Source organism: Eurosta solidaginis, chromosome 1, assembly GCF_040869045.1.
Source record: "Eurosta solidaginis isolate ZX-2024a chromosome 1, ASM4086904v1, whole genome shotgun sequence".
Lineage (NCBI taxonomy): Eukaryota > Metazoa > Arthropoda > Insecta > Diptera > Tephritidae > Eurosta > Eurosta solidaginis.
Genome location: NC_090319.1, coordinates 3,095,139 through 3,167,227, shown reverse-complemented (window position 1 = coordinate 3,167,227; position 72,089 = coordinate 3,095,139). Strand labels below are relative to the sequence as shown.

The 72,089-nt window shown below is 35.9% G+C and overlaps 1 protein-coding gene and 1 long non-coding RNA gene across 2 annotated transcripts; one reads left to right on the top strand and one right to left on the bottom strand.

The window, feature by feature from the left end:
- Positions 1–26,900: 26,900 nt before the first annotated feature.
- Positions 26,901–27,892, bottom strand: LOC137238816 (uncharacterized). The gene is made up of 3 exons (XR_010949222.1): positions 27,717–27,892; positions 27,401–27,547; positions 26,901–27,330 (listed from the first exon to the last, which is right to left on the bottom strand). It is a non-coding gene; the product is annotated as an uncharacterized lncRNA (long non-coding RNA).
- Positions 27,893–59,095: 31,203 nt separating this feature from the next.
- LOC137238815 (uncharacterized) lies at positions 59,096–63,099 on the top strand. The gene is made up of 5 exons (XM_067763838.1): positions 59,096–59,154; positions 61,112–61,196; positions 61,255–61,508; positions 61,740–61,893; positions 61,957–63,099. The coding sequence occupies exons 2-5, from the start codon at positions 61,151–61,153 to the stop codon at positions 61,986–61,988; spliced, it is 486 nt and encodes a 161-aa protein (XP_067619939.1). The 5' UTR covers positions 59,096–59,154; positions 61,112–61,150; the 3' UTR covers positions 61,989–63,099.
- Positions 63,100–72,089: the final 8,990 nt, after the last annotated feature.

The following is a 72,089-nucleotide window of genomic DNA, read 5'->3' as shown; positions in this document are numbered from 1 at the left end:
ATGACACAGAACAGAAAGTTAGTAAAATTTTGGACAATGGGCGTGGCACCGCCCACTTTTAAAAGAAGGTAATTTAAAAGTTTTGCAAGCTGTAATTTGGCAGTAGTTGAAGATACCATGATGAAATTTGGCAGGAACGTTACTCCTATTACTGTATGTATGCTTAACAAAAATTAGCAAAATCAGAGAATGACCACGCCCACTTTAAAAAAAATTTTTTTTAATTCAAATTTTAACAAAAAAATTTAATATCTTTACAGTATATAGGTAAATTAAGTCAACATTCAATTCCAGTAATGATATGGTGCAACAAAATACAAATCGGCCGTTAACACGATAACTAAACTCAGTTCACGTACTTACCTGAACTCACTTTGTATTGGTGTAAAAAATGGCCGAAATCCAACTATGACCACGCCCACTTTTTGGATATCGAAAATTACGAAAAATGAAAAAAATGCCATAATTTGTACCAAATATGAAAGAAGAGATGAAACATGGTAATTGGATTGGTTTATTGGTTAATGGGTGTGACACCTACCATATTAAGTAGAAGAAAATGAAAAAGTTCTGCAGGCCGAAATCAAAAGCCCTTGGAATTTTGGCAGGAATACTGTTCGTGGTATTACATATATAAATAAATTAGCGGTACTCGACAGATGATATTCTGGGTCACCCTGGTCCACATTTTGGTCGATATCTCGAAAACACCTTCACGTATACACCTACCACCACTCCATTTTAAAACCCTCATTAATACCTTTAATTTGATACCCATATCGTACAAACACATTATAGGGTCACCCCTGTTCCACCTTTATGGCGATAACTCGAAAAGGCGTCTATCTATAGAACTAAGGCCCACTCCCTTTTAAAATACTCATTAACACCTTTCATTTGATACCCATATCGTACAAACACATTCTAGAGTCACCCCTGGTCCACCTTTATGGCGATATCTCAAAAGGCGTCCACCCATAGAACTAAGGCCCACTCCCTTTTAAAATACTCATTAACACCTTTCGTTTGATACCCATATTGTAAAAACACATTCAAGGGTCACCCCTGGTCCACCTTTATGGCGATATCTCGAAAAGGCGTCCACCTATAGAACTAAGGCCCACTCCCTTTTAAAATACTCATTAACATCTTTCATTTGATACCCATATTGTACAACCGCATTCTAGAGTCAACCCTGATCCACCTTTATAACGATATCTCGAAAAGGCGTCCACCTATAGAACTAAGGCCCACTCCGTTTTAAAATACTCATTAACACCTTTCATTTGATACCCATATCGTACAAACACATTCTAGAGCTGGTCCACCTTTATGGCGATATCTTGAAAAGGCGTCCATCTATAGAACTAAGGCCCACTCCCTTTTAAAATACTCATTAACACCTTTCATTTGATACCCATATCGTAAAAACACATTCTAGAGTCACCCCTTTTCCACCTTTAACTAAGGCCCACTCCGTTTTAAAATACTCATTAACACCTTTCATTTGATACCCATATCGTACAAACACATTCGAGAGTCACCCCTGGTCCACCTTTATGGCGATTACTTGAAAAGGCGTCCATCTATAGAACTAAGGCCCACTCCCTTTTAAAATACTCATTAACACCTTTCATTTGATACCCATATCGTAAAAACACATTCTAGAGTCACCCCTGTTCCACCTTTAACTAAGGCCCACTCCGTTTTAAAATACTCATTAACACCTTTCATTTGATACCCATATCGTAAAAACACATTCTAGAGTCACCCCTGTTCCACCTTTAACTAAGGCCCACTCCGTTTTAAAATACTCATTAACACCTTTCATTTGATACCCATATCGTATAAACATATTCTAAAGTCACCCCTGGTCCACCTTTATGGCGATATCTCGAAAAGGCGTCCACCTATAGAACTAAGGCCCACTCCCTTTTAAAATACTAATTAACACCTTTGATTTGATACCCATATCGTACAAACAAATTCTAGGGTCAGCCCTGGTCTACCTTTATGGCGATATCCCTAACTGGCGTCCACCTATAGAACAGTACCTCTTAAAATACTCTTTAATACCTTCCATTTGATACACATGTCATACAAACACATTCCAGGGTTACCCTAGGTTCATTTTCCTACATGGTGATTTTGCCTTATTTTGTTTCCATAGCGCTCAGCTGAGTATGTAATGTTCGGTTACACCCGAATTTAGCCTTCTTTCCTTGTTTTTTTTATTATTTTCCCCTTTTTCTGTTTACTGCGCCTTACATACTTCCAAAGATCTTGAGATTTGTTTCGAATTAGGTAACAAGTTTGTCAAATTCATCGCAACTTAATTTGATGTTTGTAAAAGAAGGGCAACATCGTAAAATGTCTTTGGAGCTACGATTATGATTTGCAAAATTTTTTAAATTATCTTGTTTATAAGCTTTGAACTGAGCTTGAAACTTCGTCAGAAAATCCATATGCAAAAAAAATGTTAAATAAAAATGAAGTAGCCTTACGTGAGCATAAGTCAACGTTTTTGGATAGTGCAAGATGCAATTTATTTATTAGCTCAAAGGGGTCTCATTTGGTGGAAACTCCCATATGTAGATATGCAGATATGTCTGTATGATGTTGACATGATGCAAATATTAGCTGCATTTAAAGCAATTATGTACATATGTAGATATGAGTGAAATTACAGCGAATTTGTGCACACACATATCTACAAGCAATTGTATATAAATTTATATGACGTACCGAAATTGAACTAAACTGGGCTTAAATCGTATTCACTGCATAGCCGTGAATATATAGATGTACATATGTAGAATGTACATACATATATGTATAGTAATTTAAGAACCGATTAATCTACATGCATAAATGTTAGAATTTAATATTTTTTCTAAAGTATACAACATTAAGCTAAATGCAACCAGTACTTTTGATTCACTTCAAAGGATTAAAAGAACCAAAATGAAAACCCTTCACTAAATCACGAACTTATGTACGAGAAACTCAATAAATGCTGCTGTTGACGTTGTTGCAAAATAAAGGATAACGACCGCAAAAGTGGCCGAAGCTTTTTTTTTACCCGGACACGGTTAAGTACAAAAAAGTGCAACGTTATTGTTTTCTGAAAATAGCGACTTTGTTTACCACAAACAAAAGCATGAAATAGTTACAATAGCAAACGTGAATAAATGGAATGGCAGAGAGAATCAAAATAGGTAATACGACTGGTATTTGCTGCGCTCGCAGTGATGATATTTTCTGCACTAATGCACGAGGTTGTCCAATATGTTGATTGCAGCTTTTGTTCTGCATGGAAATAATAGATTTCACAGGAAATGAGGAGAGTGCCGGAGTAAAACATTTTTATAACTTTTTGATACTGCTGTATCCAAATCCTAGAAAACTGAAAGGGAAACGATTGAACGTTTTTAAGGTTAGGTCCGAACTGGAACAAGCCGAGCCAATTCGGAGAGTAAATTCGTATAAAGCGTATCAAAATGTTCGAGTATATATTAGAAAAAAAAAGAAGTTTAAAAGTCCGCCACTAAATTTGAAGCTTATGTTGCGAGAATCTTGGGATTTTGTATACAACGTTACTCTTATCAGTGTGTGCTATTTTTGATTTAGTTTTGCTAAAAAATGTTTTTTAATGTGTTTATCGGCTTATGGGCTATTTTTACATCTTCTCTATTATAGCAATTCGACTTGGTTAAGCGTTCTGAAAAGTTGGGTACATACACTACTGATTTGAATATTTTTGGTTTAAGGTTTTTATCTTCAGTATTTTGCAATGTGCATTTTCTTAATAGGGTTTTTTATGATTTTATCAGGAAAACTATTATTTTTTAAAATTACTTTTATTTCTTCTTTAATTTCCGCGTGGTAAGTGTCGTCTGATATTTTTAACATTTTTCGTATACAGCCCATTGCTGTATTGATTATCATTGTTTTTGGATGTTTAGAGTAAAAATTAATGATTCGTCCGGAAGATATTTGTTTCTTATACCACTTTAATTTCAATTCATTTCCATGTCGGATGACAATTGAGTCCAGGTAAGGCAATTTTCCGTCGTCCTCGAGTTCCATTGTAAATTGTATGTTTCTATTGAAGGAATTTAGCGCATTGAGAGTTGTTTGTACTTCGTTTTCAGTTATTATCGCAAATAGGTCGTCAACATATTTTGATATTAGCCTCGGTCTTCGTGATAATTTGTTTATTGTGTTGTCTAATAACTTTTCCATTACTATATCAGCAATCACTGGTGAAGTTGATGATCCCATAGGTAACCCTTTAAGCTGTGTGTATACTAAGTTTTGAATTTAAAATATCGGGTTTCTTCTATACAAAATTTTAGTATTTCCATAAATAATTTAACTGGTATATTTGTATGTTTTTCTATAATCTTCCATTTTTCTTTTATAATGTCAAGTGCTAGATGTGTTGGTATGCTGGGAAATAAGGAGACTACGTCAAAGGATATAAGTTTCTCATCGTCATAAATATAGGTGTTATTATTTTTTTCTTTAAATTCCTGTGTATTTTTAATATTGTAGTCCGACTTTGCCGTTACGTTTTTTAAAATATTTGCAACATACTTGCATATATTATGTGCTGGTGATCCGTTGGCCGAGCATATTGGTCTAAGTGGTATTCCTTCCTTATGCAATTTCGGTAGTCCATAAATCCTTGGTGGTAGAGCGGTTGTTGTAATCAGCTCGTTTCTTTCAGTCTTTGAAATAACCTCTAATTTAAATAGTTTTTTCCACTAGGCTATTGTTTTTACTTTGTAGTCTCGATGTGGGATCTTGCCTTTGAATTCTATACATTGTCAAGTCGTTTGTATGCCTTCCATTTTATTATTGTAGTCACATATGTTCATTGCTACTGTTTTGTTGCCCTTGTCAGATGTTAAGATACGAATGTTGTCATTTTTGTTTGGAAATTTCCGTATCTGTTCCATGCAACAACGATCTTAGCAGAAGAAGACAATTACCGAAAGGGAATCACACTTGAAATGCTTCACATTATCAATACACCGCCAAATATACGTATGAATTACAAATCGGACATCGAAAATTGCTCCCACACGTACAGACTTTTAATAACGAACAGATAAGCGTCAAACAGTGAAGACGTGATAACTATGTATGTACCTAATTAATGTTTAAAGTATTATATTTAAAATATCGTTTGTAATGTTGTTTACTTAATGTATATTATATTATATTAATTTTTGTGTTTGTATGTTTGTTATAGTTCCTATGAAGACGATTACCGTGTGTAATCGAAATATTTTGGGAAGAAAATAAGTAAAACTTGGGTTTTAATTTATCATCGCCGGACCTCAAGCGAGCTAAAAAAGATATTTGCAAAGTAAAAGGTCGCCAAATAACCACTTATTTACACCATTATATATAAAATTTCTGAACTTTTGGCAAAGTTTTATTTGGATTCACACTTAAATAACAAGAATGGGCGGGAATGTCTTCGGGCTGTCTTTTCCTCATACCTTGAATGGAGCTGATTATGCGATTCGCAATATCCCAATAATTGCCTGTATTGCCCACTTAGAGTGCAAACCCTCTAACGGACTTAAAAAAAGTTACATGATAGGAAAAAAAACTAACTATTTGAATTTTTCATTGAAAGCATAGGAATTGAACTCGTCATAAAGTTGATTTACTTTGCGTGTGGTCAATATTTGATGTTACTGTTATGCCAAGGTCATTTTTAGAAAAAATGGTACTGAGAAGGTTTGCACTCTAAGCCGACGATATAGAGAACAGATGTAAGCGACATAACTGATTGATAAGCCTTACACGAAGTTTCGCTGTTCTTGATGCCTGCATGAGAGAACTATTGCAAAAAACGTCTTATCAAACAATTAGTTATATGCGATATACACTATATATACAAGCGATTTCTACATTTTTTAGACAACAATATGTGCTATATCTTAAAATGGGGTAGAAATTACACCAACCCTGTTATCAGAACATAAGATTGTTTGAGGGGTATATGCTATAGTGTCGGGCCATATGGTCGGTTCTGACAAATGTTTAATTGGATACCAAAATATATCCTTTGACATTTCATCAAGAGGTTGCGTTCAAACATAAAGACGGTGGTGGCTAAGTTAACTTAGATCGTTATCCTGGTTATTTCGATATATTTATTGGTGGGACTATCTCATCTTCTTTAAGGACTTGCCGTTTTGAAATTCATTTTTATGAAAGGTATAAAAAAAAAATAAAGGACCATTTTTCGGTCCTATGGAAGACTAGCACGTGATTAAAATTTCCACATTTTTTACCTTGCTCCCTTTTCATACCTTTCATCAAAATGAAATGGTATATTAAGTTTATCACGAATCTCAAAATTGTAAGTCAATAAGTATACCGAAATTATCAGGATGACGAGCTGAGTTGATTTAGCCATGACCGTCTCTCTGTCTGTTTGTATGCAACCTAACCCCCCAATTTTTGAGATAAATAAATAAAAAAATAAATGTAAGGCGCGATAACCTCCGATGAGATCTAAGGCCGAGCTTCTCTTCCAATTTGCGTCGTGTTTCGCTTGATTTTCCCTACAAATTGGCCGGATATAGGTCCCATGTTTTATGCCGACTCCGAACGGCATCTGCAAGGCAGACGAGTTTTCACTGAGAGTTTTTCATGGCAGAAATACACCCGGAGCGCTTGTCAAACACTGCCGAGGGGCGACCCCGCTTAGAAGAATTTTCCTCTAATTGAAAACCCTTATTTTTTAAATTTTGATGTTGCTTTGCCCGGGGTGCGAACCCAGGGCATACGGTGGGGTAGGCAGAGCACGCTACCATCACACCACGGTGTTCGCTTAGACATTTGTCGTAACCGGCCGGATCAGATCACTATAGCAACCGATTTTTCAGAAAAGAGGATTTTTGTCATATCCTCCTCATCTTCCTCAAAATATCAGATTGAAACTTTACCATATGCTTTCATATATTACATACATTGTTGTCTGAGAAAATGGATGAGATCGGTCGCATAATAGCATACGTCCCCTACAACAGATTGTTCAGATAAGCAATTTTTCACAATTTCTACACCATTTGAACAGCTAGAAGCTTCAAATTTCACCACATGCGTACGTTTACGTTATATATTGTTGAGATTCATTGTCATAGATATTTCATGTAGACCATAAAACACGTGAAACTTTATATCCATATATAACATATATACAGCCGATTATTAGGATATTATTAATGGGATAATATTATTCGTCAGCTCCATTCAGGTATGAAGTCTTCGGCGCAGCCGAAGACAGTCCCGTGCTTACTTATTTTACAATGAACTCTTAAAAAATTTAACGGTGCAAAAAGAAATATCTTATTCTCAGTCACATTAAATTTGTTCGCAGGACTCTGTACTCCTGGACTTAAGCTTTTTTAACGAACTGTGTTAGTCTTCCACGTGAACAACTGAAACGTTTTAGTCTTCCATGGGATCGACGGTATATAAACTGGAATATATACACATATGTATGTATGTATGTGGGAACACAGAAATACATATGAACTAAACGGGAAAACTATGACATCATTAGTCGTGCATGCAGTACAAAATCGCTTTAAGATAATTTAATCCATGTGAGAGAAACATCTTTTATATGTAGTTTATCTTACCAGGGGACCGACTATCAAGCTACTGGGCAAGTAACATGAAAAATTCGGAGCTGGCCATCGACAATGGTTTGGCAACCCCTTCGTGTACTCCAGTCTTGAAAAGCTTCTCAACGAAAATCCATCTGCTTTTCCAGATGCTTGTCAACGTTTGTTTAAAACATATATGGTTTGTTGGAAAAATTCAACAAAATAAAAAAAAAAAATTTTTTTTTAAGTTAAACGGTTTTATTGAAAATAATACTTACACGAAGTAATAATAATACTAAAAGCTAGCAAAAAATTAGGTAGGTCCTAGGTACTAGTCATCACACTCCTCATCAATCTAGGGCGCTGATCAGACTATTAAATAAAAGCGTTGTGTGCATGAAATTTCTAAAAATGTGAGGCGTAGCGTAATCTGATTAAGGTTCAGTTAAGACCAACTATATGACTATCAATAGAAATTTGACGCATCCAACGCTTTTATTTAATTGTCTGATCAGCACCCTAGATTGATGAGGAGTGTGATGACTAGTACCTAGGACCTACCTAATTATTTTCTAGCTTTTAGTATTATTATTACTTCATGTAAGTATTGTTTTCAATAAAACCGTTTAACTTAAAAATTTTTTTGAAATTATTTTATTTTCAAGTTTTTAGTCTTTATTTAATTGCCTATTATTTCTCATTCTATTTAGTTCATTTAGTGACTCATTATTACAAGGTCTCTTTACTGACAATTTGTTACAACCTAAGTCCTCAATACATAATCCTTCCAAAGACTTTACTCGACCATGCGCCACGTATGCTTGTCCCTCCTCCAACTCCAAAATATTTTGATGTCACTTTTACAGGACTGTATGTAATATTTTTTTCAAATATGAGCCAAATCGGACATCATGGGTCGCTTTCTATTCTTGAATGTATTATGTGTTCCAAATATGAGCCAAATCGGACCACAAATACAATTTTTGCGAATATCTCGATCCTTGCGCCACCTAGCGGCAATTTTTTTTATAGGTCGCTTTCTATTCTTGTATGTATTATGTGTTCCAAATATGAGCCAAATCGGACCACAAATACGATTTTTGTGAATATCTCGATCCTTGCGCCACCTAGTGGCGATTTTTTTCTTATTATTGCATTTTCATCAGGTTCTGAACTATATTCCAAGTTTCAAGCTTGTAGCTTATCGGGAAGTTACTTAAATTTCAATTACAAAATTCGTTCACAACGGCCGTGCATGCGGCCTGCCTGTCAAGTCAAGCTAAATAAAACCATTTAAAAATTAGCATATCGCAAACAAATCTTAATTTCCTCGTGCCAAATGTGCACCCATTTGTGCCTAAAAATATAAAAGACCTGCTTACTGCGCTAAAAAAAAAAAAACAATTTTCGGTTTATTATGTTTATGGAACAACTTAACTGAAAGGATCCTTGAAGTGGATGTCATTTTATTAAGTTATTTTGTAATATTTTGCAAATTTTTTTGTTATCTACAATTTTCTTGTTCACGCAGTTTCCGTTTTGAATTATGTTTTGGTTGTATGTTTTTATGCTTTCTTATTGTGCTTTCTATGATAGACGATTTCTTAAATGTGCTGGAAAAAATGTTCAAATAAGAAAGCCAAAATAAAATATTGTGACGAATATGAGTGACACTAAGTGATACTCACATCCCTAGTCTGATGCTAAGTAAATGAAGTCACAACAACAATAAAGCAGACGGTCACTTGTATCTACATAAACGAATCAATCATTATGTCTACACATATGTAGGTACACGCAGCAGAAAAGCCAGGCACAACCACATGCATTTGAGAGCTGATGTCAACTAGTAGATTCTGGAAATGGAAGCGCCTAGAAGTTGCGAACGTGGAAATTAGAGAGTATAAAAGGCCGCTGGAATTCAGTTTCATTTGAGCTATCAATCAGTTTGGTTATTAAGCAAGATATTCGTTGCAAAATTTGAGTGTTATTGTGAAGTAATTTAATAAAGACCATTTTGCATTATTAAATATTGGAGTTATTTATTCAACAGTTTAGTGATTCGAACTTAGCAGAGGGCTGCAAATAAGAGGATTTGCAAGTAAATTCGTTATAATATTTAAAGCATGGCAGCGGTTTAAGCTCGTTTGTATATTTGAGGGGGCAATGCGTATACGTAACATTACTCGTAGGTGAGGTTGAACTGGCCGGTCCAACTTTGCTACTGACTGCCAGATTATTATGACAATTTAAGAACAAAATCCGCATAGTGTTCGAAAACATTTCATTTTGTTTTTAAATACCATTGGAGCAAATTAAATGCGAATTTCGGTAGAGTTTATTTTTTTTGTCTCAGCTTCGAATACGATTGATTCCTATTTAGGTATTGTATGGAATTGAATAGTGGAAATTAAATATGCTTCTGCAGCGAACACCAGTAAGCAAGTAAGTTCCCTGGATATTCTACTCGACTATAACTTCCGTCGTGGCAGCAAGTTTTATTCGAATTTAAAATTGTCTTCAGCTTGGCTTTAATTTATTTTAGTAGCCACGTGAAAAGCTCTTATAAAAAAAATTAAACAATTTTATGCAAACCAATGAAGCTTTCTATTTACTTACATCATCATTTGTAATTTAAATCTATTTTTCCATGTAATAATATGTTTAACATTTCCATTTAGACTTTTTTTCGCCTCGTATAGTTTTGTTTTTTTAATTTTTTAACACTAAATCCACACCAAAAGTTGTTAAGTGCGCTTCTATGGCTTGTTAGTTTTTTGCTTAATTTATTTATGTATTTTTGCAGATAAATTAATATTTTCGATTAATAGCAAGGTTTTGTTTTAAAAAAAGAATAGTGAAATTCAATAGAATATTTCCTATAGTAGATATTAGACTGGGGTGGTCTCCATATGAAATGAAAATTTCAAACTTATGTTAATAGGGTCTCGTAAAAATTAAAAAAAAACAGTCGACGTTGTTTTTTTGTTGTAGATTGTTTATACATCACGTTTTTAAAATTGATATGTCATTATTTTTGCCTTAAAAAAAGTTATTTTCAAGTACTCGTTTTCTATTAGTTTGGTGAAAATAAAATCATACTTCATGGGGGTACAACTGGTTTAACAGAAAAAACTATAATAAAACGACTTCTGAGCTCAAAAGGATATTGAAAGGAATTGTAAAGATTCTCAAGACAAAAATTACGAGGCATCAAATACAAATTAACGAATTTGCAACAAAAAACATTTTCGACTGAATTTGGAAATTTCAATAAAATATTAGAAAAAAAAAAAATTTCAGTGACCCTCTCAACATATGTTTAAGTCCGGACTCTTGCAACTTTTTTTTCGACCCAGTGTAGTAAATATGCATAAATACTGGTAAATATAAATAAATGTACTAGAAATACAAATAGATAAAGTCAATAATATAGACAAATATATAGACAAATAGTAAATATGGGACAACTACAAACATATTTTCTTTAACCCTTAAGATTTTAATGACATCTAAAATTCGCTTAAATTCTCTTTGTGGTGTACTGAAATATTTAGAAATTCGATGCCCGAGTGCCATTATTGCTGCAAGAAGAGGAAAACATAAAAAACTACCAACTTCCGACCAATGAATTAATGAGCCGAGTTTTAATTTTCTATTTCAGAAAAACTGATACACTCAAAAAAAAAAAAAAAAAAACATGGTTGAACCCAGTCCACCACTCTTATACATATTTATGTCATTTTTTGAATAACAAACGGTTAAAATAAAACACGTAAGTATTTCCTACATAATTTCAAAAAACTAGTGAACTCGACTACATAACAGATACGATTGGATACTCATAGAGCGTGATATTTGTTCGGCGAGATACATTGCGGAACTATACAAGGTGGGAGCAGGGCGACATATATACAAATCATATCAGAAAAGTGCCAATCAGCTGATTTCCAGCCGTCACCTGTTCAAAGTAGCAGGAGTGATTTCTTATACTCAGCGTGCTTTGCACACAGAGTATATTAGCTTTGATTGGATAACGGTTGGTTGTACTGGTATAAAGGAATCGAGATAGATATAGACTTCCATATATCAAAATCATCAGTATCGAAAATAAATTTGATTGAGCCATGTCCGTCCGTCCGCCTGTCCGTTAACAGGATAACTTGAGTAAATATTGAGATATCTTCACCAAATTTGGCACACAAGCTTATCTTGACCCGGAGTAGATTGGTATTAAAAATTAGCGAAATCGGATGATAACCACGCCCCCTTTTTATATATAACATTTTGGAAAACACAAAAAACCTGATTATTTAGTAAATAATACACCTAGAATGCTGAAATTTGACATGTGGACTGATACTGAGACTTGATAAAAATTTGAAAAAAAATTTTTAAATGGGAGTGGCACCGCCCACTTGTGATAAAATCAATTTTACAAATATTCTTAATCATAAATCAAAAACCGTTAAACCTCACGTAACAAAATTCGGCAGAGAGGTTGCCTTTACTCTTAGGAATGCTTTGAAGAAAAATTAACGAAATCGGTTAAGGACCACGCCCACTTTTATATAAAGGATTTTTAAAAGGGTCGTGGACGAATAAAACAAGCTATATCTTTGCAAAAAGGAGCTTTATATCAATGGTATTTCATTTCCCAAGTGGATTTATAAAAATAAATAGGAAAAACTTCAAATTTTTAAAACTGGGCGTGGCACCGCCCTTTTTATGACTAAGCAATTTTTTATGCTTCGGGAGCCATAACTCGAAGAAAAATTAACGGATCTTAATAAAACTGGGTACACAAATTTTCCCTGTAGCAAGAAATATTTCTAGAAAAAATGGGCGAGATCGTTTAAAGACCACGGCAACTTAGATATAAAACAAGTTTAAAAGGTTTAAAAGGGTCGTAGAAGAGAATAATAACCTATAACTTAGCAAAAAATAGTTTTGAATTAATGATATTTCACTTATCAAGTTTTATTGTCAGGGGAAATGGGGAGACATTTTTTTTAAAAGGGCGGTGTCACGTGTTATGTAGAAACTCATGCTGAGTACATAATGTTCGGTTACACCCGAACTTAGATACCTTTACTTGTTATTCTTAGGCTTACATTGCTTTAACTGTTTACGCCGACTTCCAGATAGAGCAAAGTCACATTCGAACTGTGAACAAGTCGTCAAAAGTGATGTAGGTGGGCTTACAACTGTTTTCCGATTTAAAAAAAGTTGATGTGCAATATACATATAACAAAACAAGGTGCATCTTAATGTTCATACATAATATGTATGTTAGAACTTAGAAGGTATGGTGGTATTTATACTAGGTGTTTTGTTTCGAAATTATGAGATTTCAAATTTTGACTTTATTTTTATTTTGTAATATCGAATGAGTCTAATTTCTTAACCGTACGAGATCCACATTATTTTAAGGCGCATCTCTCAACCAGACAGAATGAAAAAAATAAAAGTTTCTTATAAAATCAAGATAAGAGGGTCCATTGATTTAGAATGTTCGAGGTGATCATATCAAACTGTTCCCAAGATAGTCGGGCTAGTTCCTGAAGGTGCAAAGGTTTTTCTCCCTCAAAGTGAGGCTTTTCATAGCCTGTAAATATCCGGAAAATGTATTTTTTTATACATGAGCGACGATAATGAAAATTATTGCCTTTCCTAATGTGTAGAAGTTGCACGAGCCTTCACGGTTCTTTTATTATCAAATAATAATCTTATGTTGGTAACAAAACACCCTGCTCCTACAGAAATGCATTGATATTCTCGTGCCCTCACCGATGCTGACGTTGATGCAGTTGATGGAATGTTGGACAATTTGTGGAACAACTTCATAGAAATGCAATAAAATATAAATTTGATGCACATTCGCAAATGCATGAAGCACGAATGTACCATACCCAAGAAGAATTTATATATCTTCAATAACAATTTGCGAAGTATTTGAAAGCTAACATTAGTTCGGAAATGCGTATCATATATGTAGCTGTTGATGATATTCTTAAACCAAAAGGCATTTTTAATAGGGAGAAATTGTTTGTTCTCAATTCGAAAAATATAATATTCATAAGCTCTTCTGAAACACAACGTGGGTGAATTAGAACCAATAGACCCTTCTCAAAATTTTCTCAATTGCAACTCAAGATGAAAAGCTATATGTAAACGCTTGAGAAGAGTTAGAAAATATGTACTATGTGAAAATTATTTGAAATCCTAAACATACTGAAAATTCCAAATTCAGATAAAGTAGCCACCGGGCAAGACATAGGCCATACACAATTTTGGGAAAGTGGTTTCCAAGAAAACGAAAAATTTGATTTGCCATAAACTCGAGTCCAATAGGATCTTATTAATGTTATCTGGGTATATGCGTTCTATAATTAAAATTTCATAAAGTGTTGAAGAAATGGTCTGCGTCACACAGCTTACTAAAACCAAATTAACTACGCTATATTTATTTCGTCAAAACATTTCATGCAGATACCAAATATTTAGTCCGAAGAAATGGTAACGGGGAGAGGATGGGTGGTGGGAAGACAGGTAAAGAAATAGTAAAACTAATTCGATCTCCCTTAAATTTAATTTTTTACTGTCACTAGCACTGCGTTTTAGCAACGGTTTCACAATTTGCATGCAAATAGAACTTAAATAGTTAGCAGTGAGTAAGTACGGAAAACCTCAACCGCAACCACAATGATCAGCATTAAGTGTAAATAAGAATTTTAATTGCTAGCATTTATAACATTTACTTGGATTCATATGAGGAACATATGGCTTAAACCTTTCTCAAGTTTATAAACACACATTCACATATACACAGACAATAATAATATCTCACAAACACTGAACACTTAACTCTTTTGCTTAAGCTGCAGTTACCCACGAACGTACGTATAAAAAACGTGTCAGTTAACACGACCTATCTTAAGAATGTGCAATGTAAACGAAAACACACCGACGTTCAACGCACGTACGTACGTAGCCCGGAACGCAGAAATCAAAACAATTTTAATTTTTTCCGTAAGAACGTGCCAGCTGATCGCCCTCTCACTAGACAGAGTTGCCTAGTACACTTTTGCGGCCTAATTTTTGACCGCTTGCAAATACGCCTAATTAAAGTTTAAAAAATTGTGGAAATAAATCGAAATAATTATGTAAAAGTTCAGATTATAAATATGTAATCTATTTATACTTATTTAATATTAACTCCAGCCTTTTAAAATATCAAAAATTAAAATAGAAATAGTTGATATTTCCATAAGCATGAATTCAAACAGGTCAATGGCATCAATTTTTTCTTTGCCACTACGAGCATAAATTTCGCTCAAATGTGTGTACGTACGGCATACGTATACGTACGTTACATACGTCGGTGGGTAACTGCGGCTTTATGCATGTATTATGCCATTGGTTGGTAAATAAACACCGGCCAACCAACTAAAAATTGCAAGAACAATTTAGTTGTTGTTACAAGTAACAGTAATGGTTAGTGGTTGCATTACAATTAGAATTTTCACTCCAACAACTGTTGAACTATTGTTCCCACCGCTTTAGTCGAAAATAAAAAATGTATAATAATAACAATAATAACTTCGGGCAATATTCCTCCGATGAGATTTAGGTAGAGTTTCTATTCCAATTTGCGTTGTTCTACTTCATAAGTTTTCATTCTAATTGGCAGGTTGTATGCAGACTCCAAATGGCATTAACAAAAGAGATACATTTTCGCTGAGAAAGTCTAGATATAAGTTTTTTGTATGTACTGAATCGGTACCCGGCCGAATATATTTATTTATTTATTTTTTTTTTATTTATTTAATTATTTAAAGTCAACTAACAAGAGTGGTCGACTAACAAAATACAAAGGAAAGTAACATAAAAAAAAAGATAGCGTAAAAATATATACAAGTATAGAATTAAAAATGGAATAAATTAAAAATTTACAATTTATTTTAACATTGAACAAGAACTTAAATTAAACTATCATTACAAATTAAACAAATAAACTTTAAGATATCAGTTGAGACTGAAAAGTAAACCATTGCGTAAGGCAACAAACGAACATTCGATACTAATGCAATTATACAAGTCGTTATAGTACGAGCACCAAACACGTATAGGATCATTTTTGTCAAAATTTCTACGACACAGGGGTAAATGGAAGGGCACGTAGTGTCTGGACGTCCTAGCAGGAACTGCAAAGCTCAATCGACTTAGCAGCTCAGAGGAGTCAACCTCACCTAGAATTAGCTTATGCAGGAACATTACCCCGAGTAATATTCTACGATTTTCCAGAGTTGGCAAATTAATGAGAAGAAGTCTACTTCTATAAGACGGAAGATGAAGATTTGAGTCCCAGTTAAAGGCCCGTAGAGCAAAAATTAAAAATTGTTTCTGCACAGACTCAATACGCTTTATATGAGTAGTATATAATGGACACCAAACACACGAGCAATACTCAAGTATTGGGCGGACCAGCGAAGTGTAGAGGACTTTGGTCAGATACGGATCCTTGAACTCCTTAGCCCAGCGTTTCACAAAACCAAGGGTACCCATTGCTTTATTAGTAATAGCAGAAATATGTGAGTTGAAGCTCAGTTTCGAGTCAAACAGAACCCCTAAATCGTTAATCGAAGATATACGCTCCATAAGAGTGCCATAAAGTGCATAAGACGACAGGACAGGCTTCACGCGATGAAATGTCATGAACTTACATTTAGAACAGTTTAGAACTAATGCATTAATTGTACACCAGCGTTGAAATGAGTCCAAATCAACCTGAAGTAGATTTGAGCGAGTTAACTCCGAAGGCAAGCATGTATAGCAAATTTTTACATCATCGGCATACATTAGAGCTCGTGAATGATTCAAAATCTGTGGCAGATCATTTATAAAAAGAGTAAAAAGCAATGGGCCTAAATGACTGCCCTGAGGTACACCAGAGGTAACATGAATTGATTTTGAAATAATATTTTTATAAAGCACCTTTTGGGTTCTATTAGAAAGATAGCTTGAGAGCCATGAAGTCAGACTCTTCGGAAAGCCCAGTAAATCAAGCTTCAGAATCAGAAGTTCGTGATTCACTGAATCAAAAGCTTTACTAAAATCCGTATAAATCACATCAGTTTGCTTGCAAGCCAAAAAACCATCCCGAACTAAAGAGGTAAACTCAAGTAGGTTTGTGGTGGTTGACCTACATCTCACAAACCCATGCTGAAAGGGTGATAATATGGAAATACACGAATGTTGAAGCTGACAGGTAATTATTTGTTCAAAGGTTTTAGGAATAGCTGAAAGCTTAGCAATTCCCCTATAATTCTCAATATTAGATCTACTACCCTTCTTGTGCAGAGGTATGATAAACGACTGTTTCCAAATTGATGGAAATGACGCTGATTGCAAAGATAAATTGAACAATTTTACGATCGGTTCTGTTAAGTTCACAGCACAGAACTTAAGCATACAGCCAGGAATACCATCGGGCCCTGGAGAAAAAATCGGTTTCAGAGCTAAAAAACTCTGAAGTACAGTGGCACTATCAATGACTGGATTGAGAATACAGTTAGAACTAACTATCTCGAACGGATAACTACCGGTTTGGGTACAGGTTGAAGAATAGGTCGATTTGAAAAAGTCTGCGAATAAGTCGGCAATATCATGGTCAAGGCTAGCATTCTCGCCACCCAAAGACAAAGATGATGGAAATCCCGAAGATCTGCGCTTTGAATTAACAAACCCGTAAAATTTTTTAGGATTTTTAAAAAACTCAATTTTGCATCTTGTTAAATACGACTTGTAGCAGTTTTGATTCAGGCGTTGGAAATTGGAACGGGCAACTAAATATTTAGAAAAATCTTCAGAAGAACCAGATCTTTTAAAACGCTTATAGAGCCTCGATTTAATATTGTTCAGGTTAGCAAGTTGCCTCGAGAACCAAGGTGGTTTACTACTCTTAGCCTTAACAAAATGAACCGGAACGCAACGATTAATAAAGTCACTAAGGTAACTATAAAAAATAGACGTGGCAGTCTCAACATCAGTACAAGTATAAAGGTCAGACCAATCGTGGGAAGCTAACAGTTGATTAAGCAAATCAAAGTTAGCCTTTTTAAAACATCTCGAACGAGAACGACATAACACTTCCATGCAATTAATCGTAGGCAGTAGATTGTCCAGTGTAACCTCAAGTGTAGGGTGCAAGGGATCTTCAGGCAGGGATAAGGCAGGGATTCGACTGAGACCAGTACCTATTGAACTATCACCAAAAACTAAATCTAACAACTTATTTTTAGAGTTCACCACGTTATTAATCTGAACTAGCGGCAATTCCATAAGCGAACCAATGAAATCATGCTGAGTAACAGGAGTCAAAAAGTTTGAATCATCGTTGCCAATCCAACTAACGTATGGTAAATTAAAGTCCCCAAGAACCACTAGGCGATCGTTATCACGCAAACGAGAATGAAGGCTGTGGATAACTGCTTTATGGCAATCATAAACGTACATATCTGACCGAGGCGGTATGTAGGAACAAGAAATATATAAGAAAAAATTCGAGAAAAAGAGCTTTCAAGCGCGTCCTCAAAGCTCAACAATTCAGTAGAAATACTGGACAATACAGCTATCAGGACACCGCCTGCTCTCGATTGACGATCACACCGAAAAACAACGTAGTCATTTGAAAATAACTCCGAATTTAAATTATCAGGTTTTAGCCAAGTCTCTGTGAAAGCAATCACTTCCGCAGTAAAAGTAAAACTGTTAAGGTAAAATGCATTTAATTTAGAACGTAAACCACGAACATTCTGATAGTGAATAGTTACTTTTGAATCGTATTTGCAGGGCTGGTAATCAAGTTTTTTGAAACTATACGTGCGCGAGGCTCAACCTTCGACTTTGTGGTGTACAAATGTACCACCGAATGTATAGGCCAAAAAAATTTATCAAGAACCATATCAAAATATACATCTGGAACTGATATTTTAAATGAAGAAAAATCCCTCACATACTTAAAAACAAATTTATGTGCACTAATGTTAATAGAACCTGTACTATTAATCTTAGCTAAGATATAATTAACGACATCAGACTCCGTCAGAGATGGATGCAATCTTGATACGAAAATTGCCCGTCGGGGCGGCACGGCAGTAACCAACCTAGGACCAGCCGGATCTAAATTAGTGTCACCCAAATTTCCAGCAACATCAACAATGTTATCGTCATTCGATACAGCGTCATTACCATTTAAAGTACGCGCAGTGTTGCTATCATCTACAATATTTTGATTATTAACAGCATGAGAAGAGGCAGTGTTCATAGAAATGTTAGCGCCGGCATTAGCAGTGTTAGTAGCGCAAGGCACTTCGGCAGAGCTAACAGCAACATTGAAACTGCTTTGGACATTAGCAGCAAAAACGGGGCCAGAACTCTTTTCAATGTTAGCGTCGGCAGAATTGTTACCCATGATTGTGCCTTTGTCTTTGTTTCGTTTCTTTTTTTTGCCAGCACTACCCCGCAGTACGCCACCCACCGCTTCATCATAGAGCTTATGTAAATTACTGAGCTCAGAACGTAAAATTTCCAATTCGCCTAATAACCGGTTTTTGTCCGCATGCAGAGAGTGTATACCGGCAACCGCGCTTGCTTGCTGTGCTCGCAAACTTTTCACTTCGGCAAGAATAGACGATAACATAAAATTTAGATAATTATCATTTACATGTTGTTGCTGTTGTTTTTGTACAGCAATAGCATTGTCATCAACAGCACAATCGCCACAAATATACATCTCATCCGAATTTTTAAAATGATCCAAATCGGCAGCTAAGGTGCCAACAACACATTGCAGGTGATAAACTTTTTATGTAAAGTTAAAGGAAAGGACTATAAAGAAAGAAAATGAGGGGGGAGAAAGGAAAAATTAAAAGTCAAAACCGGGCGGTATGCAGTCAACTTGTTACAATGTGTTAGTGTTTTTTTTTTTTATCGACGAGATGCCGTTTTGTTTTCATTAAATTGTCGATTGGAAGAAGCTACAGTGGACGAACAACTATGTAAAACATACGTCTTACATCAGCTCACTGTCTTCAACAAGTTTCCTTCCCCACTCCTCTCTCGGTGACAATGTTACGCTGTAACTAAATAAGTGGTCGAGGCTCACTTAAACTATACGAAGTTGCAGTGGAATAGCAAATAATATAAAGGGCAGAATTACTTGTAGTTTCGATGCATAGAACCGATGTAGTCTTCAATATGCGTGATTTCCTGGATAAATGCTCCGGAAATTCAAATATATCGAAGCCGAAATACTTTCTCATTGCTCTAGAAAAGCTGGTCGGTCAAAAAGAAGTACTTCTATGACTCCACAATCTCATCCTTCATCAAAATGAAGCAGGGACGATTAATTTTGAGAAGTACAGCATATACCCGTCGGGCTCTATTCAGCAAAAATAAATAAGCCTAAGTAATCCCAACTCTGAATTTACTACAGATCGCCAGGCATATTTGGCCCTTTCCCGTTTGATATCGATATGATGTCAAAACGTTATCGATTTGTTAACGAAAAGTTATCAGAGTGTTACCATTTTTGGTAATTCTATACGACAGCATGACACTCTTAATACAAGTCAAAAAATATCGAGTGGAGTATCAAAAGATGCGTTTGGATCCAGAGTTACGAAATCGAAAACGGAAGTAAAAACTGTTGCATCTCTCAGAAAATAATATTCCCTTTTTAGTTGCGAATAAGAAGCTTTTCTGTAAACTCGAGCTCAGTTTTGAAACTTTTGATAACATTACGAAATTGCCTGATGATGATTGCGTGGAGTGATCATGGATGTAAGTGGATGTAAGTAAATGTTTCTTTAATTTCAGTTTCTCTTAAACAAAAATAATAACTGAATATTTAATTATTAAAAACCGGTGCATGGTTAATTATATGGTAGGCTCATCTCATCAGCTGCTTTTATTTTTTTCAACTTGAGTGGTATAGGGACTGTCAAAAGTTACAAAATGTAACCAACATATTGAAAAATATTTACTGACATGGTGGTAAATTAAATAATTATCAATTAAATATTTTCACACCACTTAAAGCTATTTTTTTTAGTGAATGCATTTTATTTAGCGCATTATTTTCCCACAACACACAAGAATTTCAAAGTTTTATGTTTTCTCTCCATTCCATCCGCATAACCCCCACGCATATTTTGATAATCTGAACATAGGTATGTTGTTGCTGTAGAGTTGAACTATGAACGGCGTTAAGCTCATAAATTTTAAATATTAAGTAAAAATTTAACACACCACTAAACATACAAATATAAATTTATTATTTTGATTTATTTTTGATTATTATTCGAAGTTTAAAATATTTTTCATTTGTACATTCGAACTGAAAATAAATGAGGAGGGCTAAAAGAAAGTCGGCTGAAATTTACCACTTTCATTTGAATGCGCGTTAAACAACAGCCATTGAATACTCAAAAGTAGTTTAAATGCTTGAGTAAGTACAATAAATAAAACAAGTAAGGAAGGTTAAGTTCGGGTGTAACCGAACATTACATACTCAGTTGAGAGCTATGGTGACAACATAAGGAAAAATAACCATGTAGGAAAATGAACTGAGGGAAACCCTGGAATGTGTTTGTATGACATGTGTATCAAAGGAAAGGCATTAAAGAGTATTTTATGAGGGAGTGCGCCATAGTTCTATAGGTGGACGTTTAGGGATATGGCCATAAAGATGTATCAGGGTTGAATCTAGAATTTGTTTGTACGATATGGGTATCAAATTAAAGGTATTAATGAGGGTTTTAAAAGGGAGTGGTGGTAGTTGTATAGGTGGTCGCCTTTTCGAGATATCGGCATAAAGGTGGACCAGGGGTGACTCTAGACTTTGTTTGTACGATATGGGTATCAAATTAAAGGTATTAATGAGGTTTTTAAAAGGGAGTGGTGGTAGTTGTATATGTGAAGGCGTTTTCCAGATATCGCCCAAAATGTGGACCAGGGTGACCCAGAACATCATCTGTTGGATACCGCTAATTTATTTATATATGTAAAACCTGCCAAGATTTCAAGGGTTTTTTATTTCGCCCTGTAATTTTCGATATCGAAAAAGTGGGCGTGGTCATAGTCGGTTTTTGATACCAAGATAAAGTGAGTTCAGATAACTACGTGAACTAAGTTCAGTAAAGATATGTAAATTTTTGCTCAAGTTATCGTGTTAACGGCCATGCGGAATGACAGACGGACGACTGTGTATAAGAAATGGGCCTGGCTTCAACCGATTTCGCCCATTTTCACAGAAAACAGTTAGCGTCATAAAATCTATGCCTCTACCAAATTTCAAAAGGGTTGGTAAATTTTTGTTCGACTTATGGCTTTAAAAGTATCCTAGACAAATTAAATGAAAAAGGGCGGAGCCACGCCCATTTTGAAATTTCCTTTTATTTTTGTATTTTGCTGCACCATATCATTACTGGAGTTGAATGTTGACTTAATTTACTTATATACTGTAAAGATATTAAATTTTTTGTTAAAATTTTATTTAAAAAAAAAATTTTTTTAAAAGTGGGCGTGGTCCTTCTCCGATTTTGCTAATTTTTATTTAGCGTACATATAGTAATAGGAGTAACGTTCCTGCCAAATTTCATCATTATGTCTTCAACGACTGCCAAATTACAGCTTGCAAAATTTTAAATTACCTTCTTTTAAAAGTGGGGGTGCCACGCCCATTGTCCAAGATTTTACTAATTTTCTATTCTGCGTTATAAGTTCAACTCACCTACCAAGTTTCATCGCTTTATCTGTCTTTGGTAATGAATTATTGCACTTTTTCGTTTTTTCGAAATTTTCGATATCGAAAAAGTGGGCGTGGTTATAGTCCGACATCGTTTATTTTAAATAGCGATCTGGAATTTTTGCTCAGAAATCTACATACCAAATTTCATTAAGATATCTCAAAATTTACTCAAGTTATCGTGTTAACGGACGGACGGACGGACGGACGAACGGACGGACATGGCTCAATCTAATTTTTTTTCGATCCTGATGATTTTGATATATGGAAATCTATATCTATCTCGATTCCTTTATACCTGTACAACCAACCGTTATCCAATCAAACTTAATATACTCTGTGAGCTCTGCTCAACTGAGTATAAAAAGTATCTAAAATAACAATAAATTATTTTGAATACTACTATTGCTGATTTTTTAAATGCAAGTTTTATTGTGGGCATTCAAACCTCAACTATTTCCAATTGAATTCAAGTTTAATTTAATAAAGCACAAATATGAAAACTTACCTATTTCTTCATCTCAAAACAAACAATGCAATCTACTGCCCGCCAAAAAATAGTGTCAGCAGTTATAAAGCAAACGAACACGCTGACAGTGCTACTTTTTTTATTTGAAATTATCGGTCATAAGGTGAATGTAAATCAATCTGTGCCCAATAATAAGATATTCTCGCCCAGAGCACAGTGTGCTGATTTATATTTTTGCATTTTACAGACTTGAATGCATCAAACTTATAAGCGAATGATATATGCCATATGAAGGGCTTAGAACCAAATGGATCTAAGTAACATCGACGTTGAATTGAGATAATTAAGGTTAATGTAAATTACTTGTTGTAAATTCTGGGTAAATGCGTTTGAAATGATTCCTGTCTAAATGAATACAGGTTAGTCAACTAATTCCAAAGGATGTTTTCTGCAGATGGAAAATAACTGTAAATTTCCAAAAAGTATTGAATAATTTCCAAAAATTATTGCAATAACATTTCGAACGTTGATTGCTCGGCCAAAACAACTTGTCGAATTTTTTCGAATTTGCATACATACATTAGGCATATTGACATAATATTAAGTATTTACAGAAAATATACAACGTACAGTTGCATTGCAGTTCAGCAAAAATTTCGCTATTTTTAACCCAGATATGCCTAAAGACTTATTAATTCAAGAAATCTTTAAATGTTTCTTTAATTACGATACTTAAATAGATATTAGAGCAAATCCGGAAAGAAACTTAAAAAAGGATAATTTAAATCGGTTTTATAGGCCGTCCTTTTTTACAGGACACCAAAAATTTTTTGTGGCGATTTTCAGCAACAAAATCGTGTAATTTTGCAAAACTTTAATCACTATCATAATAGTTTGTTTATAAACCATTCTATCTTGTCAAAAGAAGTAGTTCTTGTCGAAATATGCATTTTTCATGGTGGACGATTTGGGCTGTGAACCACCGTGTGTCTAATTATCATAATCAGATAAAAGAATGTCGTGGGCTTCATCAAGTTCTGCATTTTCATCTTCCTTCTTATTTTGACTTTTTTTTGTGAATTTTTGATGTTTGTCTCATGGGGAATATTCATATAAAAATTGTGATTTTTTGTCACTGCTATACGATGATGTATTTTCATGTAAGCCTGCTTTTATATTAGTCAAGTATTGAACCCAAGTCTGGGGCACAGACGAGAGAGGGGAGAGGCTTCTTCGCCTCTTTCAAATCAGCGAAACTTCCTACGAACTTAAGTTTAGCACTTTGTTATACTAAAATTAAACGGGCTACAAAACTTAATACTTGAAAAAATTCTGCATCTTCTTTTGACCGAGCAATTAAATTTTATTGCTTGGAGGAGCACACTTAGATCCTTTTGGCTCCAATCATTAATGCAATAAAATTTAGTACGTTTTTGGCCTAGCAAATATATGGCACTAAAATGCCCAAAATGGCTTGGATGGCATTGTCAACAAATAGACACTATATTAAATATACAAATATGGGTATAACTCAATTTAAAAAAAAAAATGTCACTTAGATCCTTTTGGTTCTGAGCCCTCCATATGTAAGGCACAACCCCTTCTGGAAAGTTCCTACAGCGCAAACATTTTATGCAAATGGTTTCCATGTGCACTAGGATTAATTTTTTGGTCGAACCACAATTTTACAACTCAAATTATTTGGGAAACCGCCCCTTCTGCACTTAATATTTATCGCTCAACTGCGCGACCAGTCATCACTTTAAACTCTGCCCTTCCTTACGAAAAACGCTTACTCCTCATTCGCATTCAGTTAATATTCTCTGACTAAATTCGTCATTTGTTTCGCTCCTTGCTTCACTTTGTTTTTATTGCTTTTGTTTGGTATTCAGTGTATCCGTTCCAACACAATTCACGTAATTGATAAATGATAAAGTCCTGCTTTTGTGAATTTTAGTGAAAACTTTGTTATTCCGCTGCTGAACATCATTCGCTCACTTTTTACTTTGTTTTAAATGGACACTCACACACACACACACACAAACAGACATATTTAACATTTTGCACAATTTGCGGTTTGCTTCATCCGAATACTTTCATTCCCATTTTCTCACTTTCACTTGTTTTAATTTGAATAAATTAAGTAATTTTTCTTTGGTTTGTTGTTTTTTGTGTTGTTGCAAATATGTTTCCAACAATATTTATCCTTTCGAGCTTTGTAAACTTGCGATTGGCCATTGGTGTTGGTTTGTGTCTGGGGCAAATGGGTTGTGGATGCTTCAATTTCTTTTTCGGTTGCTCTGGTTTGATTGAACTCACATACATACATACATATATACATACATATACTACATGTGAATATATGAATATATGTATATCCTGAATTATTTTGCAAATTTATTGAACACGTTTTCCATTTTATTTGTACTTTTGGCTATCTGTTTTTGTGTAAATGGCAGCACTCTTCGTAATTTCCACTAATAGTTTTGGCTAATTTAAGACACAAATCCTATCAACAGATTTTCGAGTGCAATTGGTGAATTGTGGATCAGCTGGGGAATTGTTTAATTTTGTTGTATTAGAGTTCTGAACTTAATTCTTGTTAAACTGATTTGTGAAGAATGAATTGTGTTATTGTAAAAGTATGTTTGTTGAAAATAATGGACTACGGTTATTTTAGAATAAGTGGAAAAAGTTGTCCAAATATTTCGGATCGAAATACGATGTTAGAGCATACATATATAGTAAAATTTATCGCAAGATATTTTTTAGAATATTTGGGCTATTGCTCTATTCACGAAAAGCTGGCTTTGGACCCTTTTTTGGGGAGTCCACAATAAATGACACAAAAACGTTTGCAGCTAATGGGCTAAAGCTTCACTTGGCGTACTCCCGGTTGAAATCATTGTACAAGGAATGTGTATGATCGCCGAGATAAATATGTGAATTTGCAATCTCGATCTATGCAGTAGGTTTTAAGATGTAAATCTAATAGCCCTTTCTGTTTAAAGGGACTGATTCGAGAGCATTCAAAGTGCAATTTCAGCCAAATACTTCTCAATAATAGTTCTTTGAGCCGACCATTCAGTTTAACGCTTTGGTGGAACCCTAAATATCAAATTTTCCATATTGGCATTAAAAAGAACCAAAATGGTGGTAAATGTTCAAAATTTTCCACAATAAATATGTATATATGTACATAAAAAAAAATTGTATACCAGAGCTAGCAAACAAGAGAGGGATAGTCTACGCATTGTTAAACTAAGATTTGAGATACCCCTCGTTTGACGGTATGATACTGACCGCGGTCAAAATAAAATCTGTGTAAATATAACGAAGACTTGCGTACATATTACGAAATTATTCATTGTTTTGAGCCACGAAAGATTTCGTAAACTCTACAAAACCGTTTTCGTACATACTACTACGTGACATTATAAAAATTAGTAGATTTTACGAATATATGTGTACTATTTACTTACGAATTTCGTAAAATCTGCGGTTCTACACTGTGAGAAAAAATAAATGCAGGTTTGATTCAATCGATAATTCAAATGCTAGTTTTATTTACATATGTATTTAATGCTTCAGCTACAGAACTTGAATAGAAATTAACAGTCTCATGGAATTTCAAAAGGCTTTCGTGTCGTATGAATAATAACACATGTTTTATTTAGGTAACTTTGACGTGCTCCCACTTGGCAGATCTTCAGCTTACTTAGTGTTTTTTTCTTCCCCCACTACAAATAAAACACAATTTATTAGAAGCATGGAAGGGAAGCAATAAAGAAGAACATAGCCATCTTCACCACAGCACATGAAAGCTCTTACTCATGTTTTTAGTAAAGGCTTGCTTTACAATCACTAAATATAGTTCTTGTGCAGAAAAAAGAGTTCCAAGGTAGGGCTTTTTATGATAATGGTGAAGATATGCTTATATATCACATACATATGTATATATGTTCATACTTACTTTTTTATTTCTATGAGTAGAGCATCTATTCCTGGTTTGGACTTCTAATTGATAAAATTGACGATTTATGAAATCCCACATTTCAGCACATGGTTCAGGGTAGGCGATATTAAAAACATTATATGTTTTAAAACAAATATCCAAAGCAAAATCCAAAAATTTATATGAAATGTTGTCGAAGTCATCCATAAATCGTTGTGGTTCAGCTAGGGTTCCAGTTAAATATATAAACAGAGCAACAGATGATATTGCCTTAACTTTGCCGTCATACATTTGTTTATATTCGGCTTCAGTTGCGCAAACAGCCATAAAACTTTCTCGTGACTCTTTGAGGGAATACATCCTTTTCTTGTCATTTGTTTTGTTGTTGGAAACTTTTTTGCTGATTCGAGAGCGCGGTTGTAGTGAAGCAGGAGAACGAAAGCACTGACGCAATCTAAACGAAAAAATCATTAAAAAGTTACGTTAATAAATAGGGCTTAAAATTAAAATAAATGTGTGATTACTTCGTGATATGTATTGATACACGCAGAGTCTTTGATATCTTTGATATGATTCGGGATAACTTTAAGTAGTAGTATGTTGCAAAATTTATTGAGGTTGTCAAGGACCTCATATCTGGCGCCATACAGTTATACGAAATCCGATTCAATCTAAAGAATAAATTCATCTTAATTGACAATAAGTAAAAATTAGACAAGGCTGTTAAATAACAAAAAAAAAGTTTCACGCCAATTTGTCTTTCTTTCTTATATAAAAATTGACATGTATTGAAATTTTAGTATAATTTTCTTGTTTTTAAAGAGGCCTACTGTTTCTTACCAAACGAAAACCATCAGGAAGTTTATATTGCGGCCAAGTATCAAAAATACTTTTTGGATCATCCTGGGTGTCTTGTATATTATTCATACGTGTTGCTGCGCAAGCGCGCCAATGTTCGATTTTTGCATTATAAGTCATTGAATAAACGTCATGCTTGAACGCTCTAATATGCTCATCCTCATCATCCGCTCCTGCAAACACTTCCTCGGAAACAACAACTGCGACTAATTCATCTGATTCCATGACTTCAAGTTTTATTGTCTTGCTAAAGCAATTATTTCTTAGAACTAATTAAAACTACTAATTTTGCGATTAATTTTTAGTTTTGAACAAAATTGTGTTGGGCGAACCATTATTTGCCCACGTGTAGTTTTATGTGCATTTATTGGTGGATGGCAAATTCATTAGCTACTTTCTCGGTTAAACATGCTTGTGACTGGGGCATTTCTTCGTCTAAACTCTGTACCATATTGTCAATATCGATTATAGAATCGTTTTCAATTGAAACGTTTGATGTTGGATCAATTAAGGTATTAAATGGCAGAATTTCTGCATCTGAGGTTGCATAATGAAAAAGAGTTTCTTCTGTGTTAATTTCAGACACACTTACTCCCGTCTTCGCACTCTTGTCAAAGTTGTGCTCCTCTTTCATATGACACACAAAGCAATTTAAAAAGCTAAAAAATTTATTGCAATTTCCTCCATAAGTGCACTTATACGAATCTCTTTGACTCATGTTGTGTACAAGTCGAAAATGATTGGACATACTATGGAGTGAGTCCATATTAATACTGCAAATAAAGCAATTCATTCCAAGAATGCACACAAAACTAGCAATTGCAAAATTTTAAACAAGGGCGCAAACGTTTAGCAAAACATACTTATAATTTAAAGCGATCACTAAGGTGTAAAAAAAATATAGATATATGTATAAAGCCGAACAAATATATTAAATTTCCCCACTTTACCTACAAAATTTTGTTTAAAAATCAAATTTGAAGCCATAAAATTTTTTTTTGTTTTGTTGTTGCTTTTGCATAGCATTTCACAATAACACGTGAAGATAAAAATATCGAAATGCGACAATTTAGTATATTTTACGAAAATTTTCGTACATTGTACGGATGGTAAAAAGACTTTGTGAATTAGTACAATGAACGAAAGTATTTTGTACATTATACAAAATGATTCGTACAAAGATTTTTATCATAGTTTACTAAATTGTTTCGTAAGTAGTACGCACGAATTCATATATTATCCTAAAAATATTCCTTACGAAAGTCATTTCCTATTTTCTACAAAAGGTTTTGTAAACTGTAGTATATTTGTCAAAAGTTCATTCGTATTATGAACGAAATTTCGTACATTATACGAAAATTAAGACTACGAAATTTTTTCGTAGCTCTTTTACGAAATTTAATTTTCAGTGCGTTTGAATCAATAATGAGCGGTTTTTTAGTACGAGTTTAAACTCCTGTTGATGTTGACTAGAGTTTAGCCCAGCCACTTCGACCGCTTAAGCTGAGATGAGGAGCAAAATTTTATGTTATCGAACAAAGTGGCAAGGTTTAGCTCTAGCGAACTTTAACTGTTTAACCCTGGAACACACACCCAGAAAATACCACGTAAACACACACCCGGGATACGTTTGTACCCGGAACCTTATTTTGCGGTTTTTTTAATGCTTACTAAACCGATTTCTCTGATTTTTTTTTTGAAATGTATATTTTAATATATAGCAAGTATTTTGTCTTTTATTTCATTCGAATATTCCTACTGGTTCCAGAGATATGGGCAAATAAAGTCAGGACATGCAACAGTGGATTTTTGTTTTTGTTGTTGTCCTGATAAATGCAAAACAAAATAATATAATTTATAATAATATACTTGTAGAGTAACAACGAATACACATTTTGGTTTTTATTTCATTGAAATATTCTACCTGGTTCAAAAGATATGTGCAAAAAGGTCGCGCAAGGTATGGGTACGTAGGTAGCAAATACACTGGTATAACTGGTTTTTGTATTTTATATGCAGCTGCAAGGGTTGTTTTCACACGAGGTGTTGTTATAAATGCTGCCTGTTGATATATTCATTATTGTTTTGGTGCTCAAAAGTGTAAGAAGTGAAAATATAATATAAATAAATATAACTGAAACTATAAATAACTGGATACGAAATGACTTCAAGAAGAAACGAATATTTATAAAAGCAGCATATAGAAGATAAAAAATGTAAAATAAGCAACAATGTAAACATATACTATTTTTTTTTTATTATGAATACTAACTGAGGAACAGCGAGAATCATATATACAATATTTTTGTGTTATGATAGGCTTTTCTTGACCATAATGTTGCTTTTAGTGCAAGTAAAACTCCACTATTACGTCCCAACGTTTCGCTAAGCACCTTAGCTTCCTCAGGGGCGAAACTGCATTTATTTAAATATTTTTTCAATTTACCAACGTAATTTGACATGAAATTATAAAAATAGTTGTTTAAAATTTCAACAATGTCCAAAAATTAAAACCAAACAAAAAACAATAAACGAAAATGGACTTACATACATATACATATATGTTAAATTTTCTATTATAAAAACATATCGCTAATACCATCTGTATGTGGTACAATTGTCAAACTAAATAACAGAATTTGGTTCAAACTTGAATTTGAACTCAAAACTAAACAATCTTCCTAGGTCCGAAGTTACAATACTCTAGGTGTAGCGGTTCAAAAGTTACAACACTTCAAAGTTGATACTGGATACATTTGTACCCGGGTGTGTGTTCTAGGTTTAACCTGGCACTGAAAAACGGGCAAAGGTCGGTGAATTTTTTCTCAATCGAACAAATTGGTTAAATAAATAAATGTAAGTCGCGATAACCTACAAAGAGATTTTAGGCCGAGATTCTCTTCTAATTTGCGTCGTGCTCCTTTTAATTTTTCCTACAAATTGACTGGACGGGACCTACTTGTTCTTTGCCGACACCGAACGGCATCTGCAAGGGAGATGAGTTTTCACTGAGAGCTTTTCATGGCAGAAATACACCCGGAGCGCTTGCTAAACAGTGCCTGCCGATGGGCAACCCCGCTTAGAAAAATTTTCTTCTAATTGAAAAAACTTGTTTCTAAAATTTGATGTTGCTTTGATCGGGGCGTGAACCAAGGATCTCCGTTGTAGTAGGCGGAGCACGCTACCATTACAGCACGGTACTTAAATTTACCCTCGATACTTGGAATTATATATGCACGTTTTATTAAAAAGTTAAACTTACATACTTTTGGGATCTGACACAGCAACAGGTTCAGAGCGTCCTTCGACTTCATAAACCATTTAAATGTTGCGCCCTATCAACTAAACTCCATTGTACCACCCAGCTGAGCAATAGAGTTGCAGTGGCTTATTTGTTTCGTAACACATCAAAAGGGAATGTCAAAAACACAGTTAATGTTAAATGTGTCACCGATGAGGCTAAGAAAAAGAAGTGAAACTACCTCTCTATATTTGTATCATGGTATAAATGTTTGCTAAGATAGCATCGGAAATAAATTTTCAAACACCTTGCCATATATTTGAAATTTGAATATGATACTGTTACGAATATTAGCAACACTAAGGGGTACTGCCATCTCTAATAAATAATAAAACTGGGTAATCATACCTCTTGGAGTAGGGCAGGATTGAGAACACGTCCTTCCAAACTCCCAATGATATGACTCCAAGACTCGCCCGTTGCGACCACCAGTTCCCGTGCTGATCGGAATCTCATGCATTCCGACACCACAAACGCTATAAATCCTATTATTATTAAAATGTATTTAAAAATTTGTAATAATCTAAGTTTTAGGCTTAAAACGCCGTAATAATAAATAAATAATAATAATGCTAAGCAGGGACTGTATGCACATCAATAATTCAATCATTACGTCTACACATATGTATGTACGTACACGCAGCAGACAAGCAACGCACAAACACATGCTGATATCTTATCTGAGATATGCAATTATAATTGTGGAAGTGTCGCTCACAAATACACGCGCATATGAGAGCTATATACGTACATCTGTAGTTATAATTATAGCAGATAACCAACTAGTAGATTCTAGAACAGAACCACCTAGAAATGTCACCGAGGAAACAAAACACTATAAAGGCAGCAACAGTAGAGGCGCGAGAATCAGTTGGATTTAAGACGCTATCTAGCGAGCAATAGCAGTATTATTTTGAAAACCAGTTTCGTTTAAGCAAGTTATCAGTTGCGAATTATAAGTGTTATTTTCAAGTAGTCTAATAAAGACCATTATTGCATTATTCAATATTGGAGTTATTTATTCAACAGTTTAGTGATTGGAACTTAGCAGCAGTTTGCAAATAAGAGGATTTGCAATAAATTCGTTACAATACCTTTTTGGAAATTTATTCATTCCTCGATTACTTATAATCGGTTCATTTCAATAGACTTAAAAATAAATGCACTCAAATGCTGTTCACAAATTGTTAATTAAGTTTATTTACTAACAACAAAAGTAGGACGGATTCCAAATTTAGTGAAATCGCAGCGTGAATATTTATTTCGAAAAGTTTGGCAGGAATGGAATTTCTTATATTAAGAGGACTTTATTATCAGATTCAGTCCCGCTGATAGCAAAAAATATGATTATTGCCGAAGCTGACTATAGATTTAATAACGAAAAAGTCCATCTGATTGTAATTGTATACTCTTTTACCTTTTTACAAAGCTGCCAGATTGAATCAAAAGATTAATGCTCATCTAAGCTACTAAACGAGGTCATTGTCCCCAAATGTGTCAAGTTTTACATTTGTGGTTTGTTTTGTGTACACCATGACACTTAACAAATTTTTATGCGACATAATCCAAATTTATCATATATCAAAATAATCAGGATTGAAAAAAAATTTGATTGAGCCATGTCCGTCCGTCCGTCCGTTAACACGATAACTTGAGTAAATTTTGAGGTATCTTGATGAAATTTGGTATGTAGGTTCCTGAGCACTCATCTCAGATCGCTATTTAAAATGAACGATATCGGACTATAACCACGCCCACTTTTTCGATATCGAAAATTTCGAAAAACCGAAAAAGTGCGATAATTCATTACAAAAGACAGCTAAAGCGACGAAACTTGGTAGATGAATTGAACTTATGGCGCAGAATAGAAAATTAGTAAAATTTTGGACAATGGGCGTGGCACCGCCCACTTTTAAAAGAGGGTAATTTAAAAGTTTTGCAAGCTGTAATTTGGCAGTCGTTGAAGATATCATGATGAAATTTGGCAGGAACGTTACTCCTATTACTATATGTACGCTTAATAAAAATTAGCAAAATCGGAGAAGGATCACGCCCACTTTTAAAAAAAAATTTTTTTTAAAGTAAAATTTTTACAAAAAATTTAATATCTTTACAGTATATAAGTAAATTATGTCAACATTCAACTCCAGTAATGTTATGGTGCAACAAAATACAAAAATAAAAGAAAATTTCAAAATGGGCGTGGCTCCGCCCTTTTTCATTTAATTTGTCTAGGATACTTTTAACGCCATAAGTCGAACAAAAATTAACCAATCCTTTTGAAATTTGGTAGGGGCATAGATTTTATGACGTTAACTGTTTTCTGAGAAAATGGGCGAAATCGGTTGATGCCACGCCCAGTTTTTATACACAGTCGTCCGTCTGTCCTTCCGCATGGCCGTTAACACGATAACTTGAGCAAAAATCGACATATCTTTAATGAACTTAGTTCACGTGCTTACTTGAACTCACTTTATCTTGGTATGAAAAATGAACGAAATTCGACTATGACCACGCCCACTTTTTCGATATCGAAAATTACGAAAAAAGAAAAAAATGCCATAATTCTATACCAAATACGAAAAAAGGGATGAAACATGGTAAGGTAATTGGATTGTTTTATTGACGCGAAATATAATTTAAGAAAAAACTTTATAAAATGGTTGTGACACCTACCATATTAAGTAGAAGAAAATGAAAAAGTTCTGCAGGGCGAAATAAAAAACCCTTAAATTCTTGGCAGGTATTATATATATATAAATTAGCGGTATCCAACAGATGATGTTCTGGGTCACCCTGGTCTACATTTTGGTCGATATCTGGAAAACGCCTTCACACCACTCCCTTTTAAAACTCTTATTAATACCTTTAATTTGATACCTATATCGTACAAACATATTCTAAAGTCACCCCTGGTCCACCTTTATGGCGATATCTCGAAAAGGCGAACACCTATAGAACGAAGGCTCACTCCCTTTTAAAAATACTCATTAGCACCTTTCATTTGATACCCATATCGTACAAACAAAGTCTAGAGTCCCCCTGGTCCACCTTTATTACGATACCTCGAAAATAACTAGAACTAAGGCGCACTCCCTTTTAAAATACTCATTAACTCCTTTCGTTTGATGCCCATATTGCACAAACGAATTCTAGAGTCACCCCTGGCCCACCTTTATGGCGATATCTCGAAACGGCGTCCACATATGGAACTAAGGATTACTCCCTTTTAAAATACTCTTTAACACCTTTATTTTGATACTCGTATTGTACAAACAAATTCTAGGGCCACCCCTGCTCCACCTTTATGGCGATATCTCTAAACGGCGTCCACCTATGGAACTAAGGATTACTCCCTTTTAAAATACTAATTAACACCTTTCTTTTGATACCCATATTGTACAAACAAATTCTAGGGTCACCTCTGGTCCACCTTTATGGCGATATCTCGAAAATACGACCACCTATACAACAACCACCACTCCCTTTTAAAACTCTCATTAATACCTTTAGTTTGATACCCATATCGTACAAACACATTCTAGAGTCACCCCTGGTCCACCTTTATGGCCATATCTAGAAAAGGCGTTCACCTATAGAACTAAGGCCCAGTCCCTTTTAAAATATTCATTAGCACCTTCCATTTGATACCCATATCGTACAAACACATTCTAGAGTCACCCCTGGTCCACCTTTATGGCGATATTTCGAAACGGCGTCCACCTATAGAACTAAGGCCCACTCCCTTTTAAAATACTCATTAACACCTTTCGTTTGATGCCCATATTGTACAAACAAATTCTAGGGTCACTCCTGGTCTACCTTTATGGCGATATCTCGAAAATACGACCACCTATACAACAACCACCACTCCCTTTTAAAACTCATTAACACCTTTCGTTTGATGCCCATATTGTACAAACAAATTCTAGGGTCACCCCTGGCCCACCTTTATGGCGATATCTCGAAACGGCGTCCACCTATGGAACTAAGGATTACTCCCTTTTAAAATACTCATTAACACCTTTCATTTGATACCCATATCGTACAAACGCATTCTAGAGTCACCCCTGGCCCACCTTTATGGCGATATCTCGAAAAGGCGACCACCTATACAACAACCACCACTCCCTTTCAAAACCCTCATTAATACCTTTAATTTGATACCCATATCGTACAAACACATTCTAGAGTCACCACTGGTCCACCTTTATGGCGATATTTCGAAACGGCATCCACCTATAGAACTAAGGCCCACTCCCTTTTAAAATACTTATTAACACCTTTCATTTGATAGCCATATCGTACAAGCAAATTCTAGAGTCACCCCTGGCCCACCTTTATGGCGATATCTCGAAAAGGCGACCACCTATACAACAACCACCACTCCCTTTCAAAACCCTTATTAATACCTTTAATTTGATACCCATATCGTACAAACAAATTCTAGAGTCACCCCTGGTCCACCTTTATGGCGATATCTCGAAAAGCCGTCCGCCTATAGAACTAAGGCCCACTCCCTTTTAAAATACTTATTAACACCTTTCATTTGATACCCATATCGTACAAGCAAATTCTAGAGTCACCCCTGGTCAACCTTTGTGGCGATATATCGAAAAGGCGTCCACCTATAGAACTGAGGCCAACGCCCTTTTAAAAAACTCATTAACACCTTTCTTTTAATATCCATATCGTACAAACAAACTCTAGAGTCACCCCTGGTCAACCTTTACGGCGATATCTGGAAAAGGCGTCCACCTATAGAACTAAGGCCCACGCCCTTTTAAAATATTCATTAAAAACTTTCATTTGATACCCATATCGTACAAACAAAACATTCCAGGGTTACCCTAGGTTCATTTTCCTACATGGTGATTTTCCCTTTTTTGTCTCCATAACTCTCAACTGACTATGTAATGTTCGGTTACACCCGAACTTAGCCTTCCTTACTTGCTCTTTACTATTTATGTAAATAATGTATGGCCCATGCTTAAATAATAAATACATCAAGCCTTGTATTGTATTTGTTGGTCTTTTCATTGTTTAATCGACTAAACTGTCATTTTATAACAATTAGTATGCAGAAGTTGGGTAAAGTGAGTGATCCGTTGAACCCCTTTAATACTTTTTTTACACACGCTGCTACAATTCACTAACACCAACAAAGCCCGCGCATGCGCACAACAAACATTTGCACAGTTTCAGCAAATAATAATTGACAGAAAATTTGCACATTAGGAAGATAGGAATGTATTGATATAGAAGTGTTATATATATGATTGAGCCATAAGGGTTGTTTATTGAGCTGCCCTAGCTTAAGCTGCCGGGCAACGCACAAATTTGCTTGATGGTTACCATAGCAACGGGTAGTTGTGTGCGTCAATCACCCGATACGCACACAACTACCCGTTGCTATGGTAACCATCAAGCAAATTTGTGTTCATGGGGATGCTCAAAACAAAACTAGAGTAATCCAGATTACAAATTTCTGCACTAGCTTTTCTTGTGGAGTAAGTTAGAGCAGAGAAGTAATTGTCAGTCAAGAAAAAATAAATTTTTGAAAACTTCAAAAAAACTAGCTTGCAAGAAAAACCACGTTTTAGCATACGTGCATTTGCATTAATTTTGAAGATTTAAAAAAAAAAACCAAATAAATGGAAACTATCGAGATTCAAGTGTTTCATGCCACTTCTGCTCTAAGTTGCTCTATTTCTATTTTGTCAGCTGCCCTACTCTGCTCTGCTCTAACCTGCTCTGACCTTTTTTTTGTTCATTAAACAGACCTATAAACTCGAGTTTTTTGACAAAAACAATACAAAATAAAGTCAAAAACGTCCCATAAACAATGTTTATGACTTAACTTGAATATAGTCTAATAGTTTTAAAATTCAATTATGCGAACATTGATACTTGAAACTTCTGGCATCTTTTAGTTCATTTGATATTTATACATAAAAGGAATTTACATTGCCCAACTTTGCAGTCCTGTTGATTTTTAAAATTGCCTAGTGTAAACGGGTCGTACAAAAGAAAGAATACCTTGTCAGATGCCGCAAAATGCTGTTTGCAAAGTTGAAAATTTATATAACGAATGGAGATCACTTCAAAAGGAATTCAGCATTGAAGACAAAATGCCAGGAAGGAAAGAATCTTGCATTCAAATCCAAGCTGCCCGACCTTTTTGATGTAGCAGTGGAAGATGTCATTTCCAAAATGCCGAATAAAGAAGGTGTTCGAGTTTTGGAAAGTAAGAGAATAAAGGTCGCAAAGGTAACATGGAAGGTGTCTATAGGAATACTGCTCGAGCTAATCAAAGAAGAGTAGAAAGAGAGAAAAGAAGAGAAGAAGTTTCTGAAAAGAAAGCTGTGACGCTTTTTAAAAATTTTTCCCTAGATGAGTTTATTTCTGACCAATCTCTTGTATTTTTCGAGTAAAATAAAGTCGGAACAAATTTTTCGGCAGAGGCCCCAATGAGCTGGTTTGATAATAAAGACTTTTTGAAACCTCAAAGTTTTGTTAGAAGCATAAAAGTAATAAACGGCACAGCAGAGATGGGAGTTAAGTTAATTAAAGATTTTAATAACACTCTTACAAAAGACGAGGGGCAGACCCAATTCTTGATTCAGGTGGTGGCGGATTGCCGGCGGCTTTAAAGTGTACCCTTTCTCAACCCGTATTCAATGACTGAAATTGAAAATCAACATTTTTTAATTTTTTAATCCCTTTAACTTTTATTTTTAGTATGAATTCTTTCTTCTAATGTGAACTCTAGAATAGCTACCATCATCTCACCATTTTGATACACATTATATTCATTAATTAAATACTGAAAATACATAACTACAACAATTTCTTAACTTCCAGTTTTTTCTATTATAATAAATAAAGATACTTAAGTGCATCATTTGATTACGGATAAGGTATGATATCAGTAAACGTAAAATTGTTTTCGAAATTGTGAGGAACAGCGAAATACAATACCAGGTAACAATCTTTGTCCACTAAATGTTAAATATCTTTTCAACTGTCCCGTTTTAGAGAAGAAATGTTACTATATAATTTAAAGTCTATTAAATTTTATTTCTTTTAATAATACACCTGTTGCAATGCGGATATCTTATCGCTGGTTAAAACAAATTTTTTTCGAGTTTTCGGTAAAAATTGGGGTTTGTCAAACTTCCAGGCTCTTTAGGCACGGGAAGGCGAATTCCGATTGAGCTGAAACTTTTACAATGTATTTTTATATCTAATAGAACATTTCTAGAAGTAAGCGCATACAAATTTCGGAGAAAAAAAAACTACCCTGTGTTTAAGCGACTTAAACTATGACTTTTTTTCTTTCGTTTGTTTCATTAGCCATTGAGTGTGCTTGTAATTCTCAACTTGTTAGTGAAATATTCTAAAGATATAGTTTTAGTTTTTAATTTAAAATTGTAGTGTTGGGAACTATCGAATGAATTCAACTATCGATAGTTAGTTACTGAATGATTTTAACTATCGAACGAATTTTTTCGTTCATTCATTCATTCATTTGATTTGTTATTTAGCTTGCCAGAAGCTGTTTTAGTTACCCCTCGGGGGTAGCTAAAGAACAAACCTATATAAGACAAAAAACGTCGTGTTCCAATGAAACGTGATCCAGATACGGCTAGAGATTTAACATGCCAATGCGACAACAATGTGAACCATATGGATCAATTTGTTGTTGCATTTGTATGTTAAATTTCTATCCGTATTTGGATCACGCTACATTGGAACGTAACAAAAACGTTAAATATGACTAAAATGGTGTAAATTGTGTTTGAAGTAAATAATGAAAATATTCAATTTAAATGCCTTTGTTACATGTTATGCAAAGCGCATTAATGATATGCAAATGACCTTGGTTCGCAACCCACAGAGTTTTTTGATCTCCCCCAAACCTGTGGGGAGATTTTATGCCTCTACAACAACAACAACAACAACAGGAAAGAAGGTTACTTAAAATGGATTTTTATCTGTATTATTCAAATATGTTTCAGAGGCATTATTGATTGCCTTAACTTATACATAAGCTACTGTTTTTTTTTTTTTTTTTCAAAATTCAGGTCACATTTAATTAATATAAAAATTGCACATTAAATTTCACTTATAAAAGAAACATAAAACAAATATTTCAAGCACTTAAATACTAAAAGTCGCTATAGTTGTTCTAGCCAAAATCGGATAGTGCATGAGGGTCTATATTAAATTTTCGCCGCAGAGATGGCAACTGATTGTGTTATTAAACCCCTAAAAAATTGATTGTAAAGTAAATAATACAAGTATGTACATCGAGTTGACATGAAAAATACCTTCAATGTTTAAATTGCTGTTCAAAAATATTATCATATCTAGTTTATCTCCTTTAAGTCGGTTTCTCCTGTCGTTAATTATTTGCATTGCTTTCGAGAAAACTCGTTCTGACGGAACCGATGTTGCGGGTATACATAAATATTTTTTCGAAAGCATATATAGTTCCGGAAATGTTGACTGGCTACGATTCCAATAGTCTAGGGGATTATTTGAGCGATCAACAAAATTTTGCCTTAGATATTGCTCCAACTGAATATTTGCATTCACATTGGGCGCGTTTTGACAAATTGTTTTTGCTTCAGCAACTTTTTCATCGAGAAGGTCCCAGAGAGATACTTCGCTTTTATCGACCGATACTTCTCTTGGGGTGTTGGTAGAAACACTTGTGTTTTGTTGCCGTATTAGGGAAGTTACTTCTTCCACTAGCCATTTTGTTGTATTATTTGCATTAATTTCATTACCGAACGCAATTTTTTTAAACCTGGGATCTAGGAATGTTGATTTGGCGCACATTTTGTCAGACTCCAACTGCCCTAATCGTCTCCAAACCACCTCTAACAATCTGCTCTTCAAACTTTCTCCCTCTACAGTTTTCATTTTGAGATTTCGTACTGCGTATTGAAGACCTCTGATTAGGGGCACTACCAGTGACATCGTGGGAAAATTTTTCCTGACAATTCGATTGTCATGGCCTCTACGGGCTTGAAAAGATTAGTGTAGTCCAACAATGTTTCCCATTCTGATGAATTGAGGAAATCAGGAGCATTTGGTAAAGAAGTTATTATGGCAGAGAGTGGTTCTTTTACCAAGCATATGCGCTCCAACATTATAAGGGTGGAATTCCACCGGGTAGGGACATCTTGTTTTAACCTCAGTTCAGTAACGCCCATTTACTTTTGCATATTTTTTAATTTTTCCGTCGCTTGAGAACTATGGTTAAAGTAAGTGACTATGGCACGACACTTGTTTATGAGCACAGTAACTTGTGGAACAGCTTTGATGGCATCAATTACACATAAATTTAATGTATGCGCTACACATGGGTGGTGGTGCTTCTGTAGCATTTCAATTATAGCCTTTTTAATATTAGCTCCGTTATCACTCACTACAGTAACTATTTTGTCAAAAACGGACCACTCATCAAATATTAACTTCAATTCTGTAGCTATATTTTGGGAGGTATGATTTCCTAAAATTTCCTTTGTTGATAAAACTGCAGAAATCATTTTGTTATCCCGAACGAAATGACTAGTAACTGACAAAAAAGATTTTTGACTATCAGAAGTCCACATATCAGTTGTAACTGAAATATGTGTTACAATGTTGAGCAAGTCATGCAGTTTCTTTCTTACTTCATTGTATTTAAAAGGTAGCATTGTATTTGATAAAACTTTTCTGTTTGGCAAGGAATATAATGGCTGAAGCTTTTTTGTATATTCTACAAATCCTACATTGTCAACGATGGAAAGCGGCTGCAAGTCTTTTGTAATCATCTTTAAAAGAGATTCATCAATATTATTTTTTTCTTGCTCTGAGAGCTCAGAACGTGTGCTGGTAACAAATAATTTTGTTTGAACAGTCCTTCTCAAACATCCACTATTGGAAATGTCTTCGGTAGGTACTGTTAACGAACTGCGCGCTGCACTCCCTGCAGTAGTTGACGAAAGAGAAGTGGAACTACGTTCCTCTTCTGAAATTACTGGCGCTATTTCTCCTGAAGTTATATTCCTATGTTCTGAGGAAGACGGATGCTTACGGCGTAGATGGTTATTTAAATTTGATGTGTTGCCAGAAAATTTAAAAATTCTTTTGCATATATGGCATTTAACTTCATTGCCATTTTTGGTAAAAAACTCCCAAACGGAAGATCTCTTCAATCCAGGCCGCATTATAAATATCTACACAAATTAAATCGTTAAAATCACTTCCTCAGTTAAAAATATTTAATAATTACCACGCTTAAAACGTTTGTCGATTAGGTTGACGTATGCTAAATTTATTTTAATATCTTTTTAACACTGATATATGCACAGCAAAAATTTAAATAGAACGAACGATTCGAAGAAATAGTAATGAGCAAATCATTCACACCAAAAACTAGTAGTTCGATAAAATAGTAATGAACGAATCGTTCATACCTAAAACTAGTAATTCGAAAAAATAGTAGTGAACGAATCATTCATACCTAAAACTAGTAATTCGAAAAAATAGTAATGAACGAATCATTCATACCTAAAACTAGTAACTCGAAAAAATAGTAGTGAACGAATTATTCATACCTAAAACTAGTAATTCGAAAAAATAGTAATGAACGAATTTCAAATGACTATCGAATGAATGAAAATAAGTGAACTATCGAATAACTCGATAGTTTTCATTCGATAGTTCCCAACACTATAAAATTGAGGTTCTTCGAGTAGAAGAAGGGGTGCCAATACCTCAGAGCCCAGTGCTCGCCTCCATATCACATTTTTAAGGGTTCTTCAAATAGAAGATGAGGTGGCTCATTAGAGCGAAACCTCAGAGCCCCCAGTGCTCGCCCCCAATGAATAAATACAAGGGGTTTTTCAAAGCAAAACAAGGTGGCTCATCCCGCAGCCAATACCTTGGAGCCCCTAGTGCTCGCCCCCCAACGAATAAATACAAGGTGTAACAGGTACATAGTGACCTCTCTCTAAACAAATTTAAAAATAACAAACAAATACATTAAAATAAAGATATCATAAATAAGGTGTACCGATGCTTTGCATCGTTCGGTATTTTAAATACACCATAAACAAAGTAAAATAACACACAGTCCATTAAAATAGTAATTTATAAAATAGAAAGGATAATAAATTAAAAAAATGCTTGCTTGCAGTGGGCTTTGAACCCGCAACCCCAAACGTGTGAGTCGGGTACGTCATCCACTGTGCCACGACTCATACGCCTACAAGCACATCAAATTACTCCCTTATAACTCACACTAAACTGCTCGCCCTCAACTGCCCCACGCTTAGCTACCCTGTATTGAAAAATGTATACATTACAGATGATACATTGACACTATCAGTCCCGGCAAATCCCGACGTTTTTAAATCGCTTATTCAAAAGAGAAATTTGGGGGGTTTGCAAAGATATGTATTGGTGTATTGACTTTGCTTAATCTTATAGTCAATTTCAGTAGCATGAGTAAAGTTGATTGCAAGGAAAAGGCGAAATTCAGTACACACTTTTGTAAGCAACATAATTAATGAAAGTAAATTTACTATGCCTGATCAGAAATACCATAAACTTAAATTTTTATCGCAAAAATCGTTGGAATTGAAAAATTATTTTTTATAAAAACAAAATCAAAGATGCGAAATATTGAGTTGATTCGAAAGTTGGCGGCCTGCCAATTTTGTTGCAAGCAACCATTCAATTTAGAAAAATTTATAAGGAAATCGATCAATGTAAACAGTGCCATATATAAAATGATATTTAAATGAAACAAATATGGAATTAAGGTCTCCATTTTTGTTATTTTCAAAAAATGTGCCAATCAAGAATTTGAAAAGGAAGAATTATATAAACGAACCATAGATTTCAAACTTAAGGAACGTGCAGATTATGCAATACTCATCAACCTTATTAAAGACCCCTTTTGCGCAAATTTTGGAATTAACTGCTGATATTTTAGGTCAATAATAATGTTTGCAAGTAAAATGTACCCCTCATCTGTCATACCTAACTCATTTTTATTTTTTGACAATATATTTATACAAGGGAATGTATGAGCTATAAGATATACATTAGGGCGGGTCGATTTGAAAATCGCTCATTGCTTTGTGAAAATCGTATTCTAGGGATCAAAATAAGAAACTTTGCCGAAGGAACCATACCTCTAAAACGAATTCTGATGTCCCCCCCTTTGGGTCGAACTTTTGGGTAGGGGGAAATTTCAATTCTACCTGCTGTGTCTTGGGGTGGCTTAAAAAAAGCAACACAATTTTACGATCTGCAATTGTGTCACAGTGATGCCTTTATTTTTTAAAACGGTTGAATAAAAAACCCACACAACTATGTTTACGACATGCAAATGCATCACAGTGATGCCTTGGTTTTAAAAGGGGGTTGTAAAAACGCTAATTTCTAATAATTTTTACATACATATGTATATTAGTTTAAGTTAATGTTTTGAGCATCAACAACAAATATACTGCTTAAGCGATTTAAGTTTTCTTTTTTACTAACAAATGTAGCAGATCAAGATATGTTTCCATGTGCATAAGTGAATGCGTTTGTACATTACATTAAGGTGTGCCATTTTTAAATCTCAGTTTAACCTGAACATATCACAGATAGAAAAATTTATCACCTGTGAAGTTTATGGGGAGCGTTTGTGCAAACATTTTTGAAATACATGCCGAGCTGGGGTTTAGAGCTTCCTAAGAAAAAAATTTTATTTGAAAAAATACATTTTACAACAGCAATTTTGCAACAAGTTACAAGTTGCAATGAAATTTTCCTGAAAGACGTAAATATTGAAAAGATACATAGTTCAATTAGTTTACTTACAATTTGTACAAGGTCACAAGAATGCTATGAGTATGATGAATCCTTAAGAGTTTACGCTTTCGTTTCCAAATATTATTGGGCCCTATATCACAGTCACCTTACTCAGCCCTTACTCACAGTCACAATTTTTTCCTCAGCCACTTTTCACATTTTCCCCGAAGGCATCACGAAGTTGCATTTGTTGTCATTTTTCTTCTCAGTAAAAATAGTTTCAGAGGAATAGTCGTGGAGAGTTGAAGTTTTAGTATGAAAGTACAGGGAGAAACATTTTTTAGGCCGCATTTAGTTAAATTACTCCTACATGTTACTCTGTTGCAAAAAATACACACGCATTTATTATTGTTCACTTCGTATAGAAAAGATCTGGAAATATTAATGTTAATTATCAATGCTGTTTGCAGCATTTTTCTTCGTTCGGGATTAAAACTCTACTCAAACTCCATTTCCATTTTATTGCGGTCGCATTTGAGATAAGTTTGAGAGTAACAAAATTTTCAATTTGAAAAGTAGCTGAAGTTCAAGGTCTGGGAACAAGACTTATTCTTAAAAGATGTTAACATATTTTTCAAATTGTACTCAATTTTTAAAACGTTAAAGAAGAGTTTAAAAAGATGCTTCTCTGACTTTGAGAATTTTCGTTCTGTTACCCATTGGGTAAATTTGTGCCATCGTGAAAGTGTAAATGTATGTGTTTGTAGTGAAGAATGTTTATTATTCGACAAAGCTGTGCGAGACTAACATAAGTAGATACATACTGGGGATGCCAATCCCGGCATCCCAGGAACCTCGTTTAAAGTCCCGAAAACCCTGGTCTATTGTTTAAACAATGTTAGCAGAAAAAAAAAAATATTAAGAGTTATCGAAAATTTTCGGCAGTTTGGGGTTTACACATTATAGTGAATAGAATTTCAAAATTCAAAGGAATGTTTATATAACTGCATACTTGAGAGTTCCCTTCGAACTCTGAAAAAGTTGAAACATAATTAACTATTTAAAAACTATTGAAACAATTTAATTTAATAAGCGCCGGACGGGCAGTAGCTAGCGTCTGGAATATCATTGATTTTTATTTAAAAATACTTTCTCTTTTATACAAAAGTTCATATATGACTAATGCGGCCTTACACTAATACTTACAAACTAAAAAGTACGTACATTCCTAATACATGCATGTAAAGTCAGCAATTATTACTTCGACCTAATTATAGAAATAATGTAACAAAAATATTTTGGCAGTCCCATTGACAAACCGACAATGTCGATCAGTCACGCGGAAATAGTGAGACAATTAACGTTGACAAATGTAACAGATATGTGCATTGTATGTCGGCATGCCCGTATGATGTTAAACTCATACCGTGTTCGATGTAATTTATTAGGGTCGCTATGACTTGAATGTGTGTGGTCGATTTGAATATGCATTTGTATATGCATAAGACTGCATTATGTGTAAAAGTGTATTCTGGTAATAGTACAATATTATGCAAATGTATTGAATTTTAAAGAATTTTCGCGAACTTTGCGTATAATTTTAAACTCTGTTTTTTAGTGTGTGTTTTTTAGAGTGAATTTTATTTTATTAGAAGTTAAAATAAATTAAATGATTAACTCGGTTCTGCAGTGCACTTTTTTTTACTCTGCTAGATGAAAGTGTTCATTAAATGTTTCTAATATATTTTAAAACATAAAGCATATTAATCACTATTTAATTTAATTTATTCTTATGATCGCAGGTTCGAATCGAGCTCAAGGCCTAACAATAATTATTTTATCTTATTATTGTTATGATATATTTTTTTCTTTAATAAAAAAATTGTTTCAATTAGCATAGAAGAAAGAAAAAATTTCGACATCTGCCAAAGCTCGTTGTATAGATCCATTTCGGGAACTACTAAATTTATATATCGCCAATGTTTAGGCGCTGCTGCTATAATCATTCAGCTATCACAGCGGTTGTTCGTTTGTCTTCATTATTTCTATTTCTATCAATTGATTTTCACAGCGCTGCGACATCTGTCAAGAAACGATGTGAAAATTATACTTGTTTTATGGCAATGATGCAATAGTGTCAAATTCATTGACAGTTAGAAATTGATATTTTTATATTATTTATTAGGTCTATTCACTAGTATTCAGAGACTATTTTCTATAAAACAAAATTCATAATAACTAGTACCGCCCAGGGTATTAGATAAGGGATATGAAAATTTAAGCTTGCATAGAGATTTCCATACACGGAAAATACTTTTATTTTTTTTTGTATTTCAATGTGCCACAGTCCCTTTCGTATAGTTTCTACTCATTTGTTCAATACGGTGTTAATGTAGGGTATGTTCAATAGAGATGCCTCTTTTTTAGTATTTTAGCTATTTGTGCAAAATTTTCACCGATCGCACTGATAATGCAATTTTCTTAAAATCGGCGAGTAAATTTATATAATAAGCTTATCCAGGCGAATGAGCCAAAATAAAATGAGGTTAAAATATCTTCGGAACACGTAGTAATATCTAATATATAAAATTCTTCTGTCACGGTTTTTGAGGCTTAACTCCTCCGAAACGGCTGAACCGATCCTCATGAAATTTTGTGAGAATATTGGGTAGGTCTGAGAATCGGCCAACATCTACCTTTTTTTTCGCTACGTGCCTAGGGTCTTGAGACCAAACATGGACCCGGGTACCCCTAGAATGTGTTTATACAATATGGATATCAAATAAAAGCTGTTGATGAGTTATATAGTACAGGATAATTTTCATACAACGGGGAGGCTAGGGACTCGAGATATAGCCGAAAACGTTAACCCGGGTACCCCTAGAATGTGTTTATACAATATGGATATCAAATAAAAGCTGTTGCTGAGACCTCTAAAGTTCATTGTGATATTCGATTTAGTCGCCTTAACCTGGCAAAACTGATAAATATGCATGCGAAACCGAAATAAAGACAAGAATTAATAATAGCCACATACCTATTTACATATGTCCTATTCGATTTGCCTGAAATTTCGTATATAAATTTGCCTATATTAGTATTTACGATGCTTTTTTCCGGGAAGTATACCAGAGACGGACTGGGACTGAGACTGAGACTCGGAGTAGGACTGGGACTGAGGCTCGGAATGGGACTGGAACAAAATACATACCACCCTCTGGGACTGGCAATAAGAGATGAAGAAGAAGGAGAAAAACTTGAGAGAAGAGAAAAGAGAGAAGGAGACTGAGAAAGAGATAGAATGAGACGAACGTGGAGATGAAGCGAAAAAGACGGAGGGAGGGTTGAATAAATATATTAGGAAAAAGTGTAGAGGGGTAGGGCTGAGTTAGACGGAAAAAGATTATTAAAATATATGTAGATAGGCCAAATTTAGGGCAGAACAACGTCTGCCGGGTCTGCTAGTACATTTATAATTTTATAATTCTATGCGTGCAGACTTCCTTAGGCAACACTTACTACATTAGCAATATTCAGCGAATACCTGTAATATAGATTCAGTGATTACAGATATTTGCTTATGGAAATTTGATTTTGCTCAGGAGGTGCCACGCCCCCTTCTTCAATTCTTCCCACTTTTCTGCACTGATGTAATATCTATGATGAGTTTTCATATTTTAGTATATACATATGTCAGATCTTACTTCCCCTACATACCAAAACTACCCCCTATGCACTGAATAATCCTATTTCATCCAAATCGGCCAAACGGTGCTTTCAAAGAAAGGAGTTAAAATAAAATAATTAAAAAAATGTTTTTAAGTTAAACGGTTTTATTGAAAACAATACTTACATGAAGTAATAATAATACGAAAAGTTAGAAAATAATTAGGTAGGTCCTAGGTACTAGTCATCACACTCCTTATCAATCTATGGCGTTGATCAGACAATTAAATAAAAGCGTTGGGCTCATGAAATTTCTAAAAATGTGACTGATTAAGGTTCAGTTAGTTTTACTTATGACTATCAGTAGAAATATGACGCGTCCAACGCTTTTATTTAATTGTCTGATCAACGCCATAGATTGATAAGGAGTGTGATGACTAGTACCTAGGACCTACCTAATTATTTTCTAGCTTTTCGTATTATTATTACTTGATGTAAGTATTGTTTTCAATAAAACCGTTTAACTTAAAAAATTTTTTTTAATTATTTTATTTTAAAGTTTTTAGTCTTTATTTAATTGCCTATTATTTCTCATTCTAGTTAGTTCATTTAGTGACTCATTATTACAATGACTCTTTCCTGGCAATTTGTTACAACCTAAGTCCTCAACACATAATCCTTCCAAAGACTTTACTCGACTCTGCGGGACTCTTGTCCCTCCTCCAACTCCAAAATATTTTGATGTCACTTCTACCAGACTGTATGCAATATTTGTTCCAAATATGAGCCAAATCGGGCATCATAGGTCGCTTTCTATTCATGTATCTATGTATTATGTGTTCCAAATATGGGCAAAATCGGACCACAAATATGATTTTTGCGAATATCTCGATCCATGCGCCACTTAGCGGCGATTTTTTTCTTATTATAGCATTGTCATCGGGTTCTGAACTATATTCCAAGTTTCATGCTTGTAGCTTATCGGGAAGTTACTTAAATTTCAATTACAAGATTCGTTCACAACCGCCGTGCATGTGGCCATGCGGCCTGTCAACTCAAGCTAAGTAAAACCGTTTAAAAATTGCGTGTGGCGTATTTATATAAAGATAGATCGATTCAATGAATTAATGAATTTGTATTAAATATTTTAAAAAGCGTTTCATTATTTATTTTGCAGCTGTATTCATTCACCTTTTTCAAGTTATGCTGTAGCAAGCAAAATTATTAGTATCTAAATCCCGAGATTCCAACACCGAGATCCCGAAAAACCCAGGAAGATAACAATGAAAAAATTGGCATCCCCAACGCATACACATACTGGTTTGGCGCCATTATATACAGTTTTTGTTGGTTTCGCTATTGGCGCTATAAAAGCGCAACATTTACTACTTTTATAGCTTGATATTTTTACAAACAAAACCCACTTCAACTTGCAGTTTCCCTTGCAATTTAGTGTTGCAACATATTGTTGCTGTTGAGCTGTATAGAGCTATTAAAGTACTTTTATATTTTTTGCCATTTTTACTATGTCTATTTTCAATTTATTATTACCGTTGCCTTGCACTCGACGTTTTAACTTTTTCCGGTGAAGCTAGAGTCTCAAAACTTGGAACAGAACAAAGTAAAAAAGAAGAAAATTTCGCTTCACAGAATAAGGATTAGAACCTACATAGTTCTGAGCTCAATGACATTGAAACATTTAGATGTAAAAAGTTTAAATAACTCCCTCCACATAGTTGAGAACCAGGTGACAGAAGGCGAAAAAATTATGATGGGTGGAGAACAGATCGTCATGTTTAGAAGTTTCTTGCAAAGTTTGAAGCCTTGCGAGTTTTGAGTGTTTCTTCGGCGATATCAATTTTTAACCACTTTATTTTTGTTCTATCCTATTGGTTTCTAAGGTCATGGGTTTAGAATCGAGCACTTAAGGCCTTAACAAGTAAATTTGATTTCTCAATTGTATGCAAACGGATGTTGTCGCACTACTTATCTAAAGGAAAACATACCTCTTTTGGAGAAAAAGATCCGTATGAGGGCGATGGAGAGATGTTTCGAGTGGCAAATTTTCTTTTAAATTCTATTGGCCTTTCTTTGTACAAGGACTTCACGTGATATCACTCACAGTACACCTTCGCTGCAGCTGACCTAAATAACTGATGGTTCGCGACTCAAGTAACAGGACAACTTACTAAAATGAGTTCGGCACTCTCAGCTAAAATGAGTTCGGCACTCTCGTCTGCTTCAGTAGATAGTTTTTTCGCCAGTAAGTATCTAGAAAAAGATGGACCATTGATTTAGTATATTTTGTTTAATTTCTTGAGATTAAGGTCAAATTCAAATTAAAACCACAATTTTTTATGTTAATTGTTATTTTCTTCCAGTCGATATTTCATTCGGAAGTCATCATCAGGATCCTTAAAATATGTTCCATCGACATATCGCCGTTGATTTTGACCTTCAGATCAAGAAATAAAACATTAAAAAAATTTAAAACAAAACGATATAAAACGGAGGGGATGCTCGGGCGTTATACTGCCCCAAGTTGCTATTAATGTTATGGGTATTAACCAGTTCTCTAACTCATTTTAACTGCTGGGTAAAACTTTGCAATAAAAGCTTATGTTGGGTTATGTACATATCTATGTATGTATTTATGTTAGCACTTTATGGCGACATATCGCGATGCATTACTACTATGAATTTGTATTTTGGTTTTTGTTGCATTATTATTAGATTTTGTTGTTATTTGAAGCTTTTGTAGCAATAATTGCTTGTTACATTTCGTCAGTATGAATTCAAACGCCAGTTCAGCATTGTTAGTTCAAATGTGTACGTACAGTCATTGTTATATTTGTTCTTGTGCGTGTGTATGTGTATGCGTTTGAATAGTGAAAATGCATCCAACAGCATTCCTAACACCGCCGAAATATCAACAAAGGCCCGCGCATACCAGCAATCCAAACCAGCTGATTGTTTGTGAAAGTTGCAATTTTTCAAAAGTGTCACATAATTCGCTGTTGGCTGACACTTTTTATTGTCGCTGACAAGATTAAGTATGGCAAATTCGCAGAAATTTTCGGTTTACTTTAGTCGAGTTGACACAAAGCCAAATTGTGTGAAAACATTCAACTATTGAATGTATGAAAAAGCATATTTCAGCGGTTTTGGCCAAATTTGAATTTAGTTTTTTCAATACACAAAACTAAAAGCAGAGAACACAAATAATTCCCATACTCTTCGGTGTAATTTAGCGAAGATCCCAGCGCTAGTAAATTATATAGATCACCTTCTTTTGAGAATGTGGAACCTACATTAGTGTTACATACGCATAAATTTTGGGTCATTCTTCCAAATAGCGGGTTTTATCGTCGCTTTAGCAAGCGAGGTTTCGATGATCCCCACGCCCAGAAGGTTCAATGTGGTCATATTAAATCGTTCCCGAAATGGTCGGGCTTCAACCTTAATGATGCTTGTTCCCGGAACATACCAGATATAAAACCCCCAAAAACCTTCAGAAGTATCTTTGTCGCTACAACAACAGCAACAACATTTCGCTATGCTCTCTTGATAGGCTGTAATTATAGAGCAGCTTTTATTTTGAAAGTTCTTGACAATATGAACTTAACTTGTAGGTCCTGGCACAACGCTTTATACAACTTTGAAAAATCATCAGGTGTGAAAACATAGCTGTCTCTTCAATTGCACAATTCCAAACATCAAAACCTTTACGAATACCAAAAGTCCTAAGTCACAATAGCTACACAAAAATTAAAATATGCATAAACTTACATTTAACTAAAGAGCTATTGAAATATGCACAGATCGCATAATGCAAATAAATACACTCTCGTGCGTGCATAAATAAATTTTAGCAACCACAACCCGCCAAAAAATTTGAGCCGTACATTATTCTGGTCTCGTTTGATTGAGTTTCATGCAAAAAGAGGTCTGACAAGTTTAATTTATGTATTTGGATTTCTTATATAACGGAAAGCTGCCGTTGTGTGGTGGTAGCGTGCTCCACCTACCACACCGAAGATCCTGGGTTCAAGCACCGGACAAAGCAACATCTAAAATTTTGAAGAAGTGTTTTCAATTAGAGAACAGTTTTTCTAAGCGGGGTCGTCCATCGGCAATGATTTGGGAAAGGCTCCGAGTGTATTTCTGCCATTAAAAGCTTCTCAGTGAATACTCATCTTTTTTGCAGATACCGTTCGGAGTAGTCGTAAGACATGTAGGCCCCGTCTCGCCAAATTCTTAGGTAAATTGAAAAGGAGCACGACGCAAATTGGAAAGACACTCGCCCAAAAATCTTTTCACAGGTTATCGGGTCTTGTATTTATTTATTATAAAATCAGGCTAATTCTCTCTTAGGGACGACTTTGTAAAATTGAACGGTAAAGATGCATACACAAAAAATTTCTTCCTTCTGCTTTTAACACAATTATCGTGATATATTCAAAGAAAAGCTTGAGTTGTTTTAAATGTTGAAGCCTCCCGAAAACGTGATATTTTCTGATCTGGTGGCGTAGATTTTGACAAAAGAAATGACCATTTTGCTATGTTCTCCACATGGGCTATTTCTTCCATCATATTTATGTCTACATACATAAATGCTGGAATTTCCATCAATCTCATCACCTCCTCGTCCTCCATACAGCTAACATAGATGGAGCTGTCCAGTGTATTACGGTATACTGCATGGACTTCCATTGGGCAGTGCCCTCTTAGCGTTCCAATACTTATGCATGGATGAGCTATTTCAAGTTTGTATTGCTCCGCCTACCGCTTGGAGGCAAAAACGGGCGGGAAATATCTCAACAGATGGCAAGAGGTCGTTTTCAATTTGCCAGTGCCTGGCCGGCCCTTACAGTTGCCCTGACACTCATAAAATTTTTGTTAGAAAGAAGTTAGATGCCACCACAATTAAGATCAAGCAATTCTAGACCTCACATTGCCAGACCTAAGCGCTTTGATAACCGCTTGATTACCCGAGTAGTGATTCCTTTTCAGTAATAGCGACGGATATCATCTCATCTCGCCTGGAAGGCGCTACCTATAGTGATCGGCTAGTCTAAATTTCCTGCCAACATCGAGCTCATGGCTGAATACTTCACCAGGAACCCTATCTCCACTACATTTCTACCTTGAGAAAATATTTGTGTAGCCCGTCCGTAACAGATTTAGAAATTCAGTAATTTTGCACTTCCGTTTTGCTGAGGCTGATATCTAATTCTCAATATTTAGACCACCTGGCCATGGCATCCAGATCCGTCCTTCAGTGTATTTAGAAATATACTCTTAAATTCATGGTTCTGAAGCATCGATACCACGACCCAAAGGAAGGGAGAAAGAACACCCTCCTGGGGCGTTCGCCTTCTCCCCTTCTCTGGGCCGACATTGGTCCCCCCACTCCACCACTTAAGTTCTATCACTTAACAATCTGTGATAAGTTCTACTAGAATTCTACCGACTTCCAATGTTCCGAGGGATCTTTCAATTTTGGCTGGTTGGACATTGTTGATGGCTCCTTCTACTACAAGAAAGACACCAAGCTCAAATTCTTTGGTCAGACAACTGAATGAAGAGTTGTTCCTGTAAACCTGCCCTTAAAAATGGCGCGTTGCGATGCCGAGAGTTACTCTTGAGGAATCCTTCCTTTTAATATAAAGTTCAATCAGGTCTTCCAGGGATTTTAAAAGAAACGAGGAAAGGCTGATTTGTCTTTGGAAAAAATGGTGACTCTGACTATATTTCAAGACTTGGAAACATTTCAGGTACCCCAACAAAGCAGTGTTTTGTTTAACTTTGCAAAATACCAACCGATACCCTATTATCGTCTACATATGTCTTAAAAACTGCATTCCCAGAAGTAGAGTTTTCCAGAGAACACAAATAACTCATGTTTTCTGAGAGGCCTAATGCTCACAGATGTATGGTGCTCACAAAAATTTGTTATTTTACCCTACCATGGATTAGCATCCTTACCAAAGTAAAAGCTGACGCTCCACTTCCGTTAAAGGAAATCACAGCTTAACTTTTTGGTGCTTCGATGTGCAATAATTGAACTTGACGGCAAATAATTTATATGCGTTTGTGGTACTGTGTAAAGAAACAAATGACAATACGAAAGCGTTCCTCATGGAACTAGGAGTGGGGAAGGGGGGGGGGGGGGATGGCCTGGAAGGTTTGTGGTGGACATATAAATTGTTGTCGAGATGGTCAAGCTAGTACCTCAACTCTCCCTTGAACCTTCGGGGAGTGTCTTTATCGCTAATACAACAACAATGATTACTCTCAAAAGAATGCATTCTTTTAGATCTCTGGTTTCCAGAATATATTTGTCTTGGGAATTAGGGAGAGTGCAGTAAGGCATTTTATTTGAAACGCTTTTTGAGAAGCATTTTGACTTTATTCCTATACAAAATTGTTACGACAACACTGTTGGCATACCAGTGATTCAAGGTATGAATCACCTTTCTCTATTAAAATATAAAGAACACAATTTAATCTTGCGAATCTACCATTTAAAACTTCTCAGATGTAATGCAAACGTTGAAATAACTTTTGTCCTTAGAACTGTGACTTTTTGCCACAAACGTCTCATTGATATTTAAAGTCAATGAAATGCACTTCATTTATCTAGGAAACTTGCCAATAACTGGCAACGAAATTTAAGCCCTAACGTGGTTTCAGTATCTTTTCTCTAAAATTTTTTTCTTATTTCAATACCTACATATATTATATTGATGGCAATGTTGAACTTCTTACCGGTGGCCAACAATGAATGTGGAAATACCCAGTTGTGAGTGTGTAAGCTCACTCGACCACCCAAGTATCGAATTGCATACAAAAGCATAGCAATATTGCACACAAAGAGAATGGTTTTAGATATTTTTCATGAATTGATTTATATCCATTTCGTTTTTTTTAATACGACGACTCCAGTTGGTCATATCAGTTGATTGCAGTATCTCTATGCAGAAATTGTAAGTGTGTGTGTTTAGCAGAGGGAAGAATCAATAAAACGCCCACTAGGAAATAAGTCGACACACACTTATCTACTGAAAGCAGATAAAGCATCGGCATTCTGAGATAAAAGTACTTAACTATGTTCTATGTATTAGAGGTTTACGCCGGTCAGTTAATCGGCGGCAGCGGCGTAGACTCTATTATATACCGGCGGCGGCGGCGTGACCGGCGCGCCGACAAAGTGATCGGCGTAAACCTCTGAATTGAATGGCTGCACTTCAGAGTATCACATTGTCCACAACTAATGAATATGGAAACAAATTGCTGACGTCAATGGTATGTTTGACGATCTGGAAAAATATCATTAATTTGCGGATGAGTATTTGGGGGGCTTGTAAAGCGAAAATTAAAAAAAAAATATTTGGAAAGGTTTTGTTTATATGTATTTAAGGAAATCGACGTATTGGCCATTTCGGAACTATCCGCGGTTTTTGCCTCCAAATCTCGCTGATCGTTCAAAAAATTTCGGGAATAGAGAGGGAGAAATACTTAAAATGGTCAAACTTTTGTAGTTTAGTTTCACCGAAGGAGATGTTCTGGGCTAACTCTAATATCCGTCGTCGGCACGATTTCTTTATATAATTTGTGGCTACATGCTGGTCACGTACAAAGGCGACTTACGGTTGCTATCAATTATCTACTAATAGTCATGACTCTAGTGACACACTTTTAACGATTAGCGTCAATGCTGGCTAATTTTTGATCGCGTTGTCGGCTGTTTCTAGGAGCTACAATTCCCGACGTTCGAACTGTAGCAATCCCGACCACCAGTCGCTACCACGCATCCTGGCCCTTATACCATATGCCAGCACAGAAGCTATAGGGCTGCGACTTCGAACTCATACCTTCGTCGACCTATCCTAGAAGCTCTAGGTGTAGCTCCGAATACTTTCTGATGGATGTTTTTGTCGCACTATGCTTCCGAGCTACACCAAAACACCTTGAAACATTAGGGAGTAACTATTCGGCCAAGGATGCCGCGCTCGAAATCATAAGCAGTCTAAGTGGATATCATTGCGTAACACATGGGTGAAAATCGTATAATCCTTGGTGCATATACATAATTTAACTTTACAAGGACCGCGGATTAAAGTTTTAAAATGTGGACCAAATTCAATAGTCTTAGTTTTCGGCGTTATGATATAAGAGCTCATTATGGTTGACCGCCTTCAGTGTTTAGACTAGTTGGCCTATCCCCTATGTTAGGGTAGTAGAACACCCGGTCATTTGTTCGACTGTCTTGAGAAAGCTTTTGCTTCACCACTTTCAGTGTTCTTGCGAAGGACAAAGCCTAACCTGGTTAAAAAATGTACCTACGTATTCACATTTATAACAGGAGCCGTCACGTTTGGTCATATTTAAACATGGCTAATAGGTTATATCCAATGTGGTTTACTCCAAGAGACTAATTGGGGATAGCGCCGCCAACTTTAGGAAATGTCAAACCGGGAGACTTGGGTGTTGAATGGTGTGTGAAAATCAAAATTAAGATTTCCGACGCTATTTTATAGTTAAGCAAATAAAGTGATTTTTCAAACCCTTCTCTTACGTGTTGAAGATATGTATATGTAACTTAAGTGTGAGCTAAGAATCATTTCAAAGGAGAATTTAAACCACTGAAGCTTACTAAAGGATTTTTGCATCACTGATTTCGGTTATTCTTTCAGCCACTCGGGATTTAAAATTCGGCACCTTTTCCGGGTAACTTGCATTTTATTTAAATTCATTGTTCTTTATTAATTTTTTTAAAGAATTGTGCGAAGTGAGCATTTTAATTTATTATATAACTTTTCTTTAAGTGTTTTCTCAAATAACTTTTCAAAAGTTACTTTTGAATGGTTAGAAAGTGTCAAATTTAGCAATTGGATTTTTATAACTGGCAGTAATGTGCATCCCTTGGGGTATCCCTTTCGTCCATATCGGACCAATTTTCGAGATGAACAATAAATGGCCTAGACAGTCTTAGAAGAGTAGAAAATATAGTAACGCGTCAAACGCCGCCGCCGCCGCGCCGATCTTTTTGACATTCGGCGGCGGCGTATGAAAAACGTCGCATATCGGCGGCGGCGGCGGCGTTTATCGGCGGCGTATATCTCTACTATGTATGTATTATCTCAAGAAAATGTAGAGTCGATTAAATGCTTATCTAATTAAACAAAATGTTGTTAGCAATTTTAGTTAACAAGTAGCCTGCTTTACAGTGAGTAAAGCAGGAACATTTTAACGCTTAAGTGACGTAATTCAGTTAATGCTCATAAGTACTAAGAATTTCATGCAGACCTTTCCAACAAAGAGTAGGTAAATAAATATTTTCTTTGCTTTGAGTTGGCTAGCAAGAGTCAAAACACCCAAAGGTGAGTTAACTTCCATTCACATTTCACCGTCGCTAATGCTTAACCCATTCTACTGTTACTGTTGCCCCACTTTGCTTGGCATTCGTTGGGTTTTTGTTAGATTCGTTTCACGTTCTAGTTTGGTTGCAGTCGCAGCTATGCTTAAGATGAAGAAAAATTGCAATGAATATAATAAAATGGCAAGTAATCTATCTCCTTCTTGGCGACGTTGGCACAAAACGCTACTCAAAATATTAGTGAGCACTCAGCTCTTGGTTAAATCGTTAGTGCATTGTCGCCTTTTCGTCGCCGTGGTTTCCGTTATTTTTCGTTTTTTTCGCCCAACGGCTAATAGATGAATGACTTTCATGTCTGCTTGTACTTTTGTTTTAGTATGTGTGTTTACACCTAAATGTTCGTTCGACTTCAGTGCACACCTAACATCCGTTTGATGATCGTCCTGCCAATAAACGTGCGAAGTTTTATGGCCAAGAGAGCATTAAACTGTAAAAAAAACTTTACTTTCCTTTAGTTTTAAATAGCGCATTTTCCTATAAATACATGTAGTATGTACATACGTTTGTGTTAAATACATGCTTGATGCTCTCGTTTCTTACGTAAAATTTACTTTATATGCCCTTGCGCTTTGATTTTTTATCGAAGAAGGTTTGATTTGTAGACGATTTAGTTTGAGCTTTAAAGGTATGACCTTAAACGTACCCTGGCGTATAAATAACTTTTTGTAGTTAATATTTGAAAGGATGTAAGTAAATTTTTTACTACAGAACCATATTTGTAACCAATATTCTAAGCTATTAAAAACTATATACATATATCGGTGCTAATAACTTTCATTTTAGACTTGGATGCCATATTGATTATGATAATAGTTTTTATTTATTTATTTATCTTATTTGTTACGACTCTTAGAGCTTAGATCAACGCTTAAAAATATTATTGCATTAAATAACAATATGTACTATGTATGAAATTGAATTTGAATTTGTATTTGAGTTTGAAACATGAATTTGAATTTGAACAACACAAATCCATTCGAACCCTAATATCTTATAACTTTAAACGAGCAATTCTTGTTTGTTTGTATAGCCGAACGATCTCGGGAACGGCTCAACAGATTTAAATGAAATTTGGCACAGTGATAATGTATCACCTTCTAAGACTTTCTACCTAGGTATTGCCACTCAGAATGTTTCACAAGGTTGCCACCTATTCGAAAAAAAAAATTGCATGAGATATGCCGATATGGGTATCAAACGAAAGGTATTTCACCCCGCATTACAATAGGGAGATTTTTGAGTAGGGTTGTCATTTAGGGTTGGGGTAGTTAGACGAAATAGCTTCTACTTACTCATATTCTATTAAAGCTTTAAAAGAGAATATTAAAGTTAAAAATCTTTGTAAAAAAATCTTACACATGATTCGACTTAATTTTCTTAATTTCACACAAATGAAATGAATAATTGCAATTTCTCACAGATTACTATTAGAAAGATTTCTCACCATAGCAAAAAGATATCTCACCATGGTAATTTGCCACCGTTCAACACTAGAGGCATATGTTCAATTTGAAAACGACATCTAACCATTTAAATACTTACCAACAGATGTCGCTTAGGGAAGTAAGTTGACATTTAATTAAACTAACTGGTAGTTGTCATTCGTGAAATTTACAAGTTTTTGGAATGTAATAAAATTGTGAGACTTTCATATTGTATAACTAAAAAAATGTTTGAAATTAATAATTCGGCGCATGAAGATACTCGAGAAAGGTTGCCAGCACAACGAAACGTTGCCGAGCAAAGCTCGGTCGCTCAGGTACTTTATTTTATATTCATTGATTTCGCGTGAGCATATAATCTTTTCTTAAATAAGTTATTATCACAATTCTTAATATTTGCAAGTAATTCATTAAAGAATTTTAACCCTTTTTAAAAAATAATATTTTTTTCAGACTTCCTTTTGTAATTAGGTAATTTAAAATCCTTTCTCTGCCTCGTATTTCTGTCATGAACAATAAGAAGGCATTAAAGAACAGCTTCCAAAAGAGAGCAATGCACGTTACCGCAGCGCTCCATAGTGATCGCTTCTTGTGCTCCTTCTTGAGTTGATAAGGTGTCGAACAAAAAAAGCCGGCAAATGCTTTGTTTGTCTCAACAGTTACAGTTATGTATAACAGCACAAACTGAAAAGTGACGCGTCAATTTCAGCATTTATCATTTTAAGTAAAATTTTTGTGACGAAAAGCCGCATATTAATTTGTGTGGTGAGAAAATATTAATATAATTAAAAATGCATAAAAGAGGAACAAGTAGAAGTAACATAAAACGAAAAATTGTGAAAGAAAAGAACAAAAAAAAGAGAAAAACTTAAGAAAATCGAAGTAAATAGTGAAAGTGTGGAATCTATCGAAGAAGTATGTAACAAAAGTGAAAATATAGTTTCCTACGAATTAAATATTTCTGCCGTGGATGCAGACAGACAGCCAGAAAGTCTAAATACTAAATTAAAAAACTTTTATTATGCTTTCAATCCCCCAAGGAATATGCTGAATGCCTTCCTAGACATCTTAAATTCCGAGGGATTAATTGTGCCAATGACGCTCGCGGGGCTACTTAAAAGTACCAAGACGAAACCCATTATTAGAACTACAGCACCTGGAAAATATTTGCACATTGGGCTAAAGAAGCAGTTAAAAAAATTGCCACCATATGCGTTGCTTGGTTATGACGCAATAGTCCTCGATATAGGTGTGGATGGATTGCCACTTTATAAAAGTAGCTCAGAAACTTTGTGGCCAATACTGGGAAGAGTTGTCAATATTTCAAAAATTGATGTGTTTTTGATTGGAATGTATCTAGGTAAAAAAAAAACCTTTCAGTGTTGACACCTACCTTCACGACCTTACAATCGAAATTAAAGAATTGAAAGAACATGGGCTCATTTTGAATAGTAGGGAATTGAAAGTAGAGATAAGGGCATTCATATGCGATACACCGGCACGATCCTTCATGTGTGATATTATGGGTCATAATTCTTTAGTAGGCTGCTCTAAATGCTACCAGAAAGCAAAGCGGATCCATAACGTAACCACTTTCTCCACCACTGTCGCACGTTTGAGGACAGATGATGAATTTAGAGAAAGAAGACAACCGGAGTTTCATAAAGATTTTTAAAGGTCTAGTCCGAGTGAACTGGAAAAGATTGGCATAAAAATGATCACGCAGTTTCCGCTAGAGCCTATGCACTTATTGGACCTAGGCGTTACAAAAAAAATGCTTAATATCCTTCTGAATGGTATATCAAATTATAAGATCAGCGAAGAAAATAAAATTTTGCTATCAACTAGGTTAATGTCGTTGGGTGCATACATTCCGAAAGATTTTCAGAGAAAACCTCGATCATATGATGACATATGCCGCTGGAAAGCCACAGAGTTTCGCCAATTTATTCTCTATACCGGACCAGTCGTACTGAAAAATATCATTCCTGTCGAAGTTTACAACGAGTTCTTATTGCTCCATTCAGCATATAGATTGCTTTCAACACCTCACAATTTGGACTCAAATATTAATGTAGCTAATGGATTATTGTCGTTGTTTGTAGAAAAGTTTCCATCCATATTTGGTGAAAATAGTGTGACATTCAATGTTCCCAGCTTACTCCATTTAAGTCAATGTGTAGATGATATGGGTATATTACCAAGCTTTTCAGCATATGCTTTCGAAAATTTTATGCAAATTTTAAAACGAAAAATTAGAAAGCCATCTAAAATGTTGGAGCAGGTTCATAACAGATTTTACGACGCAGGTATTCGGTTAAGTACCCAGCAAATATTGTTTAAAAAAATCGACATGGAAAGATTTTAAGCTATCAAACTAGTGACTGGATGATAAGTATCAGTCATCCAGATAATTTTTGTCGTATAAGCCCGTTCGCCGTGATTAAGGTGACAGGCTTCTCAGAGGAACCTGAAAGGCTTATAAAGGGTTTAAGACTACAAAATTTAAGCAATTTTTTCGAGGAGCCGCTACAATCAATGCCGTCTTTAGGAATCTGTACAGGGGAAATAATAACAGATATTAATGAAGAAACTTTTAATGTCAATGAGATCATATGTAAAATGATGTGTTTACCCTTCGAAAATACTTACGTGCTTGTTCTTCTATTGCATAGTTATACGTATAAAAATTATTAATTGTAACAGAAACTTTAATTGACAGCAAAGAAAGAATGGCAGAAACCAAAAAGTCCTCCGGCGGATGAATACCACATTGGGTAATTCTAAATCATATGAACAAATTAATAGTAAGTAAAAGTTTTCTACATAATATTTAAAAGATAATTACTTATTGATATTTTCTAGATATTGAATTAGAATTGAAGGCGTTAAAAGATTTAGTAACTCAACAGAGTAACACCATTAAAACTTTAAAAGAAGACTTGTCCAATCGAGATGAAATGATTATAAAGGAATTAGCCTCTATCAATATATTTGTACGTGACATGGCAGCTGAGAAGAAGAAAAATTCCGATATACTTCAAATCTTTCCTATTAAAAATATCGATGAGTTGCAGCGATTTGAAGATAATATACCTAACTTAGATGAACAAGCTTTGGTACGTTATATACTGATTGTAAATTCACGTAGATATCTTTATGTATTTCCGATTTAAAGTGTGGACATGCTAAATATGAATTGTATGAATATAGTAAACTTTATTCATTTTGTTTCGATCTTCTACAAATTCGACTTTTTGAGTTAGCAGGTTTCAACTCTAAGCCCCCATATCCTAATGCTTTCTCTACATATGCTTAATATAACCAAACACCTTTTCTTCTGCTTTTAGCTTAATGCGATCAAAAAAATTATTCAAAGCGGAGGTATCGCAAAAAACCTACACCATTTATTAGGAAAGGACATTTTTCTTAATTTCAATTATGACGGGGTACAAACGAAACAAACGTTCAAACAATATATTAACATAAACGATATTTTATATAGTAAGTTGTAATAAAACTAATATTCAATCAAACTCTTTATTTGTCTTTTCTTTTAAATTGCAGAAGCTGTTTCTGAAAAAGTCGTAACAAAATAAAACTTTATTTTCGAAATCAAAAAATGCTTCAAAAATGCCAAGAACCGAGTACACAAGGCAACATGTCTAGCAAGAAAGCAAAAATAGTTTTTAAACAACAAATGCATATGTATATGTATGTATTACATTTCGTTTTGGGCTTAATTGATGTTTATTTAGACATTTTTTATTATATCAAATAACATAGACTAATTGGTAAAAATTAAAAAAAAACACTTGAATGGAATCTTACAGCCCAATTCTAAACGAAAATTCCGTGCGAGTTTTCTCCCTTCTCCCATTCCTCGTATTCTAAATAAAAATTCCTTGTGAGTTTTTTCACTTCTCCCTTTCCTCCTATTCTGAACAATGTTCGAAAAAGCGGAAACCGGTTATGGGAGAAAAGTAGGTATTATGAATGTGAGGGAGAGGGAGATTTCTCTGCCATTTCATAGGAGTTTTTTCACTTGTTAAATTAAAGGGAATACATCAAAATAGTTAAAGGAAATTGGTTATTTTAAGAAAGAACACTTATTTGTACAAATTTGTGCTAAAAGCTGTATTTATATTCTACCACAATATTCTCACTGTTAATACAACAACAACTACAACCACAATATTCTTTATTTTAAGTCGAAAAGTATATCATAAGCAACGGTAGAGCTCTTGGTATACAAATTTGATGCAGCCATCCAGAAATTGCGCAAGGATTTTTTAATAAGGCTTAAATAGATTTTGGCATATGATGAAGGACGAATTCAAATCAACTTGGCCGCCAGAAAATTGCTTTGCTGAATGGAAGCAGGCAACTCCGGCAGATTTGTGTTATGTGGCCGTCTTCTTCTTATCTTCCGCTGTTGATGTTGCTGTGGCACCAATTCATTACTCATTTCAGTGAATACCACATGAAATGCAATAAATACTGTGCAATGTTTATATTTTATTTCTTAATTTCCAACAAATTTGCAACAATAATTAAACTTTTCAATTTTTTAAACAAAACAAGAAATGTGCAACGAAATTTCAATTGACAAAACAGCTGACTTCGAAAATTCGAAATTCCTATTCCCCAATTATTGTTCTCCCTAGGAGAACAGAATTGGAGGAATTTTTCCGCGGGAATAAAAAAATCCGCGAGAACAAAATTACGCGAGAATATTTAGAATTGGTCTGTTATTCTTATGTTCTTCTAAATGTATATATTATATATATTTATTTATTTAACTAAATTAATAATATTAATTTCTAGGTTTTTTTTCCGTATGGAATAACATATATGTTCATACATACATATAACATTTAATTTACGCTGAATTAATATTTAGTTTTACGTTTTTTTTCCTGTTGAACCAATAAACATGTGTACATACGTACATAAGCACTCTAAATATTTAAATATTTCATTTATAAACTTATCTTTCGGAAGCGAGGCGGTAATGCCTTAGAACGAGGCGTATATGGAGTGCTTGAGACGAACTGCTTCTAAAAGCCATTTCTTCGGAAGCGGGAAGGCAAGGCCTTGCAATTTGGCCCGTTAAATATAAAAAATAATTGAGGAATTCATCGAGATGGTAAGGCCCTCTAGACTCCGGAGAGGAGCTTCTGTAATTGCTTCTTACTCCTTCCCTTTTCTACTGGGTTGTTTTCAGATAATCAGGCAAATTTCTGGTTTTTACGATGCATATAAACTTCATACTGTGGAAAAATATTTGCTGTTTTACGCTCATCCAATTAAAACTTTGGAGCGTATCTTTAAAGGGGGTATCAAACGTTTACCTAATATAAAGCGCATAGCTTTATTCTGCTTTTTTTTTGTAGTTTATCGATTTGCGAATCTTTCAAGATAAAGAAAATAGTAGAACAATATATGAAGTATGTCTCAACTATGGATCTGTATGGGGTATTCCATCCTATTTCGACCAATTTTCATTTAATTGAAAAAAAAATTTCAAAAATAAAATTTTTTTTTTATCAATTTTATTTATATAACAAAAAAATGTAAGAAAATGATTTTCAAGTATTCTTTTCTTTATATATTATGGTAATCTACGATTAAAATAACCAGGATTAATGACTGACAGCGAAAAAACTTTAAAAATTTTTTTGTATTTTTTCCGAAAAGTACATTTAAAAACAAATTAAAAAAAAGGGTCCCAAACGGTCAATTTTTGAAAAAGTTATAGCATTTTGAAAACAAAAACGGTGATTTTTTTAAAATTCATAACTTTTTTTGAGTTGGATGAAAAATTTGAAAAAATTCTGGAAAACGTCTTTCGTAAGCTAGAAAAAGAAGAAAAACTTTCAGCCAATTCTAAAGGGGTCGGGTTCAAAATTGGTCGAAATGGGATGGAATACCCCATATAGATCCATAGTTGAGCCATACTTCATATATTGTTCTACTATTTTCTTTATCTTGAAAGATTCGCAAATCGAGAAACTACAAGAAAAGCAGAATAAAGCAGGATAGGGGGCTTAAAATATACCCGCGGCATGTATGCCTGTCGTAAGACGTGACTAAAATACCAAATTTATTCAAGGGGTTGTGTAGCGCAACCCTTTCAAGGGGTTGCCAGCGCAATATATAGCTTCTCCAACCCAATTGTCAACCTAACGTACCCGTAGCGAATCCTGTTTCTTTAACAGCCGAGGCTATGTCGGCCCCAAGTTTCACATGGATATAGAGGGCGGGATGGCCTAGAAGGTTTCATTATACAAAATCTCTTTCCTGAGATGGTCGTGCTAGTACCTTAATGGTGCTTGTTACCGGAACGTACCATATGGCAAAGAACCATCAGCATTGATAACACACCCAAGGTCGTAGGCGAGTGTCCTTATCGCTACACCAACCAACCAACCAACCCCGGCAACTGGAAGAGGTGGTGTTAGTCCAGTGCTTGCTTAGCTGGATCGACTACCACCGCTCAGAAGTAAAGACCAATTTTTCATTAGAAGTCGAAAGTTCCGCTAGTCCACCACTTTCTTTTTCAAAATACCTGCTCAGGTCCAGTGGTTAGCATAGTATTTATATTAATTAAGATATAATTGCGCAGTATGCTCGATGCTACCAAGCACAAAAATTGACATAACCTTAAAAAATGATCAATATATTTTTTGTAGGGGAATAATTGCCCAGCCAGCATTTTTTGAAAATTTTGATCAAAAAATATTTAAATATCATACCCCAAGATGCCCTCACTAGGGTAGGCACCTTGTCGTTGGTGTGAGGGCTTAGCCGAACTACATAGCGCCCGAATATGAGGCGGAGCTGTTTAGGACTGATATCTATGCCGTTTCGCCTCATAGGAGGGCGGCGGGATGTCGGTGACCAAGAACTGCCAACCCCTAATCCAGGGTGTTATGCGGACCGTGCCTATTGGACGATTTGCAGCCAGGGGATAAATTCGGCTGTATTCGAACGGAGCCTTCCCGATACCGGGCCATCTCGGGAAGTATTTATGGCCTTACCGCAGTAAGAAGCGCTGCTGTGGCGGACGGTTCTTTCCCCGTATATAATACTGGACCGCTGAGCCCGCCTTGTCGGGCAGGTGGTCGTACGACCAAGATGAACAACTCATTACCTGAACGTAATAAGGAGGATGTAAAGAGGAGGACTGAGTCGCAATCCAGGGACGACAAATACGAATTAAGCGATGCCTCGGACTCGGGGAGCGAGAGTAGTGCTGATTCAATGAACTCCGTGTTGGAGAAGCACACAAATGAAAACGGAGTAGAAGAGTGGAGAAGGGTACGGAGCAGAGGAAGTAAAAGAGCTCTCTCGCAGTACCGTGCAGCACTAAGAATTGTACAACGCTTGGGAGCAGTGGTCGACCCAACAGAAGTGGAGATCGAGCGCTTGGAATGGGCCCATAAAGCGGTAGAAGTAGGTCGAAGGCAGTTCGAAAGGTTTGCTGCGAGAAACCCTCGGTTCTGCAACCGGTACGAGGAGGAAGAAGCGTCGAATGGCAGAATGAAGAGGCAACGTTCGGCAGAAGGCGACAAGCCTGCTTTCAAGAGACAGAAAGGACCCAGTCCTAGAGCCGCGAGGCAGGGCAGTCATATAGACAAGACAAGTAGGCCCAAAGCTGTAAGACAGATGGGTTCCAATAGCGAGGTAGCAATTACCTCGAAAGCTGCCAGTCAGAGGGAAGTTCCAACTACGGAAGTAGGAGATAAGCCAAAGGGAGATAACGCTAAGACTCCGGCTTTCTCGGAGGCGCTAAAGGGAGTTAACGCGAAGACTCCGGTGTTCTCGGAGGTTCCAAAGGGAGATAACACTAAGACTCCTGCCTTTTCCGAGAAGATGAGTGATGTGGCAAAGCAGTCACTGACTGTGGCGCTGGTTGATCGTAGCAGTCCGTTCGGACAAATGACTACTGAAAGGTGGAGATCTGTGGAAAGGGAGCTTATTAGCTTAATGCTTAAGATGATGCGGGAACAACCAAGTAAGCCCCTTCCAACCTTTGATTCGGGGGGATGGTATAATGGTGTGAAGATGATAGCGTGCGACAACATCGCGAGCTTGCGGTGGCTGGAGGAAGTCGTTCCAAACCTCCAAAGGCAAGGCACGAACGCGCGGTTTGAGGTGGTGGATAAAGCGCAAATCCCAACGGTACCAAAAGTTAAGGTATGGATACCATGCGTGATGAAGTCGGAGGATACACTGCGACTTCTGCAGAATCAGAATCCGAACATACCGACACAGGATTGGAAGGTACTTACTGTATCTCGGCCTACCGAGGATAGTCAGTTCTACATCTTCCAAATAAACAAGCAGGCGGAGGATATTTTGTACACGCAGCTTGGCAAAATGTCCTTTGGCACTGGCAAAATTTACATGCGACTCAGGAAAAGAAGTCCCGAGGATAAAAATCCTAACACGCTGGAAGTGGGCGAAGTCGAAAAGGACCTCAGAAGCCTAAGGAAAAAATACAGGTGGAGGTCCCCGACGTCACCACGAACGTGCTAGAAGAGGACCAAACGCTAAATGGTGCTGTGACTCGCACAGAGGAACACACGGCACAACATTCACGAGGGGCTGAAGGGGGCCTCGAATACTCTAAACCAAAAGGGCAAGAGGAGGACGACGACGTCAAGACGAAGGTGCTGGAGGGGGACAAACAGCCCAATGGTGCTGCGAGTCCTACAGATAAACCTCCAACACAGTAAAGTGGCGTCGAGCGAACTCCTCCTAACCCTTGAGGAGGGTTCGTTTGACGTGGCGCTGATCCAGGAGCCGTGGATCTCATCGGGAGGAAAGGTTTCTGTACTTAGCGCGCGCGGGTTTGGCGTTTACTACGCACAAACGGAAGGACGGGTGCGAGCTGTAGTAATGGTAAGGAAACAGCTGCATTCATATATACTGCCTAATTACACCACCGAGGATCTCGTAGCGGTGGCCGTTGAGCAAAAGAATAAGCAGGCATTTATCCTGGCATCCTGCTACATGGCCCATGCTGCGGAGGTTCCACCGATGGAGTGCAAAAGGCTAGTACAGGAGAAAGGGCGCAAAGGGCGGTTGGTCATAGGCGCAGATGCAAATGCGCACCACAATGCGTGGGGAGGAGCAGATACGAACGAGAGAGGCGAATCTCTATTTTGTTACATCCTGCAAACCAATTTGCAGATAGCCAACAGGGGAAATGTTCCTACATACATTGGTCCAACATCCAGCAATGTTCTGGATATTACATTGAGCTCCGAGCGTGATATATCAAGGTATGATTGGATGGTTCTCGATAGACCATCCTTCTCCGACCATGCGTATATAAGCTTCAGCATCCCACTAAAGAGGGTAGAGAAGGGAGGAACCTTTAGAAACCCTAGGGCAACGAATTGGACTAAATTCCAGAAACATGTAGAAACGAAACTGGGACAACCCAAAGAGGTTGCTAATGTAGAGGAACTGGAGGAGTCGAATGAATTCCTAACAAGGACGCTTATGACTGCGTATAACAAAGCTTGCCCTCTAAGAAGATTCAGAGGAAAAGCAAAGCCGCCATGGTGGAGCAATGAGCTGAGTCTTCTAAGAAGACAGGTAAAAGAAATGTTTAAACTCGCAAAGACCGCGGAAAGCGAAGCGTGTCGGGACGAGTACAGGGATCTACTGAGGATCTACAAGCGTGAAATTACCAGGGCGAAGAGAAACTCATGGAAAAGTTTCTGTACGGACATAGAGTGCTCCAGTGAAACAGCACGGTTGAAAAAAGTCCTAGCAAAGGGAAACATAGTCCAGGGACTAATAAAGAAAGAGAACGGGGAATGGTCACGTGATAGTGAGGAATCCCTTGAGGTGCTTCTCGATACACATTTCCCATCGGGAGACGGTTTAGAAGAACCAGCAGACATCACTCACACTTCGATCACGGAGCTAGTGGTGCCGGGCTTGGTGACCGATACCAAGATCGAGTGGGCAGTGAAGACGTTTTCTAAGTTTAAATCGCCGGGCCCAGATGGTATATTCCCGGCCATGCTACAAGTCTCAAGTAGGGCGGTCGTGGAATGGCTTAAAATAATATTCGATGGGTGCATAAGACTGAATCATGAACCGCACTCTTGGAGAACTGCTCGTGTAGCTTTTCTACCAAAGGCGGGGAAGATCGGTCACGTGTATTCCAAAGACTATAGACCCATTAGCTTAACATCATTTCTGCTCAAAACCTTTGAGAGGCTGATAGATGTGTACATAAAGTCCAACGTGGATGAAAAGCTGCTCTCCACAACACAGCATGCGTACACCAAAGGCAAGTCGGTAGACACCGCATTGCATAGGGTGGTAATAAGCATAGAGAAATCCCTGGAATATAAGGAGTATGCTCTAGGAGTCTTCTTGGACATTGCCGGGGCTTTCAATAATGTTGCAAAATGGGCGATTATGGATGGTCTTAATTACATTAAAGTACATCCTGCCTTAATCAGATGGATCGGCTGCATGTTAAATTGCAGGAAGATTACATCACAATGGGGATTGTACGAGGCCACGAAATCAGTGGACAGGGGCACGCTGCAGGGAGGGGTGCTATCACCTCTGCTGTGGACACTGGTCATCAACCAACTGCTCAGGCAATTCGATGAGGGACCCGTAAAACTTACGGCTTACGCAGATGACGTTGCAATTGTCATAAGTGGAAAATGCCTTCCAACGATTAGTTCTTTGATGGATCGGGCGCTTCGGGATATTCATACCTGGGCATCTAATGTCGGGCTGAAAGTCAATGCGGAGAAGAAAGATATGGTCTTGTTTACAAAGAGGTACAAGGTCCCAAATTGGACCAGGCCTAAGTTAGGAGCGGTGACCTTACAGGAGAAACCTTGCACAAAATATCTAGGAATCATCCTAGACAGTAAGCTGTCATGGAAGCTCAACGTGGAGGAGAGGGTCAAGAAGGCCTCAACGGCACTCTATGCATGTAAAAGAATGCTGGGGTGTACGTGGGGCCTATCGCCCTCTCTTTCTCATTGGGTTTTTACAGCGATTGTAAGCCCTATTCTATACTATGGAGTTCTTGTTTGGTGGAAAGCCACACAAAAAACAACATACCTCAAAAAATTAGAGGGGGTATGCAGACTATCGATGCTTTGCATTACGGGAGCCCTGAAAACAACCCCGACGGCTGCACTGTATGCCATTCTGCACATTCCACCTGTAGACCTGGTAGCAAAGAACAAAGCGTTAACGACCGCAACCAGGTTCGATGCTTCGGGGCAGCTTGAGCGCCGACCATATGGCCATAGTAGTATAGCGTCCTCAGTCACAAGACGAACAGACTACATGATTCCCTACCTGCACTTTGAGGGAGATCTTAAGGCCACAATAGAGGTGGACGGTTGGCGCAAGGGTGCGCAAATGGCGGACGAGGCGATACATGTGTACACCGATGGTTCCAAAATAGTGGAAGGAGTAGGGTCTGCGGTATACTGCGCTGATCCGGAATTAAGCAGATCCTACAGGCTGCCGGATTACTGTAGCGTTTTCCAAGCGGAAATATTAGCCGTAACCAAAGCAGTAGAAACCCTGGAAGAGAATAGCTTAAGCTGCAACCGTGTTAACTTTTATATTGACAGTCAAGCAGCAATTAAGGCAATAATCTCGCATAGCACAGCATCTAAATGCGTGTTAGAGTGTAAGCAGTCTCTGGAGAGAATCGGGACAGGGAGAAGCATACATCTATATTGGGTCCCAGGGCATATGGGAATAGATGGGAATGAAAAAGCGGACGAATTAGCTAAAAAGGGCGCATCCCTTGAAGCTTGCTCCGTAGACGTCCCAATTAGATTGGGCGAGATTAAGCGAAGGCGAGAGGTGCACATGATCGACCAAGCAGAAAAGGCGTGGGTTCAAGCGCGGGGCTGTAAAGTGTCGAAGATTATGTGTAGGTCTTACAACCTTAGACTAACACAGTTGCTTCTATCATTAAAAAGAGAGGACTGTAGACTCATGACGGGTATTCTGACTGGACACTGCCTTCTGGCGTCACATGCCTTTAAATTAGGCTTGGTCAGTGATAGCAGGTGTACGAAGTGCGGGTTGGAGGAGGAAACGATCGAGCACGTTCTGTGCTCGTGCCCTGCACTTGCCAGGCTAAGACTCCAGCTATTAGGAGTGATACAGCTGTCAGATCTAGAAGCAGCAAGTGGCTTAAGTCCTAGGAAGCTTCTAGTATTTGCCAAGAGTACGGAGTTATTTTATAACATAGGTCCTGGTTTTTGATAGGGTTTTTCAGTTTGGTCGTTAAAACAAACTTCTGGTAACACTACGGACCTAATCAGTCTATGTGAGGTCCTCATGGACCGGCCAGTTCAACCTACCTACCATACCCCAAGATGATTAAAAACGTTCAAATTTAAAAGCATTTTCTGTTCGAAAATTTACGTATCGTCGGGAGAAAAATGTACCAACACATTTGATTCAAATATAATTCCAAAATGTGATTGAAAAACTATATTCAGTTTTTGATCATCAAAGGTAAGCATATTTGATTATTCTTTTTGTTGGTTTTTATGAAATATTAAAATTTAGTCATTATAGGACTTCAAAAATGATTCCAAAAAGTGATCCAAAAATGCTTTTTAGTTTTTCATCATCAAAAGTATTTATATTTGATTATTTCTTTTGTTAAATTGTATGATAACTCATTATTTAGTCAGAAAGAGTAATCAAATTGTATTGATATGTAGGGAAATTCAAAATTGAATCACCTAAATGCTGAGTGGGTGGGCTTTATATTCAGCAACAGTGAAAAAAATCTAAACTGATCCGTAGTTGAAAAATTTGCACAATGCAAATTTTTTTTTAAAGTTCAGAAAGAATCAATAAAAATTTTTTTGTAGGTTGAAATTTGATGGTCTAACTATTTATTGAAAAACGAAAGGAGGGAAACTAGTTTTCAACACCTTGTATCATCGCAATTCGTTCATATTTTGGTCACTTCTTTAGCACAAGTAATGTATACTACAATGGCAACATTTTCCCCAAATTTGGTTGATTGTGGAGACCTCAAGTTTTACGAGTGGGAACGCTTTACGAGAAAAGCCCCATAAGCACTTTTTTGTTGAGCGTAGCGAATTAAATGTGTCATAAAAAAAGTATGTGTGGCAGCAAACTGGTAAAGTAAAATAAATAAAAATAAATAAAAGCCAAACAAGTTTTATCAGCAAAGACGACACATTTATTTTGTTGTTGCTATAATTTTGGTTGAACTAATTGATTATGTTCAGTTTTGCGTATGATGCTCTTTGCTGTTAATGCCATACTTTCTTGAAAGTAGGATAGCGGGAGCGGGGGGATAAAGAGTTACATCAACTTATCGTTTAAGATTGATAATCGCCACTATGCAGAGTTTTCAAACTCCACCACGTACTAAGTATATAGGCATACAACATCTTTTGCTGGTAATGTGCATTGGAATGTGCCATATATTTTGCCTCTTCCTTATGTTTGCTCAAACTTTGCTCTTATGTAATCCAAAGAAGAATGGTTGCCCTTAATTTTTTAAACGGTTTTATTTAGCTTGACTCTGTGTAGCCAACAGAATTGTGTAATTGAAATTTAAGTAACTTCACGATAAACTACAAGCTTGAAACTTGGTTCAGAACCCGATGACAATGCAATAATAAGAAAACAAA

Coding starts and splice junctions, on each gene's coding strand:
- LOC137238815 (XM_067763838.1), top strand. CDS start 61,151: ATGAATACCACATTGGGTAATTCTAAATCATATGAACAAATTAATA. Junction 61,509..61,739: donor ACTTAGATGAACAAGCTTTG/GTACGTTATATA, acceptor TTCTGCTTTTAG/CTTAATGCGATCAAAAAAAT. Junction 61,894..61,956: donor CATAAACGATATTTTATATA/GTAAGTTGTAAT, acceptor TTTAAATTGCAG/AAGCTGTTTCTGAAAAAGTC.